Source organism: Rutidosis leptorrhynchoides, chromosome 10, assembly GCF_046630445.1.
Source record: "Rutidosis leptorrhynchoides isolate AG116_Rl617_1_P2 chromosome 10, CSIRO_AGI_Rlap_v1, whole genome shotgun sequence".
Lineage (NCBI taxonomy): Eukaryota > Viridiplantae > Streptophyta > Magnoliopsida > Asterales > Asteraceae > Rutidosis > Rutidosis leptorrhynchoides.
In genome coordinates, this window is record NC_092342.1 from 225863221 (window position 1) to 225935309 (window position 72089).

At 32.1% G+C, this 72089-nt stretch overlaps 3 protein-coding genes and 1 non-coding gene across 4 annotated transcripts in view; 2 read left to right on the plus strand and 2 right to left on the minus strand.

Annotated features, from left to right (window-relative positions):
- The window catches only part of LOC139870838 (uncharacterized), a 2806-nt gene extending 1427 nt beyond the window's left edge, over positions 1 to 1379 (minus strand). The window contains exon 1 of the mRNA XM_071858608.1: positions 904 to 1379. Within this exon, the coding sequence (XP_071714709.1) occupies positions 904 to 1379 (476 nt within the window). The remainder of the gene's footprint in view (positions 1 to 903) is intronic.
- A 27699-nt stretch (positions 1380 to 29078) lies between these two features.
- LOC139870839 (uncharacterized) lies at positions 29079 to 30330 on the minus strand. The gene is made up of 3 exons (XM_071858609.1): positions 29492 to 30330; positions 29292 to 29405; positions 29079 to 29172 (listed from the first exon to the last, which is right to left on the minus strand). The coding sequence occupies exons 1-3, from the start codon at positions 30328 to 30330 to the stop codon at positions 29079 to 29081; spliced, it is 1047 nt and encodes a 348-aa protein (XP_071714710.1).
- Positions 30331 to 47897: 17567 nt separating this feature from the next.
- On the plus strand, positions 47898 to 48004 carry LOC139873890 (small nucleolar RNA R71). The gene has a single exon (XR_011767601.1). It is a non-coding gene; the product is annotated as a small nucleolar RNA R71 (small nucleolar RNA).
- Positions 48005 to 61196: 13192 nt separating this feature from the next.
- LOC139870840 (uncharacterized) lies at positions 61197 to 62069 on the plus strand. The gene has a single exon (XM_071858610.1). It carries the CDS (start codon positions 61197 to 61199, stop codon positions 62067 to 62069), a length of 873 nt encoding a protein of 290 aa, XP_071714711.1.
- Positions 62070 to 72089: the final 10020 nt, after the last annotated feature.

Below are 72089 nucleotides of genomic sequence, written 5' to 3' on the forward strand. Positions count from 1 at the left end.
TTGTATTACAATTTGATATAAATATAATTGTTATAGGTTCGTGAATCATTTCTTGGCCAAGTCTAATTTTTCAACGATTTGAAAATCTTATCAAGTGAGTTATAGTCCCATTTTTGCTATCTAATATTTTTGGGATGAGAAATCCATGCAAAATAGACACAAGTACTTGAAACTACATTCTATGATTGAATTATTATACCGGATATCCCTATTTTTGCTTGGTAACCTAAGAATTAGTGAACTGGCCACTAATTGATGCGAACCCTAAAGATAGATCTATAGGCATTAACACGCTCCAGTCAGATTTAAACTGCTTTAGTACTTCGATTTTTTTTATACAGATGAGTGTTCCTGTATGTTTGGAGATATTCTAGATGTATTTTGTTAATGTTAGTTACCAGGTGTTCATCATATGAATGATTTTTATACAGATGAGTGTTCCTGTATGTTGTTATGAAAATGAAATCTTGTGGTCTATTATTACGATTTATTATATAGGTTAAACCTATGACTCACCAACATTTTTGTTGATGTTTTAAGCATGTTTTATTCTCAGGTGATTATTAAAAGCTTCCGTTGTTGCATGCTATTTAAAGACAAGATTTAGAGTCAGCATGATTGTATTATATTGTTTAAACTGCATTCGGAAACATCTTTTTGTAACATATTGTTAACCATCATGTAATGGTTGTGTGGAAAACTCTGTATGGTTAGATTATCGTTGATTGATAATCTATTTTATGTCAATTAAACATTTATAGATGAAATAAAGGTTATGGTTTCTTTTTAAAACGAATGCATGCTTTGAAAAACGTCTCATATAGAGGTCAAAACCTCGCAATGAAACCAATTAATATGAAACATTTATAATCGATATGAACGGGACATTTCATGGTTGCATGCCAAGTATGAGGTATTCGTTCTCCATTTAATCCTACCAGGATATAGGACCCCATTGCACTTATGCCAATAACTTCATAAGGACCTTCCCAGTTGGGCCCCAACTTTCCAGTATTTTCTGCTCGACTTGCCTCATTGTTATGCCACACATAATCTCCAATTTTGAACGACATAGGATTAGCACGCTTATCGTAGTACTTAGAGATCTTATGTTTGTTAATGGCTTCGTGTATGGCAGCTATTTCTCTGTGCTCCTCCAGCATATCTAGGTTAGCGCACAAGCTTTCATCATTGCTCAACTCATCGAAGCTTCGTATCCGCTTCGTTGGAACCATTAATTCGGCGGGGATTACTGCTTTCATCCAATAAATCAAGCTGAACGGTGTTTCGCCTGTGCTGTTTTTATGTGTGGTAAGATGTGCCCATAAAACACTTGGGAGCTCATCAAACCACTCGTTTCCGTACAAGCCAAGGTGCATTTTTATCCCCTTACGATATCTCGGTTTGTCACTTCACATTGTCCGTTGGCCTGTGGGTGAGCGACCGAAGTAAAAGACTGCTTTATATTCAATTCTTGACACCAGCTCCTAAAAGGCTAGCCTTAAGCTGAGTACCATTATCACTGACAATTTTATTGGGGATACCAAACCTGCACACAATATCTTCCCAAAAGAAGTCACGAATGCGACTGCTAGTAATTGTTGCTAATGCCTTTGCCTCCACCCACTTGGTGAAATAATCAATTGCCACCACCAAGAATTTTATTCCTCCTGAGCAAGCAATGATAATGTGAATACTGTTAAAGCGCGTATATTGCAAAGTATTACATAAGTGTATTGTTTCATGCGTACCTGTGCACGCGGTAATAGGATCGACAATGTCGATGGCCCATTTGCTGAACGGCCATGCTGCCGTTATTGGTATCATAGGATGTCATGGTGCTTGACTTATTAGCGTATGCTATTGACATGATTGGCATGTCCTTACAACCTCCGCCGCATCGCTATGAACGATGGGTCAATAATACCCTATGTGCATCACTTTCGTCGCGATTGTTCTATACCCTGAGTGTAAAGCACAAGAATCCTTGTAAACTTCTCAAAGTACCTCTTTGTCTTGATTAGGTCAAATGCACAATAGGCTTGGCCTTAAATAGGACTTCCTATACAAAACACCTTCAATTAACGCATACATGGGAGCTTTCATGCGAATCTTTCGCGCTTCTTTTTCGTCTGTAGGAATTTTGCCCTCGGTTAAGAATTTCACGAATGGTGTCATCCAATTTGGGCTTTCCTCCTTAACGGGTGCAACGGTTGATTTCTCATTAAAAGATTTTTCGTTAACACTTCAACCCATACATTTTTGCACAGATAATCGAAGGCCTGAGCGGCCGATTTGCTTAGCGCGTCTGCTTTCTTATTTTGCCCCCTCGGTACCTGCGTCAACCTAAAGACATCAAACTCATTTTCCATTTCATGGACCAGCTCCATGTACCGTTGCATAGAGGCTTCATGTGCCCCAAACGATCCATTGACCTGGTTAGCGACCATTAGTTTGTCTACATATGCATCCAAGTGCTTAATTCCAAGTTGCTGTGCTATGCGCATCCTAGACAGCAATGCTTCATATTCAGACTCATTGTTAGTCACAGCAAATGTAAACCGGAGTGCATAAGTATGATCCTCTCCATCGGGACTTGTGAGGACCAATCCAGCACCAATGCCAATGGGTCCACAAGCTCCATCTGTATACAGTTCCTAGATCTGATTCTTGTTACAGCCGATTGTTGTGCTTTCCGCGAGTGCCTCTACTTCTTCTGTTGTTTCAGCCAAATAATTTGCAAGTATCTGGCCTTTTACCATCGTGCGCGGGGAGTAATTAATTTCATGCTCTCTTAATTCAATGGCCCACTTGGCCAATCTACCCGAAACCTCAGGCTTGTACAACTGTCATCACATGTTATCAGCATATCACAATTGATTCAAGCGCGTATTTGGCATCTTATAAGAACGTATTTGGCGTGCCGCGACTTATACTTGTCTTATTGGTTGATCAGTTAACACTACTATTGGGTGTGCCTGAAAGTACCTGCGCAGCCGACGGGCTGTGTGTACTGGCGCATACACGAGTTTTTCAATAGGTGGATAGTTAACTTCGCTACCGTTAAGTGCTTTGCTGACAAAATACACAAGCATTTATACCTGCACCAAAATAGTAGGAAATACTGTTGGGATTTAACAAGTTCAAAACACTTAAACCATTTTAAGAATCATATCAAAGCGGAAGCATGTAATTACCATTTTAGAACATGTTAAACTTTAACCAATTAAAGTTAAATCCCAATTAGGATCAAGTTGTGAAACATACTTACAAACTACAAGCAAGAAAAGAGTTTATACCTACTTCAAGCTTGTTGATTAGTGATGAAGATGATGATGATGATTGGAGCTCCAAAATTATGAAACCTCAAGTTGTTATACCCCAAACTTTGCACCAACACCTTGTACTTTGGTTAGGATTTGATCACACTTGAATATAGCTTGCAAAAAAAATAAAATGAACTCTCCTATGGCCAAGAAAGGCCACGGCCTGCTGCAGTAGGAAGAGAGAGTGCAGAATTTTTTTTCTAACTTGATATGTTTTGAATGCAAGTGTATGTTCCAAAGAGTCTTGACTTGCATGTATATGGAATGGGAATTTTATTTAACCAAGATGGAATCTCTAGCATGCTTACATCCAATTCCAAGGCCACTCCCTCCCTTTTATAAAATAATACTTGACATATTTATAAGCATGCATCTTTTATAAACTTGTTTTGTAAAATTAAATTTTATAAAACAAATTTCATAAACTTGCATTTTATAAATTATGTATGTATTATTTATAAAACCAAATGTATAAAATTCCATATTATTTGTCATGTATACATTACTTTATAAAATCATAATTTATAAAATGCAACATGACTTAATTATTTAGCCTATAAATAATTAAATCCTTATTATATATAAATCATTCCATGATTTATATATATATATATATATATATACATATCAAGTGCAATTATTTTTAGAAACCATTTTCTTAAAATTCAAGTGTTGCGTAATTTAATCAACGATCCAATCGTTAAGATCAAATACGGATAAGGTGTCGGTAAGCTTGTTATTGGGTATGACCCGACTTGGATCATAACACATTAGCCACATTAATTTAATATGTCTCTCGGGCATACGAAATACCTTCAATCTCCCACTTGCACGATTAACATAAGAAATTAATGCAAGTGACGGATACCACCTAACGACCGTCCATCACCCCCAATATGTTATGACTTTGTGCCATTCAATAACATCATCCCTTTCGAGTTCCCATTTCGAATATGATTAGGTGAATCTTTCATTATTTCCTTTCGTCCAAGATGTCATGTTAAATCCAAGAGATACAGAGTGATCACTCTCTTATAGATTTAACTTTATCAGGCCTTAGACATCTGACTCTCAACGAATAAGAGGGACAAATTCCATCTTGACTACATACGTCCAAGATATACACTTTACATTATACCTGAGTTCTCCCTTATGTACTACCATATTTCAGAATAGCAAAGGAAAGAATCAAGGCACAATATTTGGTGAATATCCGAACCCAATATGTATCTCAGGTCAGAGGATACAATGATATTCTCCTTTACTCAAGATTACATGTGATCAACCACAAATGCTCCATTTTAGTAAATCTTGAGGGCGGGTCTTTCAATATTTGTATCCCACAAATATCTATGAACCTTGGTTGCAACCTTGCCCTACATTCATCATGTGAGTGTATACCAATCCAAGTTCATAATAGTCTAAACCTCACACTTGTTCCCACAAATGTGATCGACTACGAAATTTAGAATAATTACTTATTCATGGATAAAATATGCAAAATAGGAACTTGACTCAAAATAAATTAATACCATAATTATATTGATGAGTTTGAAAAATTTCGTTCCGTTACAATACTTAAAACAGATCATGACCAATCACTAGAATATCGAAGCCCTAAAGCACAAACATGTCCTGCATGTTTTGATCCATGTAAGAGCTTCGTGAGTGGATCCGCTATGTTAAGATCTGTGTGAACTTTGCGAATACATATCTTTCCCTTTTCAACTTCATCCCTAATGTAGTTGAATCTCCGCTCAATGTGACGGGTCTTTTGGTGAGCACGAGGTTCTTTGATTTGAGCAATCGCACCCTCGTTATCACAAAAGATCTCAAGAGGGTCCTGAATGGAAGGGACTACTCCTAAGTCGTCGATGAATTTCTTCATCCATGCAGCTTCCTGAGCTGCCAATGAGGCGGCAATGTACTCTAACTCTGTAGTGGATAATGCAACAACATCCTGTTTTGAACTCTTCCAAGAGACCGCACCTCCATTTAATGTGAAGACATAACCGGATTGTGATCGAGAATCATCTCGATCAGTTTGGAAACTCGCATCTACGTAACCCTTTACAGCGAGTTCCTCCTCACCAGACCCATATATCAGAAACATATCCTTAGTCCTCCTAAGGTATTTCAATATACTTTTGACAGCAATCCAATGACTGTTTCCTGGGTTATTCTGGTATCTACTTGTCAGGCTAAGAGCGCATGACACATCCGGTCTAGTGCATATCATTGCATACATGATTGACCCAATAGCAGACGCATATGGGACTTTCTTCATTCTCTCCTGTTCATCTTTCGTGGTGGGGCACTGAGATGAACTGAGAAGTGTTCCCTTTTGAATAGGTACCAAACCTTTCTTAGAGTTCTCCATCTTGAACCTTTTCAAGATCTTTTTAATGTATGCACTTTGATTCAAACCTATCAGCTTCTTGGATCTATCCCTGTAGATCCCAATCCCCAAAACGTATTGTGCTTCTCGAAGATCCTTAATGGAGAAGCATTTACTTAACCAAGTTTTAACTCCTTGCATTGCCGGAACATCATTTCCAAATAGTAATATATCATCCACATATAATACAAGGAACATGATAGTGCTCCCACTAGCTTTCTTGTATACACAAGCTTCATCACCATTTTTAATGAAGCCAAATTTCTTGGCCTCCTCATTAAAACGATGATTCCACATTCTAGATGCTTGTTTCAATCCGTAGATTGACTTCTTTAACTTGCATACCTTCTTAGGATATTTCGGATCAACAAAACCTTCAGGCTGAACCATGTAGACATCTTCCTCAAGATGTCCGTTTAGGAAAGCGGTCTTGACATCCATTTGCCATATTTCATAATCATAATGAGCAGCAATGGCAAGTAATATCCTAATAGACTTTAGCATTGCCACAGGCGAAAAAGTTTCATCATAGTCAACCCCTTGAGTTTGAGTGAAACCTTTTGCTACAAGTCTAGCTTTATATGTATCCAAGTTTCCATGTATGTCGGTTTTCATTTTGAACAGCCATTTACAATCAACTAGCCTAGAGCCAGGAGGTTGCACAACAAGTTCCCAAACTTGGTTGTCATACATGGATTACATCTCAGCATTCATGGCTTCCTGCCATTTATCTTTATCAATCCTTGATAAAGCATCTTGGTAGTTTATTGGTTCATCCAAATCAACCACATAGCAACCATCCATGAGAAACCCATATCTCTCAGGAGGATTACTAATCCTACCAGATCTGCGAACGTCTTGTGTATTTTGATCATCCATTTGATCACTCTCAACATTTCCATGTTGAGTGCTAGTGTCAACCAATTGTGTATCATCTACTTGATCTTGAACCTCTTCAAGATCTATCTTCCTTTCACTATTTCCTTCCATTAGGAACTTAGTTTCAAGGAATTCAGCCTTCCGAGCAACAAATACATTCTGCTCGGAAGGATCATAGAAATAGTATCCCATATCATCCTTGGGATATCCTATGAAGATACACTTCGTGGATCGAGCATTCAACTTATTAGGGACGTAACGCTTAGGGTAAGCTTCACATCCCCATACCTTTAAGTATGATAGAGATGGAGGTTTTCCAAACCACATCTCATGAGGTGTTCGTTCCACTTTCTTGGTTGGGGCCATATTTAAAATACGAGCCGCTGAGCATAGACAATAACCCCAGAATGATAGAGGTAACGAGCTTCTAGCCATCATAGATCGAACCATATCCATTAGGGTTCGGTTCCTCCTTTCGGACACACCATTAAGCTATGGTGTCCCGGGTGGAGTAAGTTGCGAGATAATCCCACAACTTCTAAGATGATCTTGGAAGGCATCGCTTAGGTATTCACCTCCTCTATCGGTTCGAAGTACCTTAATTGTCTTATTGAGTTGATTTTGTACTTCGTTTTGATATTCTTTGAATGCTTCAAACGTTTCGTCCTTGTGTCTTAATAAGTAGACATATCCGAAACGACTAAAGTCATCAATGAAAGTAACGAAGTATCTTTCACCATTCCTAGCTATGGGCTTAAAGGGTCCACATACATCCGAATGTATTAATCCCAATAAGTCCTTAGCCCTTTCATAGGTCCCTTTGAAAGGCGCTTTAGTCATTTTGCCTTGTAAACAAGATTCACACACATCAAACGAGTCCATCTCATTTGATTTCAAGAGTCCATTCTTTTGAAGTGTATGCATTCGGTTCTTGTTTATGTGACCAAGGCGACAATGCCATAAGTAGGAATCACTCAAATCCCTTTTGAGTTTCTTGGTGCTAGTGTGGTATATAGAGCTCGATGATGTGTCATCATGAACCAATTCATAAATTCCATTTGAAGGCGAAGCCTTGAAATAGAATACATTATCTTTAGAAACATGAATATCATCATCAATAAAATTAACAACGTAACCACATTGTTTTAAGCGAGAAATAGAAATAATGTTTCTACACAAATCCGGAGCATACAAAACATTTTCTAAAATAAGTTCCAATCCGCTTGGAAGCTTCAAAATAAAATCTCCTTGAGCTTTAACATGCACCTTTGCACCATTGCCCATATAGAGACTTGATGTTCCCGCCTTATGATCACTTCTTTTGAACCCCTGCAAAGAATTGCAAATATGAGTTCCACATCCCGTGTCTAATACCCATGTATTAGAAGAAGTAATACTAAGCTCTATATATACCATATACATATTACCTGAGGTTTGCCCTGCATCCCTCTTGTCCTTCAACTCCTTAAGATAGACCGGACAGTTTCGTTTCCAATGACCCATCTCACTGCAACCGAAACATGGGTCTTCTTTGGGGTTTGCCTTCTCGGCTACCTTTTGCTTCTTAGCCTTGTTGATGGTTGGGGTAACCATCTTCCCTTTCCCTTTGCCTTGATGGGCGGGTCCTTTTCTCTTGGCCACCTTTGGCTTAGAGGTGTTACTTTTTGACCCACCTTGATCGATTGCTAACACGGGTAAAGCCCTTTTACCCATGCTAGTTTCCGCCGTTCTAAGCATACCGTGAAGCTCACCTATGCTCTTATCCATCCCATTCATATTGTAATTAATTACAAATTGATCAAACCTTTTTGATAGGGAGTTAAGGATAAGATCGGTGGCTAACTCATTTGATATGTTTAGGTTAAGACGGTTAGCACGATCGATAAGGCTTTTCATCTTAAGTACATAAGATGAAACCGATTGGGTATCGTCCATACGACAAGCATGTAGCGCCCGAACGGTCTCGAAACGCTCGACACCTGCTTGTTGAAGGAACATCTCCTTCAATTGCGTTATCATGTCGTATGCACTATGATGCTCGAAATCCTTTTGGAGTTCGGGAATCATAGTCCCAAGCATTAGGCATGAGACTTGAAGGGAGTCGCGGCAATACTTATCGTAAAAGGCCATTGCCTCCTCATCATCCTCATCCGGTTGATCGGGAATGGGGTCCTCAAGTACATACGCTTTATCCTCTTGTTTGAGGACAATCCGAAGATTGTGGAACCAATCCATAAAGTTGGTATGGTTGAGTTTGTCTTTCTCTAACAGAGACCTTAATGATAGGTTGTTTAGGTTAAGTGGTGCGTTTGGTATGTTGTTGTTGTTATTGGCGGCCATCTACAAAATTAACAAAGTTCGTTTAAGTATCGATTTTAATTTAACATTCAATACCCTTTAAATCAAATTGAACTATTAAATTCTAGAATCCAACGGTAAACCAAATTTCGGTTAGGTGACCTTTATCCCGCAATTTGATTTAGCTAGGTAGTCAATAAATGACAATTGCAATCCATTTGCAACTTCTAGAGTATGGGATCATGCAATCCTTTTGCATGGCATATTTATCCCATCAACGCCTATTTGTTCCTCATGCTTCGGTGACCCTAAGTTCATGATTCCCAAATCAAGTCGTCCTACTTGTATAGACTTGTAAATTCAGCATACATGTGGTTAGGTGACCTTTATCCCACAAGCATGCGAAATTTACCTTAATCATATTAGTTTGCTCATAACGGTTAGGTGACCTTTATCCCATTATGAGTTCCCTAGTACTTTTAAGTGTCACACAATAGGATGGCGTTTAACTTGTTTGCCTTGTAATAAGGGATTTTAAGTTTTCATTAATTCTAGTTTGAGAAAACTTTTGCACCATACACCAACATGCATTTAGTGTATGGTTTATTTGAAAATCCATTTTCATGTTATGTAATTAGGCCAATTACTTGATATAAACCATTTTATATGTATGATCCTTATCATATTCTTAATAACCGTTTATTAATGTCCTTTTACCATTTCAATTTAACCATTTAAATTATCGTTTTGCATGTTGTTAATAGCGTCTAATTTAACCAATTAAATTTTAGTTTTGTTTGTTGTTTACATGTGTGATTTAACTTGTAGCATACAAACATACAATCCACAATCATACAATAACAACCAAGCATGCAAAACAATATGTTCACAATCAAGCCAATTTGGTAGACATTTGTTTAGCCAAAAACAAATGCCACCGGTAAGGGTTATAACACAAAATAGGAGGTTTTAACCTCCCACTTAACCTTGCATCCACATGCTTCTCGTGTTCTTCCTCTTGATCTTCTTGCATCTTCATCTTGTTACAAAATATATCCTAATACATTTTGTCTAGAAAATGAAAATGCAACCTAATCTATTTTACATGCCAAATATAAAATAAATTACATAACCAAAAATTATTACAAACCAAATTGCATGAATATTACAACCAAATGAATGAATTAATAATTACATACCAAATGAATAATACAAATCATTCAAACATGCAACCAAACAACCACAAGGTCTAGGCATTGATTGTGAACAACAACATGTGAACAAAATGACCAAAATGGCAAGTTCCAAACCCCTTTTGGAACCTCCAAGAATTCGGCCATCTACTCAAACCCACCCAAATCCAACAATTTTTGCATTCTTATTTCATGCATGTACTTAGAATGCAAAGTTGATGGGTTTTAAAACAACAATACGAAGCATATTTCAACAACTTCGGCTCTAGATACCATTGTTGGGATTTAACAAGTTCAAAACACTTAAACCATTTTAAGAATCATATCAAAGCGGAAGCATGTAATTACCATTTTAGAACATGTTAAACTTTAACCAATTAAAGTTAAATCCCAATTAGGATCAAGTTGTGAAACATACTTACAAACTACAAGCAAGAAAAGAGTTTATACCTACTTCAAGCTTGTTGATTAGTGATGAAGATGATGATGATGATTGGAGCTCCAAAATTATGAAACCTCAAGTTGTTATACCCCAAACTTTGCACCAACACCTTGTACTTTGGTTAGGATTTGATCACACTTGAATATAGCTTGCAAAAAAAATAAAATGAACTCTCCTATGGCCAAGAAAGGCCACGGCCTGCTGCAGTAGGAAGAGAGAGTGCAGAATTTTTTTTCTAACTTGATATGTTTTGAATGCAAGTGTATGTTCCAAAGAGTCTTGACTTGCATGTATATGGAATGGGAATTTTATTTAACCAAGATGGAATCTCTAGCATGCTTACATCCAATTCCAAGGCCACTCCCTCCCTTTTATAAAATAATACTTGACATATTTATAAGCATGCATCTTTTATAAACTTGTTTTGTAAAATTAAATTTTATAAAACAAATTTCATAAACTTGCATTTTATAAATTATGTAAGTATTATTTATAAAACCAAATGTATAAAATTCCATATTATTTGTCATGTATACATTACTTTATAAAATCATAATTTATAAAATGCAACATGACTTAATTATTTAGCCTATAAATAATTAAATCCTTATTATATATAAATCATTCCATGATTTATATATATATATATATATATATATCAAGTGCAATTATTTTTAGAAACCATTTTCTTAAAATTCAAGTGTTGCGTAATTTAATCAACGATCCAATCGTTAAGATCAAATACGGATAAGGTGTCGGTAAGCTTGTTATTGGGTATGACCCGACTTGGATCATAACACATTAGCCACATTAATTTAATATGTCTCTCGGGCATACGAAATACCTTCAAATACATAGTATACATTACACCCAGTACCTATTTCAAGCCTCAATATGAGACATACCTGCCCCCTATCTGCGACAAGAACAGAACTGATGGCTTCCTTTGAAATCGCAAGATACAACATCAATTTTTCTCCCGCTATGGGCGCAGTCAAAGTAGGTAGCTCCTTGAGGAGCGACTTCATCTAGACAAACGCTTTTTCGGCCTCTTCAATCCATTTGAAGTCTGATTTTTTCAATGAATTTTTAAGAGTCTGGAAAAATAGTAGCGACCGCTCCGCGGCTTTTGACAGAAATCTTGTTAGCTGGCCAACTTTTCTGTCAAAATTTGCACTTATTTTCTTGACTTTGGGGAGTTCATTCGTTCTACAGCCTCAATTTTGTGACAACCCGGGAATTTTCAACCAAATTTAAACTTAATCTTTATATGATTTCGACACGATGAGCAAAGTCTGTAAGGTTGAGTCTTATAAATTTTGAACTGTTTCATATATTCAATTGACCTTCGACTATTCCCGACGATTTACGAACAACTATTTGTAAATAGATATATATTTATATATATATATATATATATATATATATATATATATAAATAGTATTTTAATTCATATTATATATATATATATATATATATATATATATATATATATATATATATATATAATATGAATTAAAATACTATTTAAGTGTTAGAAATAAATATGTAAAATAAATATAAAATAAGATACAATAAAGTTGTATGTTAAAATGAATCGATATATATATATATATAAAGTATATTAAAAATAAATATTAAATAATTGTAATACTCATTTGATGTTCCGATTGATATAAGCAAGCTTAAATTCAAACTTATGTAATTTTAAAATAAACGGTGATTCGAAAATGAGTTCTATAAATTTTAGGCTTATTAAAAATGTATTTAGGAACTATTTGTTAAGTTTTAATACTTTTTATATTTTACCCATAAAGGGGAGGGACAGTTGATGTAATTTTTATTTAATAAATTATGATCGAATTTTATACCATAATGACCAAAATAAATAAATATAGTTAATTTAAAAATATTAGATTTTTCTGAAGACTTTTATCCGTCACTGTTTAACAACGGAGTACGAAATACCCTCTGTGAAAACCAATAGTAACCGATGGCTATACTATTTATTGTTTTTCCCACGTTTTCATTACTTTATTATTATTATACAATAACTTATAGATATTTTATTACTATTTTTGGTTTCAACTCATATTCATTTTCTTATATCTATATATACATACGTAGATAAATGCATAAGAGGAATTTAGATATATATGTACTCCTAGATGAACTAACTCCTACATACAAACCTCTATAGATCATTACTTATTGCAACCATAAACCCACCATATTTCTCCTGCTTCTATTATATTCGGTCTCCAACCGCCACCACTTCTTATAACCATCAATCACCTATAATAAACCCTCACAAGATGATACTCGTCTCTTTGGTTGTTTTAGTTTAACAATACCATCGAACCATCACACATCATCAACTAGGTTCTGTGTTCTAAATACATTAAACAATATACACAAACAACCTCCATCAAAATCAAACTTCATCACCACCATCGGCCATCATAACCCTTCGGCCATAACCACCATTCTACATGAAACACCACCATCGGTCACCTTTCACCACCTTCTTCTATCAAACCACCATGTAAACCCGTTTGCTTATAGTTTCTGTTTTATGATTATGATCAACCTCAACGAAAACACTATCAAACGACCGATTCATTCCCCACCATCATCAACGTATATTTTATTTTTATTTGTTTTTTGTTTCTTTTCGACTCACAAAACCACAAACCCTAACCATCATTATCGTCCATCACCTCTCTGCAACTGTCATGAACACCATCGCTAACACCGTAAATCCTCTCCCTTTTCTCTTATTTCTACTACTCGATCGATCACCAAGTCACTACTGTCTGTTTTCTATCCAAACCAAACAAAACCGAACTATCATAAAACCTACAACTTATTTGCTGTTCCTGTTCGCTACTGTTGTTGTTCGTGAACCACCACCCTGGCCTTTCTTGCTGCTACGCTCATTTCCTTCTGTTTTCAACTCGACCAACCACCACAACTGACACCATTGAAAAACCATTTAAAATCGCTATCATCATCATCCTGCTACTGCCTTTTTCGGTTTAATGAAAATAAAGGAATGATGAAGTCATGTTACTTCAGCAAAAATGAGTGAAGAAAAGGATGAAATGAATCCTTTTATATTCAAGTGTCGGCCACTAATATTTTTTATAAGTGCAGTTGTTAAACGAAACCTTTAATTAATTAATGAGTATTGGGCCGAGAGTTCTCTTTAATTGCATATGCTCATATTAGAGATATTACTTGAAGTCATTCATGACATATTTCAAAAGTCGTTGCATTCGAGTCGTTGAGTTCATCAAGATTATTATTAAGTCAATTATAGTTGGATATCTTATGAAATGGTATGCATGCTGTCAATTTTAGATGTAATGAAAGATTGTCTTTTCAAAAACGAATGCAATGTTTGTAAAATGTATCATATAGAGGTCAAGTACTTCGTGATGTAACCAAAAGTAATGTATTCATCCAGATGGATTAGGACGGGGCATTTCAGTTGGTATCAGAGCGGTGGTCTTAGCGAACCAGGTCTTGCATTAGTGTGTCTAACTGATAGTTGTTTAGATGCATTAGTGAGTCTGGACTTCGACCGTGTCTGCATGTCAAAAGTTTTGCTTATCATTTAGTGTCGAAAATTATTTGCTTATCATCATTAAAGTCTAGACACGTCTTACTACCTCTATTGCATAGACTGTATATAGATAAATTCATATCTTAGCGTATATGTTATCGTTACCTTTGCCTGACAGCTTCCGTAGATTTCTCCGTAACTTATGGGATTTTAGTATTATATATGTATATGTAAATTATGTATTGCAGGGTACTAATCTACATCCTATAATCTATTTCTTATCAAAAATTGTTCATTTGATCGTACGAGATGAATCCCTCAATTAGTTTGATTCCTCGAATTCCGATAGCCATTCCGATAGTTATTCCGACAGCCATTCCGACATGGATGTTCACCTAAACTCCGGACACAGCGTCACCGAAAACGAATCAACCAATCAGCCATCATCAATTCTGGATGAATTGGGGCTGAGTTCATAGTCGACTTAACCAATGGAGATGAGAAGAAGGCGATCCTTTCCATCCACCGACTTTCCCTCTTGGCGAAGAACCTGAAGCACTTACCGGCGAACCTATCAGAAACACCATTTTCAACCTCATTTCCAGAGTAGCTCGACACGATTATATACTATCCCAAATTCTGAATCTTATTCATCCGCTCGCTCTTACCGACAATCATCCCAGAATAATGGAAGAAGTCAACGAGCTTCACGCTCGAGTAATCAATTTGGAAAATATAGTGCAAAACTTACCAGCTTCAGCAACATCACCGGCACCAACAGTACCACCAACAACAACATCCGCATTACACGACTCAACATCACAATCTGTACCTCAAGCAACAACGTCGTACGTACCATAGATACCAAGGAGCATTAATAATAATCAACGATGAAGTATTGATTCATAACTTCATTGGAGAACTATTAGACGACGATTATGTAATCTCTAAAGTCTTAGAGATTATTTATTCTAGCTCAAACCGAAAAGCAAATGAGATTAATATCATATTAACTCATTAAATCCATATTACATCTGAAGAAAATATATATGTATATATGTTTTTATAAAGATTGTAATTAAAAATTCTCTTGTACAAACTGTTAATGGTGAAAATATTTTAACGGGTAGGTAATACCCGATGAATATTTAGATTTCACCTTAATAAGTTACACTGTACATTCTTTCAAATCTGATTCAACAGTCATTTACTATCCTACTTACATCCACCGATATACGTATCCGTTCACCGCAGAATAACCATTTTCATTCAATTTTATATTTGGCTTTTGACCTATCAGAATCCGACAAGGGGCATAATGAAGAAAACATTGGACAAATAAAATTTGTTAGAAACAAAAAATTAACTATGAGAAAATTTTTGGTAAGAATCCACGCTAACTGTTCCTAGCTAACTCTTCCTAGCTAACTGATTACATTTTATTTATCGCAATTTTTTTATCGCAGTTTATATTCTCGCAATTTTATTTATCGTCATTTAATTTCTGTTATTTATTTTACACACTTTAAATATCAGGACACGTATACAAGGTTTTGACATATCATATCGACGCATCTATATATATTATTTGGAATAACCATAGACACTCTATATGCAGTAATGCAGGAGTTAGCTATACAGGGTTGAGGTTGATTCTACAATAACATATATACTTTGAGTTGTGATCGAGTCTGAGACATGTACACGGGTCACGATACGTATTAATTAATTCGAATATTATATATTAAACTATATATGAATTATTGGACTGTTAACTGTGGACTATCGACTGTGGACTAATAACATGGGACAATTAAAATGAATTAAAATATTGATTATAACATATGAAACTAAACAATTCTTCAAGTTTACCACTTGATTTCATCTTAAACCTCATTTGTATCTTGCCGATTACAATCTGCATTCAAACCTTTCATGATTCTTGAAAACACCTCAATCGAGAGGATGAACCAACCACACTTCATCTACAGAAGAAAAGATTGATGCATATAGATATGCACCTGAAAAACTCTTGGAACCTGATTAAACATTTAACACGTATCTGTGCTAACTCCTTTAGCGTTGTAATTACCGAAAATAACTTTGCAATTCCTTTCCGAATTAGCCAATTTTGTCACAGCTCCAGCAGGTCAACTTCGACTTTTTATTCGAAACAACCTTATTGTAACCTTGATATATATGTGTGCTCTTTTATTGTTACCGGGGAACTTTTTATATTCCATCATATTACCAGCAGATGTACCAGCAACCTCGTTGCTCCTTGGCTTAAATCTCTTCGACAAAACACTATATTTATCTATTGAAGTCTTATCATGAACTCATTGGCATCTTGTAACAAGAATTGCCATACCAAGTATCGGGAAATCAGCAATCAGTATTTTGAATCTCGCAGTGTTTCTACATCAAAAGTAATATATACATATAACATTTGGTGGAAGTAATATATACATATATCAATGTTTATCGCAACATAAAGACACGGGAGAATTAAAAACACTAACCCCAAGGGCAAAGTGAAAGTAAGCAGACTCCTTTGGTGGAAGTTGGAAAAGGAGAATGATTGTTGCGATAGTCAGGATAAGGACAAGGATCAGAACTGGATTAAGCATTTTCACTATCTTTTTGAATTTGGAAATTGAGTATAGGAGTGGTAAAAGTAAAGGAACGAAAGAAGTTAATTTATAGTGAAATATCAGATGGAGCAATCAACACAGATCATCGCATTTAACCAAAGAAGATCCTAATTTCCTTAATCACCGAAGAATTAAATCTTTTAAAGATTACGAAGATTTCTTTAAATCCCTCAAACTTTGGAAATCATCCATATCTACGTCAAAAGATATGGCGAAACCTTATTTCTCTCATTTCACTCTTTTGTGATAGCTTCACTCGTACGCTTCACATAATCGAATCTTTTTATCTATATCAATCAATAATGATAAAACTCTATTTATCAGCTCGTATGCATCACGAAAACATATTTATTGTTAGCCATGACCATCCCAATCAAATTTCGGGACGAAATTTCTTTAACGGATAGGTACTGTGACAACCCGAAAATTTTCAACCAAATTTAAACTTAATCTTTATATGATTTCGACACGATGAGCAAAGTATGTAAGGTTGAGTCTTATAAATTTTGAACTGTTTCATATATTCAATTGACCTTCGACTATTCCCGACGATTCACGAACAACTATTTGTAAATAGATACATGTATATTTGAATATATATATATATATATATATATATATATATATATATATATATATATATATATATATATATGAATTAAAATACTATTTAGTTGTTAGAAATAAATATGTAAAATAAAAATAAAATAAGATACAGTAAATTTGTATGTTAAAATGAATCGATATATATAAAGTATATTAAAAATAAATATTAAATAATTGTAAAACTTATTTGATGTTCCGATTGATATTAAGCAAGCTTAAATTCAAACTTATGTAATTTTAAAATAAACGGTGATTCAAAAATGAGTTCTATAAATTTTAGGCTTATTAAAAATGTATTTAGGAACTATTTGTTAAGTTTTAACACTTTTTATATTTTACCCATAAAGGGGAGGGACAGTTGATGTAATTTTTATTTAATAAATTATGATCAAATTTTATACCATAATGACCAAAATAAATAAATATAGTTAATTTAAAAATATTAAATTTTTCTGAAGACTTTTATCCGTCACTGTTTAACAACGGAGTACGAAATACCCTCCGTGAAAACCAATAGTAACCGATGGCTATACTATTTATTGTTTTTCCCACGTTTTCATTACTTTATTATTATTATACAATAACTTATAGATATTTTATTACTGTTTTTGATTTCAACTCATATTCATATTCTTATATCTATATATACATACGTAGATAAATGCATAAGAGGAATTTAGATATATATGTACTCCTAGATGAACTAACTCCTACATACAAACCTCTATAGATCATTACTTATTGCAACCATAAACCTACCATATTTCTCCTGCTTCTATTATATTCGATCTCCAACCGCCACCACTTCTTATAACCATCAATCACCTGTAATAAACCCTCATAAGATGATACTCGTCTCTTTGGTTGTTTTAGTTTAACAATACCATCGAACCATCACACATCATCAATTAGGTTCTGTGTTCTAAATACATTAAACAATATACACAAACAACCTCCATCAAAATCAAACTTCAACACCACCATCGGCCATCATAACTCTTCGACCATCACCACCATTCTACATGAAACACCACCATCAGTCACCTTTCACCACCTTCTTCTATCAAACCACCATGTAAACCCGGTTGCTTATAGTTTCTGTTTTATGATCGTGATCAACCTCAATAAAAACACTATCAAATGACCGATTCATTCCCCACCATCATCAATGTATATTTTATTTTTATTTTTATTTTTTTCTGTTTCTTTTCGAATCACAAAACCACAAACCCTAACCATCATTATCGTCCATCACCTCTCTGCAACTGTCATGAACACCATCGCTACCACCTTAAATCCTCTCCCTTTTCTCTTATTTCTACTACTCGATCGATCACCAAGTCACTACTATCTGTTTTCTATCCAAACCAAACAAAATCGAACTATCATAAAACCTGCAACTTATTTTCTGTTCCTGTTCGCTACTGTTGTTGTTCGTGAACCACCACCATGACCTTTCTTGCTGCTACGCTCATTTCCTTCTATTTTCAACTCTAACAACCACCACAACCGACACCATCGAAAAACCATTTAAAATTGCTATCATCATCATCATCCTGCTACTGCCTTTTTCGGTTTAATGAAAATAAAGGAATGATGAAGTCATGTTACTTCAGCAAAAACGAGTGAAGAAAAGGATGAAATGAATCCTTTTATATTCAAGTGTCGGCCACTAATATTTTTTGTAAGTGCAGTTGTTAAACAAAACCTTTAATTAATTGATGAGTATTGGACTGAGAGTTCTCTTTAATTGTTGCGAGCCAAGACTTCATTTCAGATTGGGCCGTGAATAATTCGTGCAGTTGGGCCGATGGTGGACTAGACATAGAATTTGAATTCTCGGTTTAAATGAATTGTGTCTGAGGATTTACCAGATAATATGGGACGGACGATTGGTTTAAGGGTGTGGGTGTTGAGCGAGAGGTCGCGGGTTCGAGCCTTGGCAAGGGCGTTTATTTTTTTTAAAGCCTAGTACACTAAGGTAGTTTTTCTTATTATTATTATTGTCATTATTATTATCATTATTATCATTATTATTATTATTATTATTATTATTATTATTATTATTATTATTATTATTATTATTATTATTATTATTATTATTATTATTATTATTATTGTTATTATTATTATTATTATTATTATTATTATTAAAAAAACTATCAATGTTATTATAATTAGAATTATTATTATTTTTATCATTCTCATTACTATTATTAACATTAGTATTATTATTATTATCATTATTATTACTTTTAAACATTTTTATTATTATCAACATTATTATTATCTTTAATTATTATTATTATTTTTTTATCAAAGCTATTATTAATTTTGTATTATTTTAACAAACAAATGATATCTATATAAAAATATATTACAAGTAAACTAATAATACATAATAATACGTTTTAACATACTAACTAATATATTAGTATTCATATTGATATAACATAAAATATATATATATATATATTATGACAAATTATAAGCAATAATGAAATTAAATATATATAAAGATATAAATCTTAACACATTATAAAATACAAATAAATTTAGTTGATTAAATAGTATACGTGTTAATATATATATATAAATAATATAGGTTCGTGAATCCGAGATCAACCCTACACTTATTCATTGACGTCATACGTATTTTTACTACAAAATACAGTATGGTGAGTTCATTTTCTCCCTTTTACTCTTTACATTTTTGGGACTGAGAATACATGCGCTGTTTTTTACAACTGCTTTATTAAATGCTTTTGAAATACATTTTTTGAACTGCGAATACATGAAATGCTTTTATAAATGTTTGACGAGATAGACACAAGCAAAACATTCCTCGAATGAATTATTATGCAGACAGAAGTTCTGTGGATTATTATTGAATTAGTTAGACATTATAATTGCCACTAATTGTTGTGAATATTTCTCCTGATTATTATTTCTTGGTAACCTAAGAATTAGAATCGGGTATGGCCCTAATTCACGCGAATCCTAAAGGTAGCTACCGGGTTTAACACCCCCACCCAGAATGTTCACTAGACGGAAGGGTTAGTGGGCGTGGTGTTTAGTATTTCAAAGTTTATTATTATTATACAGACGAGATGTTCTGTTTTTGGGGATATTATTTATGTGCATTATATATTAAGGTCGGTTACCAAGCCAAGCAATGAATGAAAAGTGAATGTTATGTATCGAGAGAATGATTTTATACACAGGTTATGTGTATGATATTTTTGTACACGAGATATGTGTACGGTTACTAAGATTTATGAAAATGGTTTCGTACACGAGATAGGTGTACTGTATTTGAATCTTGTGGTCTATCAAAATGATGAATTTTATTGTTTACGATAAACTTATGAACTCACGAACCTTTTGTTTGACACTTGAAAGCATGTTTATTCTCAGGTATGAAAGAAATCTTCCGCTGTGCATATGCTCATATTAGAGATATTACTTGAAGTCATTCATGACATATTTCAAAAGACGTTGCATTCGAGTCGTTGAGTTCATCAAGATTATTATTAAGTCAATTATAGTTGGATATCTTATGAAATGGTATGCATACTATCAATTTTCGATGTAATGAAAGATTGTCTTTTCAAAAACGAATGCAATGTTTGTAAAATGTATCATATAGAGGTCAAGTACCTCGCGATGTAACCAAATGTAATGTATTCGTCCAGGTGGATTAGGAAGGGGCATTTCAGTTAGTATCAGAGCGGTGGTCTTAGCGAACCAGGTCTTGCATTAGTGTGTCTAACTGATACTTGTTTAGATGCATTAGTGAGTCTGGACTTCGACCGTGTCTGCATGTCAAAAGTTTTACTTATCAATTAGTGTCAAAAATTATTTGCTTATCATCATTAAAGTCTAGACACGTCTTACTACCTCTATTGCATAGACTGTGTATAGATAAATTCATATCTTAGCGTATATGTTATCGTTACCTTTGCCTGACAGCTTCCGTAGATTTCTCCGTAACTTATGGGATTTTAGTATTATATATGCATATGTAAATTATGTATTGCAGGGTACTAATCTACATCCTATAATCTATTTCTTATCAAAAATCCTTCATCTGATCGTACAAGATGAATCCCTCAACCAGTTCGATTCCTCAGATTCCGATAGCCATTCCGATAGTTATTCTGAAAGCCTTTCCGACATGGATGTTCACCTAAACTCCGGAAACAGCTTCACCGGAAACGAATCAACCAATCAGCCATCATCAATTCTGGATGAATTGGGACTGAGTTCATAGTCGACTTAACCAATGGAGACGAGAAGAAGGCGATCTTATCCATCCACCGACTTTCCCTCTTGGCGAAGAACCTGAAGCACTTACCAGCGAACCTATCCGAAACACCATTTTCAACCTTATTTCCAGAGTAGCTCGACACGATTATATACCATCCTAAATTATGAATCATATTCATCCGCTCGTTTTTACCGATAATCATCCCAGAATAATGGAAGAAGTCAACGAGATTCACGCTCGAGTAATCAATTTGGAAAATATGGTTAAAAACTTACCAGCTTCAGCAACATCACCGGCACCAACAGTACCACCAACAACAACATCCGCATTACACGCCTCAACATCACAATCTGTACCTCGAGCAATAACATCGTACGTACCATAGATACCAAGGAGCATTAATAATAATCAACGATGAAGTATTGATTCATAACTTCATTGGAGAACTATTATGCGACGATTATGTAATCTCTAAAGTCTTAGAGATTATTTATTCTAGCTCAAACCAAAAAGCAAATGAGATTAATATCATATTAACTCATTAAATCCATATTACATCTGAAGAAAATATATATGTATATATGTTTTCATAAAGATTGTAATTAAAAATTCTTTTGTACAAACTGTTAATGGTGAAAATATTTTAACGGGTAGGTAATACCCGAGGAATATTTAGATTTCACCTTAATAAGTTACACTGTACATTCTTTCAAATCTGATTTAACAGTCATTTACTATCCTACCTACATCCACCGATATACGTATCCGTTCACCGCAGAATAACCATTTTCATTCAATTTCATATTTGGATTTTGACCTATCAGAATCCGACAAGGGGCATAATGAAGAAAACATTGGACAAATAAAATTTGTTAGAAACAAATAAATTAACTATGAGAAAAATTTTGTTAAGAATCCACGCTAACTGTTCCTAGCTAACTGTTCCTAGCTAACTGATTACATTTTATTTATCACAATTTACTTATCGCAGTTTATATTCTCGCAATTTTATTTATCGTCATTTAATTTCTGTTATTTATTTTACGCACTTTAAATATCGGGACACATATACAAGGTTTTAACATATCATATCGATGCATCTATATATATTATTTGGAATAACCATAGATACTCTATATGCAGTAATGCTGGAGTTAGCTATACAGAGTTGAGGTTGATTCTACAATAATATATATACTTTGAGTTGTGATCGAGTCTGAGACATGTACATGGGTCACGATACGTATTAATTAATTCGAATATTATATATTAAACTATATATGAATTATTGGACTGTTAACTGTGGACTATCGACTGTGGACTAATAACATTGGACAATTAAAATGAATTAAAATATTGATTATAACATATGAAACAAAACAATTCTTCAAGTTTGCCACTTGATTTCATCTTAAACCTCATTTATATCTTGACGATTACAATCTGCATTCAAACCTTTCATAATTCTTGAAAACACCTCAATCGAGAGGATGAACCAACCACACTTCATCTACGGAAGAAAAGATTGATGTATATAGTTATGCACCTGAAAAAATCTTGGAACCTGAGTAAACGTTTAACACGTATCTATGCTAACTCCTTTAGCGTTGTTATTACCGAAAATAACTTTGCAATTCCTTTCTGAATTAGCCAATTTTGTCACAGCTCCAGCAAGTCATCTTCGACTTTTTGTTCGAAACAACCTTATTGTAACCTTGATATATATGCGTGCTCTTTATTGTTACTGGGGAACTTTTTATATTCCATCATATTACCAGCAGACGTACCAGCAACCTCGTTGCTCCTTGGCTTAAATCTCTTCGACAAAACACTATATTTATCTATTGAAGTCTTATCATGAACTCATCGGCATCTTATAACAAGAATTGCCATACCAAGTATCGGGAAATCAGCAATCAGTATTTTGAATCTCGCATCGTTTCTACATCAAAAGTTATATATACATATAACATTTATCTCTTAGAATTATGATCTCTCATTCTGAAACTCTGAACAAATCATAAGGACTAAACTTGTATATAAAGAATCCTAAAGATTCTATTTCTGATGAAATCTTTAGCGAATACCTTGCTCCTTAATCACTCTATATCATCGTGAATAAATTTCTTCATCACAATTTGATTCTAAAATTCTAAGATATTATCGTATCTTTCAAGATTAATATCCTCAATATTTCTGAAGATATCTTCATAAATATTCTTATCCGAAATCATCTATTTTCTCGCGTTATCAGTATTACATCATAAAGGAAACTTGATAGTTTCTATATTCTATAAACCTTCGAGTTTAAATTATGAATGTTTTTGAAGAAGTGTTGGGAACTGAAGCATGAGTTAGTATAATATAATGACACTTGATCAACGTGATTATATTACAGTAATTCATGCTGAGTTTCTAAATGGACTGTGATGATTCACAGATCATAACGTCATCATGTGCTATGTTACACAAATCTTACATTCTATCTAATCTATAACCATATCAAGAACATATTTTCTTGATAGTTCTATCTTTTCCGTGATGTCTGGTAATTTGACAAATCAAGATCGTGCCGTTACAATTTCATTCTTAGAACATTAACTATGTTCATTTCAAATTTCATATCTACAAATTCTGGACCTTTAACTTGTTGTATTTAGAGTCAAAAAGAGAATAAAAAGGTAAAGAGTTCCGAAATATAATCGAGAATATAAAGCCCGATAGCAACAATAAATTACAAACCGTGTATATCGATGTTTATCGCAACATAAAGACACGTGAGAATTAAAAACACTAACCCCAAGGGCAAAGTGAAAGTAAGCAGACTCCTTCGATGGAAGTTGGAAAAGGAGAATGATTGTTGCGATAGTCAGGATAAGGACAAGGATCAGAACTGGATTAATCATTTTCACTATCTTTTGAATTTGGGAATTGAGTATAGGAGTGGTAAAAGTAAAGGAACGAAAGAAGTTAATTTATAGTGAAATATTAGACGGAGCAATCAAGACAGATCATCGCATTTAACCAAAGAAGATACTATTTATTGTTAGGCATGACCATCCTAATCAAATTTCAGGACGAAATTTCTTTAACGGGTAGGTACTGTGACAACCCGGAAATTTTCAACCAAATTTAAACTTAATCTTTATATGATTTCGACACGATGAGCAAAGTCTGTAAGGTTGAGTCTTATAAATTTTGAACTGTTTCATATATTCAATTGACCTTCGACTATTCCCGACGATTCACGAACAACTATTTGTAAATAGATACATGTATATTTGAATGTGTGTGTGTATATATGTATATATATGTATATATATGTATATATATATATATATATATATATATATATATATATATATATATATATATATATATATAATATGAATTAAAATACTATTTAAGTGTTAGAAATAAATATGTAAAATAAAAATAAAATAAGATACAATAAAGTTGTATGTTAAAATGAATCGATAAATAACGTATATTAAAAATAAATATTAAATAATTGTAATACTCATTTGATGTTCCGATTGATATTAAGCAAGCTTAAATTCAAACTTATGTAATTTTAAAATAAACGGTGATTCGAAAATGAGTTCTATAAATTTTAGGCTTATTAAAAATGTATTTAGGATCTATTTGTTAAGTTTTAACACTTTTTATATTTACCTATAAAGGGGAGGGACAGTTGATGTAATTTTTATTTAATAAATTATTATCGAATTTTATACCATAATGACCAAAATAAATAAATATAGTTAATTTAAAAATATTAGATTTTTTTGAAGACTTTTATCCGTCACTGTTTAACAACGGAGTACAAAATACCCTTCGTGAAAACAAATAGTAACCGATGGCTATACTATTTATTGTTTTTCCCACGTTTTCATTACTTTATTATTATTATACAGTAACTTATAGATATTTTATTACTGTTTTTGGTTTCAACTCATATTCATATTCTTATATCTATATATACATACGTAGATAAATGCATAAGAGGAATTTAGATATATATGTACTCCTAGATGAACTAACTCCTACATACAAACCTCTATAGATCATTACTTATTGCAACCATAAACCTACCATATTTCTCCTGCTTCTAATATATTCGGTCTCCAACCGCCACCACTTCTTATAACCATCAATCACCTATAATAAACCCTCACAAGATGATACTCGTCTCTTTGGTTGTTTTAGTTTAACAATACCATCGAACCATCACACATCATCAACTAGGTTCTGTGTTCTAAATACATTAAACAATTTACACAAACAACCTCCATCAAAATCAAACTTCATCACCACCATCGGACATCATAACCCTTCGGCCATCACCACCATTCTAAAAGAAACACCACCATCGGTCACCTTTCACCACCTTCTTCTATCAAACCACCATGTAAACCCGTTTGCTTATAGTTTTTGTTTTATGATCGTGATCAACCTAAAAAAAAAACACTATCAAACGACCGATTTATTCCGCACCATCATCAACGTATATTTTATTTTTATTTTTTTTCTGTTTCTTTTCGAATCACAAAACCACAAACCCTAACCATCATTATCGTCCATCACCCCTTTGCAACCGTCATGAACACCATCGCTACCACCGTAAATCCTCTCCCTTTTCTCTTATTTCTACTACTCGATCGATCACCAAGTCACTACTATCTGTTTTCTATCCAAACAAAACAAAACCGAACTATCATAAAACCTGCAACTTATTAACTGTTCCTGTTCGCTACTGTTGTTGTTCGTGAACCACCACCATGGCCTTTTTTGCTGCTATGATCATTTCCTTCTGTTTTCAACTCGAACAACCACCTCAACCGACACCATTGAAAAACCATTTAAAATTGCTAGCATCATCATCCTGCTACTACCTTTTTCGGTTTAATGAAAATAAAGGAATGATGAAGTCATGTTACTTCAGTAAAAACGAGTGAAGAAAAGGATGAAATGAATCCTTTTATATTCAAGTGTCGGCCACTAATATTTTTTCTAAGTGCAGTTGTTAAACGAAACCTTTAATTAATTGATGAGTATTGGGCTGAGAGTTATCTTTAATTGTTGTGGGCCGAGACTTCATTTCAGATTGGGCCGTGAATAATTCATGCAGTTAGGCCGACGGTGGACTAGACATAGAATTCTAATTCTCAATTTAAATGAATTGTGTCTGAGGATTTACCAGATAATATGGGACGGACGATTGGTTAAAGGGTGTGGGTGTTGAGCGAGAGGTCGCGGGTTCGAGCCTTGGCAAGGGCGTTTATTTTTTTTAAAGCCTAGTACACTAAGGTAGTTTTTCTTATTATTATTATTATTATTATTATTATTATTATTATTATTATTATTATTATTATTATTATTATTATTATTATTATTATTATTATTATTATTATTATTATTATTATCATCATCATTATCATTATTATTATTATTATTATTATTATTATTATTATTATTATTATTATTATTATTATTATTATTATTATTATTATTATTATTATTATTATTATTATTAAAAAAAACTATCATTGTTATTATTATTAGAATTATTATTATTTTTATCATTATCATTACTATTATTAACATTAGTATTATTATTATTATTATTATCATTATTATTACTTTTAAACATTTTTATTATTATTATTATTAACATTATTATTATCTTTAATTTTTATTATTATTTTTATCAAAGCTATTATTAATTTGGTATTATTTTAACAAACAAATGATATCTATTTCAAAATATATTACAAGTAAACTAATAATACATAATAATATGTTTTAACATACTAACTAATATATTAGTATCCATATTGATATAACATAATATATATATATATATATATATATATATATATATATATATATATATATATATATATATATATATATATTATGACAAATTATAAGCAATAATGAAATTAAATATATATAAAGATATAAATCTTAACACATTATTAAATATAAATAAATTTAGTTGATTAAATAGTATACGTGTTAATATATATATATATATATATATATATATATATATATATATATATATATATATATATATATATATATATATATATATATATATATATATATATATATATATATATATATATATATATATAAATGATATAGGTTCGTGAATCCGAGATCAACCCTACACTTGTTCATTGACATCATATGTATTTTTACTACAAAATACAGTATTGTGAGTTCATTTGCTCCCCTTTACTCTTTACATTTTTGGGACTGAGAATACATGCGCTGTTTTTTACAACTACTTTATTAAATGCTTTTGAAATACATTTTTTGAACTGCGAATACATGAAATGCTTTTATAAATGTTTGACGAGATAAACACAAGCAAAACATTCCTCGAATGAATTATTATGCAGACAGAAGTTCTGTGGATTATTATTGAATTAGTTGGACGTTATAATTGCCACTAATTGTTATGAATATTTCCCCTGATTATTATTGCTTGGTAACCTAAGAATTAGAATCGGGTATGGCCGTAATTTACGCGAATCCTAAAGGTAGCTACTAGGTTTAACACCCCCACCCAGAATGTTCACTAGACGGAAGGGCTAGTGGGCGTGGTGTTTAGTACTTCGAAGTTTATTATTATTATACAGACGAGATGTTCTGTTTTTGGGGATATTATTTATGCGCATTATATATTAAGGTCGGTTACCAAGCCAAGCAATGAATGAAAAGTGAATGTTATGTATCGAGAGAATGATTTTATACACAGGTTATGTGTATGATATTTTTGTACACGAGATATGTGTACGGTTACTAAGATTTATGAAAATGGTTTCGTACACGAGATAGGTTTACTGTATTTGAATCTTGTGGTCTATCAAAATGATGAATTTTATTGTTTACAATAAACTTATGAACTCACCAACCTTTTGGTTGACACTTGAAAGCATGTTTATTCTTAGGTATGAAAGAAATCTTCTGCTGTACATATGCTCATATTAGAGATATTACTTGAAGTCATTCATGACATATTTCAAAAGACGTTGCATTCGAGTTGTTGAGTTCATCAAGATTATTATTAAGTCAATTATAGTTGGATATCTTATGAAATGGTATGCATGCTGTAAATTTTCGATGTAATGAAAGATTGTCTTTTCAAAAATGAATGCAATGTTTATAAAATGTATCATATAGAGGTCAAGTACCTCGCGATGTAACCAAATGTAATGTATTCGTCCAGGTGGATTAGGACGGGGCATTTCAAATTTTCTTGGGATTATCCATGATTCCTTTTGGCGTAACTATATGCCCCAAGAATTTGCCCTCTTCTTCCTCAAAACTGCACTTCGTAGGATTAAGCTTCATATTGACTTTCCGTAGTGAGTTGAACGTCTCCAGGATATCGGCCAATAGTTGCACCTCTGTATTGCTCTCGATGACTCAATCATCTACGTAAGCCTCAAGATTTCTACCGATTTGATCCTTGAATGCCAAATCTACTACCCTTTGGTATGTTGCTCCCGTATTCTTCAATCTGAAGGGCATTTTCGTGTAAAAATAAATACCCTGATCCGTGTGGAATGCGGTTTTGTCCCCGCCTCTGCCATCTGAATCTAGTGATATCCCTTATATGCATTCAAAAAGCATTTGAACCTGAAACCAGAAAGAGATTCAAATTTCCAGTCGATTTCAGGTAAAGGATAATTGTCCTTAGGGCACGCCTTATTAATATCCTTAAAATCGACACAAATGCACCATGAGCCATATCTTTTTTTTATAACCAAAACAGGATTCGCGACCCAGGTTTGATACCGCACCTCTCTAAGAATGTTTGCATGAACCAGCTTATCTACCTCCAACCTAACCATTCACTTCTTTCTGGCGCCATCAGGCGCTTCTTTTGTCGTACTGGAGTTAGGTTTGGACTTGCATTCAACTTTTTCTCAGCGATATTTCGTGGAACCCCAGTCATATCGTCCTCACACCATGCAAAGATATCCATATTAGCTACCAGTATATCGCGTAATTGAACCTTGATTTCGTCTAAAAAGTTGTCCCCAACCTGAATTCGCTTGTCATGGTATTTTTGATTGACAAGGATAGAGCTGCTTCGAATCTGTTCTTTAATTGTAGGCAAGGGTTTAGGCGGCGTTACCGAAGCGCATAGCGCTCTTCCAAACTCCGTCCGAATTGTGGCAATACCCTGCCTAGTAGGAAACTTGATCATGCCGTGAACAGTGGAGGGCACTGCGCCAAACTTCTGCAAAGTCACTAGCCCTAGGAGTGCGTTGTAACACAAATAAGAGTGTACCACACAAAATTCAACAGGGACAGCTCGTGTGCGGGTTGATTCATCATCGTCGACCAACTCTAGCTCAAGCTCAATGCACCCCAAAGGCCATGCTGATTCACCAGAAAACCCTGACAAAATAGTGGTGGGTACCCATATCTTAGACTTGATTGTTGCCGGAAGTTGCCTAAAATAGTAATCATACATTACATTGAAATTACTAAATGTGTCGACGTTTAACCGTTTCACATTGTATCCACAATCAGTGATGCGACCTTTAATGATTATAGGAGCATGCGAAGGTTCAATTGTTTGAGTCAAACGGAAAATAATAGCTTCCGCTTCCCACTCTTCCAATTGCTCGGCTTTGCATCTCTGACCAGAGTGCCAGGCATGCACCATATTTATCATTTGTCAGAGTTCTTGTCACTGCCTTTCTTTTGGTTCGGCGCAGTTCTCTCTGGTTAATTTCTCTGTGGTGCAGCTCCTTGATTTTTCATCGGTTTCAGGTGGTTAAGCTCACCCTTCCTTAGGCACTCGATCACCTTTTCAATAAAAGATTTGCAACGATCGATTTCGTGCCCATAATCGTCGTGAAATTCACAAAATTTTGACTTGTCTCTCCTAGTGTATTCTGACATTTTGGCAGGGGCCGCGAATGTCAAACAAATTGGTTCAGTAGCAAGGATCTCCTTTGGTGTCTTGGTGTATTTTGATGACCCAGAACCGTGGCTGTAACTGTCACCATTGCGCTTTGATCCCCCTGTTTATCCGCGATGGGAATCATCATCTTTATTACCCCTGTTATCGGAATTTTTACCGCTATTCCGAGTGGTATCTTCCCTCACACGCATATGCTCATGCACTTCTTTAATGGCTTCCGCTAAGGTATCAGGGACCTTCATGCGCAAACGTTGCCATAGGGCAAGATGTCGCTCTTTACACCACCCATGTATGAAACCGGATACCTTTTCACTTTCAGGGAGCCCCACCATCTTCGCGACCTCCTTGGTATATCGATCTATGAACTGCCCGAGGGATTCTCTTGCCCCCTATCTGATGTCAAGACACTCAACATGCATCCTCTTACGGGCGCACATGTTGTGAAAGTTTAACAGAAAGCATGCTCAAAGATCATTATAGGAAGTAACAAATGGTAGTGGTAAATTACTAAAGCACTCCCTTGCGACCCCTTGCAGCAAAGTTTGAAACTCAAGGTACTTGGTTTCGTCATTCCAAGCTTGAGCGCACTATTCCTTCATATCTTTGTAAGAATTTGTCCAGATCTGTCGTGCCATCATACCATCCCATAGACAGAGGAATGATAGGAGGAAATTCTGGCACGTAGTTAGCAATATGGGGCACAAACTTTTCATTAGCTGGAGCAACCTCCATGAAGGGTTTTACCTTTCGCCCCATTATTCCTGTATAGAAGTTATCTAACACTTTTTCACCTTTATCTAGCACCGTGAATGCTTGTGCATATTTATCTGGCACAGCTTGTGCCAGTATGGCAAGTAAATCTTCTTGACACTTCTTCTTGCTTTCCCCCGCAGAATCAGTAGTGCGCCCCGAGGGCGTACCTAGTGAAAGCAAAGATGACATGGGGATAGGTGAAGGCATGCGCTTTCTCCGTATATTGTCCAAGGGGGTGCGATCGTTAGTTGGACATCCAACATCGATGTTTTGTCTCGCTAAATACTCGCACGTGCTCGCAGGTGTCATTGTCCGCCTGGTATGAACCATTGCATTTGGCGTAGAGAATATGGGAAAGGACCCCACTATAGTGATATGGGTTTCTTTCTCATAATCATCATCATCATCTTCGTCGCTTGGTACCCAATATTCATCAGTTTTTTGCCACATCAATGGTTGTGATACCTGGGGAACAACAGCTGACGATGTTTTTGATTTTCTGGGAGCTTTACTACTCCCGAGCTTGGAGTTTTATTTATGACAGGAGTCTTGTCTTGGTTTGCTTGTTTCGACCCCGTAACATCAGGACCCTGAGAACGAGACGATTGATTCCTACCATACTTTCCCATTGAAATCTGTTACACAAGAACAACCACAAAAAGATTAGCAGTTTTATAGTTAATCGTTCGTAACATATAAAACTTTTTACTCAATTCTAGTTATGGTCCCACAGATGGCGCCATTTGATCGAACATAAATCTGCTCAAATAGCAAAGTTAATGTTGAGTTCATGATGGAGTGTTTTAGAACATTTATAGCTTTGATCTCCGGTCCGGTTAACCATGAATAACCCTTATAGAGATGATGTTCTACAAAAGGGTGATCAAAGCTACGTCCACCATTGATGGCAACTACCGCAACAATGGCAACTAAGGGTGGTTGCATAGGCTTTATGTTCAAAGAACATACCTGTTACCGTAAGAATGTTTTCTAGATGCAATCGTATGTTCGAGTAATACAGAAAACATTGTATCGAGTGAAGGAGGTTAGGGTTTGTATTTATAATGAAACCCTATCCCTAGATTACCTCTTAATTCTCTTATAGATCCTTCCGAATGTCTAACATAAATTAGGGGTTTATAGTTGGAAAAGGATCACGTTTAATTATGGATAAGATTAAATCTGATTGCTTTTGTGCGCTAATTAATATTCGTACGCGCGCCTCCTAATCAGATTTCTTTGGCAATGTTTATGACATGCGTGCTGCACGTGATACGCATGAGCGCCATGCGCGTGGGTACGTGTATCATTAGATTCATTTAACAATTTATGACCACCCATGCTCATAATAATCTTATTAAAATATTTTTCTGATCCTTTCATACCGTAAGCAAGTGCTTACCCAAACTTGATGTAGCGATCCAATGATCCCAAGACAGATCCATTTTTTTTTTGTTTTAGAGAACCGCGAGTAATTACAAGCCTTAAAGCGACTAGAAATTTCTTTATCCAACGAAGGGTGTTTAGGAGAGGAAAACTGAATAACATTAAATCCCGAGGGTTTAGTAAACGAAGAAGAGGAATTTTGAGAGTTCATCTTAACTTGATTAGCAAGTAATTATAGGTCTTCAGTTGACGGTTTATAAGATCACTATGTATGCATCCACAAAACTCTTCTACATGTAGTCCACCTCAAGTTTTCTTCTGATTATGCACTGAAGTATGCATTCTCTTCTGCAAGCCCCTTTTATCAAGGTACTAGAACACCTGTTATCGTGTGATTCAGTCTTTCTATCCTCGTAGCTCCCATATAGAATTTCCTTCTCCCGTCTCTTAACAGACTTAAACTGAAGTTGAAACGAGTCATGTCAAGTGCTATGTACTGGTTCTTCACGTTGAAGTATACTATGCAGATTCCCATCCTTTTCTCATATTTGAATTTCTTATATAATTCTCTTACACGTTCTAGGTAGTCACAATATCCGTGGATTATCAAGGTTTCCATTTCTACATTCTTGGACTTTCTCAAAATCGATGAGTTTCATTTGTTTGTCTCTTTGAGACTGATGTGTGCAGCGGTGTATACGAAATACTACTATTTTTAATATGAAATACGGCGAAATATGATACAAGTTTTATTTATTTATATAGATGGGATATACCTAAACTTTGCTACAACACTTATAGGCAGTGTACCTAATCGTAGAGTAGTGTAGTTTTTAGTAAGTTCGGTTCGTTCCACAGGGAGACGGCTTATTGCGTACACTATATTTTTAAACAATTATATTTGTATAAATATATATAATAGTAATATAATAGTATTATTATTATTATAAAAGGGGGGTTTTACCGTTTAATGACCGGTTTGTCGATTTTAAATAAAGCGTAAAGATAAATGACGATAATATAAATGACAGAATTTAAATTGCGATAAAGTAAATTGTAGTAATTAAAATGGCAGTAAATAAAGGTACGATGAATTATGAAATAAAAGTATTATGCTTATTTAAACTTCTGTAATCATGATGTTTGACGTTTTGATTTTAATTTATTACCCTAGGTTAATTGTCCTTTGTCCTGGTTTATTTGATACCTATCTGGTTTTTGTCCATAATAGTCCATCGGTCATAATTATAAAATGCTCGTCAAATTAACCTTATTCTCGAAGTCAAATATTCTAACTAATTAGAGATTCGAACTGTAACAAGGTTTTAATACTTTGTTAATAATTACACCAGGTTATCGACTGCGTGTAATCCAAGGTTTTAATACTTTGTTAACAATTACACCAATTATCCTTGTATGTAATCCACCCCTATTTTAATTAGTCCATGATACATTAATTTATTCACTTTGGCCATAATGAATAATTAATTACCCAATCCAATTGATTAATTAAATGATTGTAAACGATGTCGTATAAATGTAACTAAATAGGACATTCGTAATCATTTTAATAATTAGTAGATTAACTAATTTGAAGATAGGTTCGACAGGTTCCAATGAATTGTCATTCAATTAGACAATACCCCCCACCTATTAATAGTCAATAGTCCAATGTTCACAAGTGTCGGTCTTTTGTCCAAACTCTAATTATGGTACAAAATCCAATAAGCACGTCTTAATATTTTAGCCCAACATCACGATTACTTCGGTTCAAATAAGCATAATAATAACTTAGTTACGAGACATTAATTTAAAAAGGAAGAACATAGCTTACAGTGGTATTTAATCGCATAGCGTTACACGGACAGAGTTCCGACTTACAAAATCTTAAAACATTCTTACAATAACCTTATTATTATTAACTTAAAATTAAAATTAAAATTATAAAATATAAATATAAATATAAATTGAGAGAGATAGATAGAAAATGGGTTATGGATTTGGCAGAAGCTTGTGCCTTTTATAGGCAGATTTTGAATTTGGCTGCTCCGCGAGTGCGGAGCTTCGGATTCCAGCTCACCAATTTTTGGCCATTTGCTTGTCGACATAATTAATAAATATATATAATATATATAATTTATATAATTATATATATATTATATTATATTCTTGTGCATAGTTGACTTGTAATTTTAGCTCCGTTGACTCGCGCGTTGATGCTCGGTTCATGTCTCGGTTCCGGATTTTCGAACGTCCTTTCGTACATTTAGATATCTTGTACTTTACATTTCGTGGCTTGTACTCTTGTCATTTTTAGACGTTTCTCATCAATAAATGGAACCACTTGAATTATATCTTGTTCATTTGAGATTTTTGGTCATTTACGTCTTCAAATCGTCGTTTTCTTCTTTTGTCTTCGCACTTATTTATTTAAACGAATATTACATAAAAATAGAACAATTGCAACTAAAAGCTTTACATATTGGAAGTATATTGCGCCTAAATATATGTTCATTTGGAGCACTATCAAATATCCCCACACTTGAACATTGCATGTCCTCAAGCAATATAGAACTTGAAATTAAATCACACTTCACTCGAATCACTTTTTTTATTCTCATACTTTATACATCAGTGATTTTGATACGACGGTATAAACAATGATAGTAACGATGTGGTTCACAGTCCCACATGACTATTAAAAATTTAGATCCTTTAAGGAAATTGAATCTTTATGAAAACATTTGATTTTTTGAAAATTCATTCTAGCTTTTACCCTAGATAAGTTTTCCGGAATATCCATTCACCGGTGTTTGAAAAATATTTTTGTGGGTTTCATATTTTCAAATTTTAGCTCAAAACTTATGGTTTTGTGTCACCCACTTGCTAATCCTTGTATTAGGAAAGCACACGTCCAGTATACTTACTCCATATATTACCTTTCAGTAAACTACCATCCGGTTATAAAGGAAACCGTTGAACAAGCAACTGTTAAGGCAATGTCTAATGACATGCAGATGTTCATGGTCCATAACGTGTCGGATGCAATTACTATCCTTTGTAGGAGCAATAGTAAAGATCACCCTATAATTTTTCGGTCTGGCACAAGGTCCTGTCTGAAATGACCCGTCCTAATCCATCCGGACGAAGTCCAGATCGATTATAAACAATTCACAACAGTTGATTTCATCGCGAGGTACTTGACCTCTATATGATACATTTTACAAACGTTGCATTCGTTTTTGAAAAGACAATCTTTCATTACATCGAAAGTTGACAACATGCATACCATTTCGTAATATATCTTACTATAATTGACTTAATAATAATCTTGATGAACTCAACGACTTGAATGCAACGTCTTTTGAAATATGTCATGAATGACTCCAAATAATATCTCTAAGATGAGGAAATGCACAGCGGAAGATTTCTTTCGTACCTGAGAATAAGCATGCTTTAAAGTGTCAACTAAAAGGTTGGTGAGTTCATTAGTTTAACATAAATAATCATTTCATAATTTTAATAGACCACAAGATTTCATATTTCCATTTCTCATAAACAAACGTCTCATACATAAAGGCAAAAATATCATTCATATGGATTGAACACCTGGTAACTGACATTCACAATATGCATATAAGAATATCCCCATCATTCCGGGATCCTCCTTCAGACATGATATAAATTTCGAAGTACGAAAGCATCTGGTACTTTGGATGGGGCTTGTTGAGCCCGATAGATCTATCTTTAGAGTTCGCGTCAATTAGGGTGTCTGTTCCCTAATTCTTAGATTACCATACTTAATAAAAAGGGGCATATTCGATTTCGATAATTCAACCATATAATGTAGTTTCAATTACTTGTGTCCATTTCGTAAAACAGTTATAAAAGTTGCGCATGTATTCTCAGCCCAAAAATATAAAGGGTAAAAAGGCAAATGAAACTCACGCACATAAATATTGTAAAACAGTTAATAAAGAATTTGCATGTATTCTCAGCCCAAAAACGTAAAGAGTAAAAAGGGCAAATGAAACTCACGCATATAAATATTGTAAAACAGTTAATAAAGCATTTGCATGTATTCTCAGCCCAAAAACGTAAAGAGTAAAAAGGGTAAATGAAACTCACCATACTGTATTTTGTAGTAAAAATACATATAATGACATTGAACAATTAAACAATACAAGGTTGGCCTCAAATTCACGAACCTATATCATTTGAATATTCATTAACATATATAATAGTAATTGAATAAATATCTTTATTATATTTTAATTTATATATTATGTATAGCTTATTTGTGTATATATTCAAATTAAATTAATATTTGTATAGTTATATTAATATATCTATATTTATATTCATAATTGTTTAGTACTACATTTAAAATCGATAGTTTGTTATTTGTAAGTATTTATATAAATAATCTTAATAAATTGGATATATTGAATTACACGAAATTTTATTATAATTATAGTACATGTAATAAGTATATTTATGTATGAAATATCTATCTATTGGAAAAGATAGTTTTTGACGATAATAATGATTTACTAATAATAATAATAATAACTTTAATAATAATAATAATAATAATATTGTTAATACTGATAATTATAATAATAATAGAAATTTTTATTGGTAATAACAATATTTTATTTCATAACACTCTTCCTAATATTCAAATATCTTCAAATAAAAATCATACAATAAGGTTTAGTGTTATTACTAATCTTAATAATAATAATGATAATAACTGTAGTTTCTAAATGAAACGAAAAGTTTGATGATAATAATAACAATAATCTTTTTATTATTAATGTTAATATTTATAATAATAGTTAAGTGATAATCTTAACAATAATAAATACAATAATGATACTTATAAGATTAATAATAATAATGGTTACACTACTTAGAATAATAATAATAATAATAATAATAATAATAATAATAATAATGATAATAATAATAATAATAATAATAATAATAATAATAATAATAATAATAATAATAATTATAATTATAATAATTAATAATAATAATAATAAGAGAAATGAGGGCTACCTTTAAAGGAAGTAAAAAAAATAAATGTCCCAGCCAAGAATCGAACCCGAGACCTCTCGGTTACCCAAACACTCCCTAGACCACTCTTCTGTCATCTGTTTTTCTGATTAACTCTATACCCAATTTTAGTTAACCCGTGTCCCATAATCATCATCTTCTTCCTTGAACTTTAATTCGATCAGACCCATATTAACCATAACCGTGAATCAACTGTTGAGTTTAGATGTGTTAATAGAATACATACGACTTAATTGGATGGTTTTTGGATTAACAGAAAGCAAAGAAAAAAAAATAAATAAAAAATAAAAACAGAAATATAAAAGGCCTGCTACGTCGCTGCAATAAATAAATAAAAAAATTTTTGTTTTTGATCTAGAGGTTGTTTTAGATAAAACTTATAACATGAATTAGATAGTTCTTCATTCCTAGAAACTCTATGAACCCTCAATTGTTTCTGAAACATCAAATTAAATTCAAAATTTGCTATGAACACAATCTTTGACTTTTTGAAAAAAAATTGACTCAACAATTCGTACTCGATATTAGGAATTGAGATTTGAAACTTTGCAGATAGTTTGAGTATGAGATTCCTAATAACACTACATTATTACTTTTTGCTATTGAATTCGAATTCTAGTTTTTGAATTTTGAACCAAGAACACTTAAAACTCAAACCTTGATTATGAATTTTAGATAGTTTTAGAATATAATTACAACATGAAACATGTTGTAAATGATTCCTGGAAACTTTTTAAATCATCAATTAAACTGAAAACATTAAAACCAATTCGAATTTGTTGATGAACAAATTGTTTGACTTTTGGATTTTAAGACTTTGACTTACAAATTCATATTCATTTTGAGAAATTGGAAAGTGAAAATTTACAGAAAGCTTACATGGACGATTCCTAACAAGACTGCAATCTTAGTTTTTGAAATTGAATTGAATTCGAGTTATTGTTTACCACAGCTCACGAACAGGGAATGGGTTTTATTTCTTTAAGTTTTCTATGTTTATTTTCTTTTTCCTAATTGCAGCATAGATAATAAAGAGTGCAATTGCTTGATTGCAGCTATATTAAAAATTGATGGATTTGTATTGTTGTGATGATATGGTCAACAGAATATAACAAGTAGGGAGAAAAAAATATATCTGATAGATATATGTAACAACTCGCATAATTAACTACATTTATATTTTATATTTAGTTAATATATTTATAATTAATAATTATATTATTAATAATAATACTATTAATAATAAAAATATTTAAAATGATAATACACTTAATAATAGTAAAAATTTATAATAATATAGTAATTATGATAATATTATTATTAATGAATATGACAATAAGAACTATAAAAATTATAACAATCATATTATTAATAATAATAATACTAGTTATAATAATACTAATATCATTAATGATAATAATAATATTAGTAATAATACTACCATAATTCATATATATCAACTTTGTATCTGTAGATTATACCTATGTGTTAATATCATTAGTATAGATATTAACTGTGAAAGTATTGACAATATTTTTATAACAATTATATCCAAACTTGAAATTATATTTAATATATTAATATTACAATTTATTAATTATGTAATTTTTAACATATCTTTTATATTTAATGTATATACATTTTATATATTACAGTATTCGTATAATATTATTTGTATATATATATATATATATATATATATATATATATATATATATATATAGATTCATTTTAATTATTTTATATCTTATTTTACATATTTAACTTTAATGTTAAAATTATATTTTTTTTTATTTTCCATTTATTATTATATGTATACTTTCATTTATATTTACTTATTTAATTACACACAATTGTTCGTGAATCATCAGGAATAGTCAGAGGTCAAATGATCTCATTAAATAGTTCAAGAATTTCAAGACTCAACATTATAGACTTTGCTTATCGTATCGTAATTATGATAAGATTAAGTTTAAATTCGGTCGGAAATTGCCGGGTCGTCACAGTACCTACCCGTTAAAGAAATTTTGTCCCGAAATTTGAGTGAGGTGGTCATGGCTAACAATAAAAATGTTTTCATGATAATATGAGTTGATAACTAGAGTTTTATCATCATTGAGTAATATGGATAAAACACTTCGATTATTCGAAGAGTACGAATGAAGCTATCACAAAAAAGTGAAATGAATAAATGATGTTTCATTTTATTTTATGACGTTGCCTTGGTTGAATTCCGGAATTCAAGGGATATAAAGAAAATCTTCGAAATCTAAAAGATTTGATTCTTCGGCGAATAAAGAAATTAAGATCTCTATAATTAAATATGGTGATCTTCCTCGATTCTCTGTCTGATATTCCCATTATAAATTAAACTCTTCCGTTCTATTATTTCCCACCGCTCCCATTTTCTATACTTTAATTATCATTCCCAAACCATCAGTCAATATGCTTCATCCAGTTTTAATTCTGGATATAATCCTGACTTTCATATCAGTCATTCTCCTTTTTCATCTACCACCGGAGGAATCTATTCACTTCTACTATTACCTTGGGGTTATAGTATTTTTTTCATTCTCCCGTGTCTTTATATTGCTATGCGCATTGATATACACGGTCTGTAATTTCTTGTGTTATTGTTGGACTTTATATTCTTTTTTTCCTTATATTTAGAAGTTCCATGCTTTTGTTTTCTCTTCCCGACTTCAAGTTAAGCGGATAATGGTCCAGAATTGGTAGGTATGAGATTTCGAATGAACATGACTAATGTTCTAATAGAGAAATTGTAATAGCATGATATTGATTGGTTAAATTACCAGAATTCAAGGGAAAAGATAGAAATATCAGGAATATATGTTCTTGATATGGATAGGGCTTGTTGAGCCCGATAGATCTATCTTTAGAGTTCGCGTCAATTAGGGTGTCTGTTCCCTAATTCTTAGATTACCAGACTTAATGAAAAGGGGCATATTCGATTTCGATAATTCAACCATATAATGTAGTTTCAATTACTTGTATCCATTTCGTAAAACAGTTATAAAAGTTGCGCATGTATTCTCAGCCCAAAAATATAAAGGGTAAAAAGGCAAATGAAACTCACGCATATAAATATTGTAAAATAGTTAATAAAGCATTTGCATGTATTCTCAGCCCAAAAACGTAAAGAGTAAAAAGGGCAAATGAAACTCACGCATATAAATATTTTAAAACAGTTAATAAAGCATTTGCATGTATTCTCAGCCCAAAAACGTAAAGAGTAAAAAGGGCAAATGAAACTCACCATACTGTATTTTGTAGTAAAAATACATATAACGACATTGAACAATTAAACAATGCAAGGTTGGCCTCGGATTCACGAACCTATATCATTTGAATATTCATTAACATATATAATAGTAATTGAATAAATATCTTTATTATATTTTAATTTATATATTATGTATAGCTGATTTGTGTATATATTCAAATTAAATTAATATTTGTATAGTTATATTAATATGTCCATATTTATATTCATAATTGTTTAGTATTACATTTAAAATCGATAGTTTGTTATTTGTAAGTATTTATATAAATAATCTTAATAAATTGGATATATTGAATTACACGAAATTTTATTATAATTATAGTACATGTAATAAGTATATTTATGTATGAAATATCTATCTATTTGAAAAGATAGTTTTTGACGATAATAATGATTTACTAATAATAATAATAATAACTTTAATAATAATAATAATAATAATATTGTTAATACTGATAATTATAATAATAATAGAAATTTTTATTGGTAATAACAATATTTTATTTCATAACACTCTTCCTAATATTCAAATATCTTCAAATAAAAATCATACAATAAGGTTTAGTGTTATTACTAATCTTAATGATAATAACTGTAGTTTCTAAATGAAACGAAAAGTTTGATCATAATAATAACAATAAACTTTTTATTATTAATGTTAATATTTATAATAATACTTAAGTGATAATCTTAACAATAATAAATACAATAATGATACTTATAAGATTAATAATAATAATGGTTACACTACTTAGAATTATGATAACAATAATAATAATAATAATAATAATAATAATAATAATAATAATAATAATAATAATAATAATAATAATAATAATAATAATAATAATAATAATAATAATAATAATAATAATAATAATTATAATAATTAATAATAATAATAATAAGAGAAATGAGGGCTACCTTTAAAGGAAGTAAAAAAAAAAATGTCCCAGCCAAGAATCGAACCCGAGACCTCTCGGTTACCCAAACACTCCCTAGACCACTCTTCTGTCATCTGTTTTTCTGATTAACTCTATACCCAATTTTAGTTAACCCGTGTCCCATAATCATCTTCTTCTTCCTTGAAGTTTAATTTGATCAGACCCATATTAACCATAACCGTGAATCAACTGTTGAGTTTAGATGTGTTAATAGAATAGATACGACTTGATTGGATGGTTTTTAGATTAACAGAAAGCAAAGAAAAAAAAATAAAAAATAAAAACAGAAATATAAAAGGCCTGCTACGTCGCTGCAATAAATAAAAAAAATGTTGGTTTTTGATCTAGAGGTTGTTTTAGATAAAACGTATAACATGAATTAGATAGTTCTTCATTCCTAGAAACTCTATGAACCCTTAATTGTTTCTGAAACATCAAATTAAATTTAAATTTTGCTATGAACACAATCTTTGACTTTTTGAAAAAAAAAATTGACTCAACAATTTGTACTCGATAGTAGGAATTGAGATTTGAAACTTTGCAGATAGTTTGAGTATGAGATTCCTAGCAACACTACATTATTACTTTTTGCTATTGAATTCGAATTCTAGTTTTTGAATTTTGAACCAAGAACACTTAAAACTCAAACCTTGATTATGAATTTTAGATAGTTTTAGAATATAATTACAACATGAAACATGTTGTAAATGATTCCTGGAAACTTTTTAAATCATCACTTAAACTGAAAACATTAAAAACTAATTCGAATTTGTTGATGAACAAATTGTTTGACTTTTGGATTTTAAGACTTTGACTTACAAATTCATATTCATTTTGAGAAATTGGAAAGTGAAAATTTACAGAAAGCTTACATGGACGATTCCTAACAAGACTGCAATCTTAGTTTTTGAAATTGAATTGAATTCGAGTTATTGTTTACCACGGCTCACGAACAGGGAATGGGTTTTATTTCTTTAAGTTTTCTGTGTTTATTTTCTTTTTCCCAATTGCAGCATAGATAATAAAGAGTGCAATTGCTTGATTGCAGCTGTATTAAAAATTGATGGATGTATTGTTGTGATGCTATGGTCAACAGAATATAACAAGTAGGGAGAAAAAAAATATATATGATAGATATATGTAACAACTCATATAATTATCTACATTTATATTTTATATTTAGTTAATATATTTATAATTAATAATTATATTATTAATAATAATACTATTAATAATAATAATATTTAAAATGATAATACACTTAATAATAGTAAAAATTTATAATAATATAGTAATTATGATAATATTATTATTAATGAATATGACAATAAGAACTATAAAAATTATAACAATCATATTATTAATAATAATAATAATACGAGTTATAATAATACTAATATCATTAATGATAATAATAATATTAGTAATAATACTACCATAATTCATATATATCAACTTTGTATCTGTAGATTATACCTATGTGTTAATATCATTAGTATAGATATTAACTGTGAAAGTATTGACAATATTTTTATAACAATTATATCCAAACTTGAAATTATATTTAATATATTAATATTACAATTTATTAATTATGTAATTTTTAACATATCTTTTATATTTAATGTATATACATTTTATATATTATAGTATTCGTATAATATTATTTGTATATAGGAGTCATTTATATATATATATATATATATATATATATATATATATATATATATATATATATATATATATATATAGATTCATTTTAATTATTTTATATCTTATTTTACATATTTAACTTTAATGTTAAAGTTATATTTTTTTTATTTTCCATTTATTATTATATGTATACTTTCATTTATATTTACTTATTTAATTACACACAATTGTTCGTGAATCATCAGGAATAGTCGGAGGTCAAATGATCTCATTAAATAGTTCAAGAATTTCAAGACTCAACATTATAGACCTTGCTTATCGTGTCGTAATTATGATAAGATTAAGTTTAAATTCGGTTGAAAATTGTCGGGTCGTCACACTGTCTTCGACCATGCTATGCAACCACCGTTCTTACAGTTGACACCGGATTTGGTTCAGATGACCTAATAAATTCCGATGAAATCTTAGGATTTTACGTTCAATGGTAATGAACGCAATGAAAATAGGTTTTCAGAAAACAAATCGGTTTTAATTTTGATCAAAATATTTTCTCGTTCAAGCACGAGTTTAGATATCATTGAATTCCATGAGTTCGTAATTCTCAATCTTTAAGGTCAATCTCAAGGATTGATTATTATCAAACTTAAATGCTAATTTTTAATCTTTAAGGAGATTATCCTTTTCTGGGGGACTGATTCATTAGTCTTATCGAGCTAATTTGCACGGCGCCCTCCCCATTTTACGAGACAGATCCTCTCATGGATAGGATAAGTCTGACCACATGGCGATCCTGTTTGATGCTGAGGTCCGTGGATTTTCTGCTGATTTTAGAGATGACTTTTCTAGATTTTTCGTCAACCTACAGCTAGTCTGGACGACAACTTCCAGACCTAAATGAAGAAGCGCGTGTCTTTTTCGAAAGACTTTACTTCCTTTTAATGATGGAATTGATTCATCATGTAGATCCATCTTTCTTTCAAATATATTACAGTAATTCGGGTAAAACTGATTAGTTTAGTCCAAAGCAAAAGTACCTGCAATAATCTTGTATAAAATATGTGATATATGTTTTAAAGAACTTGGTAAATTCTTCCCACACTTAGCTTTTATTTATTCTTTTCTTTGCCTTTTTATTGTCTTCTATTCCATTTTAAATGAATTCAAGCGTTTTGGGTTGTTTCTCCATTTATGTTCTCTCCGAGGTAACAATAATTTCAGCATTAACATCTAGTTTTATCATTCATAAATATGTATAAACATGATTTTGAATTCATTTAGTTGAAAATTTTTCAAATTTTCACAAAATTTGACAATTAAACTAAGTGTAAACCCGTGAGAATTTATAACCCTTCCCCACACTTGAGACCATGCAGTGCCCTCATTTGCATGAAATCAGACTATAATTATAAATTCATGTAGGTGATTAGTGTAGAAAATTGATTAAAAATAACAAGTTTGCAAACATATTATTTTATATCACATTTGATATTTTGCGTCTTGTCGTCAAAATTAGTAGCTTTTGCTGAACTTAATGTCAGTCTTTGAAAGTATGCTGTTTTACCCTGTTTTACATAAGATAAACTACAAACATACACACACACACACACACACACACACAGATATATATATATATATATATATATATATATATATATATATATATATATATATATATATATATATATATATATATATATATATATAAAACCTTTAACAATTTAATGAATAATTTTTTTAAAATTTTGTTTCCTTTTACTTTAGGTAGTTTCGGTATGTTTACCTAGTCCGTCCCTCGACAAAATTTAAAATTTGTCGTTAAAGCGATTGTTTTAAAAGCAAAGATTTTTGGGTTTCTTAATTTTTTTGGTATACTTTAGATCAATAAAATTAAAAATAATGATAACAAAATTTTTCGTCCCGCCCTCGGGTAAAGCAATTTCGATTCTATGATCTAGTCTTTAACTTACGATGAATTTTAGAAATCGTTTTTTTAAACTTAATGAAATAAAGTAAATTTTGTTTTTAAATTAACACAAAATTTAAAAAGCGTATTAATTTTATGCAAAACCTACAAAACAAAAAAAGTTCAGAATGGGGGGAGAAAACTAGTTCTTTAGTGTCTGCTAGTGGAAAAGACTAATCGAATTCCATTCTCGGAACTACATGAGAACAGAACAACTAACTCTCGACAGCATTTTCTGTTTAGAACATTTGAATCTCCCCACACTTAGGTAGCCGTGGTGTCGAAATTGTGATTAACTTCATCGTCAATTTCTCTTGGACCATAATCAACTTGCATATCTGTGACTTTTGCTTTAAGCCATTGGTCGGATTCCTGTGTAATATCCACAAATTCAACTAGTTTCGCCTTTTCTTTAGGCGAAAGATTGGATACTAACCGGTTACATAACGTAAAGTTCCCCTTTGTTCTAGCATCGCGAATCCGTTTAATAAGTTTCTTCATTGAACTGTTAATAACGGGGTCATTTAATTTCGTGTCAACAACGGAGTTCTTTGTTATCAGGTCATCATTAGGTGTTACTTCATTTTCCCCACACTTAGGCATTTTATTATTGTTAAGCACTACCGTTGGAGTTGGTAAAACAATATGGTTCTTATTGATCATTTTTATTGGTTCAACGGTTTTCGTTGGTGGAGATTTAGACTTTCGAATCACAAAGGTGATTGATTTGTCACCATCACTAATTGTCATTCTACCCTTTCTTACATTAATGAACGTCTCGGTGGACGCTAAGAATGGTTGACCTATAATTAGAGGAATGTTTGAGTCCTATTCTATGTCAATGACAATAAATTCGACTAGAAAGGTTAAATTACCTACTTGAACGGGTAGGTTGTCAGCAATTCCAACTGGGTGCTTAATTGTTTTATCAAGGAGTCGAACACTCATTTCCGTTGGACTTAACTCACCTACTCCTAATCTCTTATATAATGAAAGAGGCATAACACTCACACTCGCACCTAAATCTGCTAGTACATCATACATGACGCAATCACTAAGTAGACAAGTAACAATAAATTCACCTGGATCACCCAACCTTGGTGGAAGTTTTGGTGGAACTGTCTTCACCGGGTTTACTTCTACTGTTTTTGTTTCTTGCACTTTCTTCTTCTTCTTCTTCTTCTTCTTCTTCTTCTTCTTTCCAAAAGTATCACAAGTTTTATTACCTATCACTTGCTCATACTCAACTCCTTTTCTTGGAAACGGGATGGGTGGTCTGTATGGTGCCACCACTGACTTTACATACTTGGGTGGTGGTGGTGTTGTAACTTATTCATTGCTACTCACATCTAATACCTTCCCATCTTCTGGAGCTAGTTTTTCAGAATTCGTTGACACCATATTAACATTCTCATTCCGAGAATTTACTTCAGTATTACTTGGTAGCTTTCCTTGTTCCCTCTCACTCATCATGCTAGCAAGAGTACCTATGTGTTTTTCTAGATTCAAAATGAAAGCTTGTTGAGTTCTTAATGACTGATCAAACCTCTCATTTGTTTGGGTTTGAGATGTAATAAATTGTGTTTGAGATTCCATTAGCTTTGCCATCATTTCTTCAAGATTTGGCTTTTTCTCTTCGGTTTGTTGTGGTGGTTTATACAAGTTAGGTCTTTATTGATTGAAATTATTGTTTTGAGTTGGTTGGTTATTCGGACCTTGTTGGTTATACGAATTATTGTTGGGTCCAATTGGATTGTAAAGAATGTTTTGATTTCGATTGAAGTTTGGCCTTGGCGGTTGATAATTATTTTGATAATTATTTCCTGGCCTTTGGTTCATGTAGGAAACATTCTCACGTTGTTCCATCGTTTGCTCGATGTGACAATCTTTCGTTAAGTGTGGTCCACCGCATTGCTCACAACTGATTCGTATTGCGTGAATATCTTTATTCATCTTTTCCATTCGTCTCTCGAAAGCATCTATTTTTGCGGAATCGGAATCAAAGTCATGGCTAGAATCGGCTCTAGCCGCTTTAGATGAACGAAAGATATCTTTTTCCTGGTGCCACTCATGTGAGTGGGATGCTTTGTTATCAATGATTTTGTGAGCTTCGGTTGCGGTTTTCTTCATAATGGAACCACCAGCTGCTGTGTCGATGTCTTTTCGTGTAGCGACGTTGACACCTTGGTAGAATATTTGTACTATTTGATAAGTGTCTAAACCTTGTTGAGGACATCCTCTCAACAACTTTTCGAATCTTGTCCACGCCTCATATAATGTTTCATTTGGCTTTTGCGTGAACGTAACAATTTCTCCTTGAAGTCTCACGGCTTTAGATGCCGGAAAGAATCTTTTAAGAAATTTCTCAACTAAAACATCCAATGTATCAATCGCCCCTTCGGGTAACGATTCTAACCAATCTTTGGCTTCTCCCTTTAAAGTCCAGGGAAACAACATGAGATAGATCTGTTCATCCTCAACTTCTCTGATTTTGAATAGAGTACAAATCCTATTAAAGGTTCGAAGATGTTCGTTTGGATCTTCTTTTGGCGTACCACTATATTGGCATTGATTAGTTACCATGTGTAGGATTTGTCCTTTGATTTCATAATCTGGCGCATTAACATTTGGCTTAATAATGGCGTGACCTTGGCCCGTGCATGTGGCTCTCATCCAGTCTTCTATACTTAGAGGTTCCGTTACTTCCATAATTGAATTTGTTGAATACGAATCACTAGAGAATTCTGATTTAACGGTTTGTGGTTCAGGAGGAATAATTAGTGGTTCAGGATCTTGGAATTGTCCTTGAATATCCTCAGGGTTCTCAATTGTGAAATCAGGTTCAAAAGATGGATTATCGAAAATTCGAATTGGAGTACTTGTTCGACTAGATGACGAATCTAAAGAAAAATCAACGGCGACAATACGGGCTAGATGTCTTGATCGAGTTACAGGTGGTGAACGTATGAAAGGTATTGAACGTTTTGCTCGGTGCATTCACTGAATATCCTATTAGTTATAAAGATAAAAATTATATAAGTTACCAAATTAATAGACTTTTCTGCTTTTGCCCACGTTTTGAATAGCCAAAAGATGCAGCAGGGAGCCAGGATCCTTTAAGTCGGAAAATCCACAACTCAGCCACTAACAAATCCAACTATTACTACGAAGCAGAAAATTTTGGATGTCTATCAATTTAACCGCTTAAAATAATTTTTCCGACGAAGTTTAAAGAAAATAAAGAAAATTCTATGTCCTAAAAACTAGAGCGTAGAAATGAGAAAGAAAAAAAAAGCGTCGAAAAATAAGAATCGAAAAACAAACGTCGAAAAATAAAAATTCAAAAAACAATAATAAGAAAGTAGAGCGTCGAAACTTAAAAGTCTAAAAACTAAAAATTAAAAATTGCGTCTAAAGGTATTAAAGCTTAAAAGGAATTCTATATCCAAAATGGCAATAACTTAAAAAGGTACTAAAATTTATTAAATACTAAAGCGATAAGCTACGTCGTAAAGTTCTAAAGCTCCTATATCCTAATCTAAAAGAAAAAGCACTTAAGGGATTTTACGGCAAAGCTTAAAAATCTAGAAATATAAAAATTCTATGGCAAAAACTAAGTTTAAAACTAATTACGAACGATAAATATACAATTGACGACTTAAACGATTAAAGTATACAATTTATAAAAAGATATAAAAAATGATAAAATTACTTATTTTTATAAAAATATTATTTTTATATTATTATTTTATAAAAGTATTAATTTATAAAACTAAATAAAACTAAAAATAACAAATTATAATTAAACTAAACTAAATATATTAAATTAAAACCCTAAGTAGATTTAATAATAATAATTTAATTAATTAAAACCTTAAATTCGTAATTAATACAGGCTGAGGTTTGACATGTCAGAGAGGCTCCGCGAGTGCAGTTTGATGATGCCAGAGGTGCTCCGCAAGTGCGGAGTTACACAGATTCAGAATTCGAGCAGGCCAAAATTGCAGGTCCAGCGTAATTTTTTTTATGTTTTTATATATTTTTTAAAACTTATATATATAGCTTAAAAACTTTTTTTTTATAGCGTTTCGTTTTCGGCTCCCCGACAGCGGCGCCAAAAACTTGATGTGTGCAGCGGTGTATACGAAATACTACTATTTTTAATATGAAATACGGCGAAATATGATACAAGTTTTATTTATTTATATAGATGGGATATACCAAAACTTTGCTACAACACTTATTGGCAGTGTACCTAATCGTAGAGTAGTGTAGTTTTTAGTAAGTTCGGTTCGTTTCACAGGGAGACGGCTTATTGCGTACACTATATTTTTAAACAATTATATTTGTATATATATATATATATATATATATATATATATATATATATATATTAGTAATATAATAGTATTATTATTGTTATAAAAGGGAGGTTTTACCGTTTAATGACCAGTTTGTCGATTTTAAATAAAGCGTAAAGATAAATGACGATAATATAAATGACAGAATTTAAATTGTGATAAAGTAAATTGCAGTAATTAAAATGACAGTAAATAAAGGTACGATGAAATATGAAATAAAAGTATTATGCTTATTTAAACTTCCGTAATCATGATGTTTGACGTTTTGATTTTAATTTATTACCCTAGGTTAATTGTCCTTTGTCCTGGTTTATTTGATACCTATCTAGTTTTTGTCCATAATAGTCCATCGGTCATAATTATAAAATACTCGTCAAATTAACCTTATTCCTGAAGTTAAATATTCCAACTAATTAGGGATTCGAACTGTAACAAGGTTTTAATACTTTGTTAATAATTACACCAGGTTATCGACTGCGTGTAATCCAAGGTTTTAATACTTTATTAACAATTATACCAATTATCCTTGTATGTAATCCACCCCTGTTTAAATTAGTCCATGATACATTAATTTATTCACTTTGGCCATAATGAATAATCAATTACCCAATCCAATTGATTAATTAAATGATTGTAAATGATGTCGTATAAATGTCACTAAATAGGACATTCGTAATCATTTTAATAATTATTAGATTAAATAATTTGAAGATAGGTTCGGCAGGTTCCAATGAATTGTCATTCAATTAGACAATACCCCCCACCTATTAATAGTCAATAGTCCAATGTTCACAAGTGTCGGTCTTTTGTCCAAACCCTAATTACGGTACAAAATCCAAAAACCCCGTCTTAATATTTTAGCCCAACATCACGATTACTTCGGCTCAAATAAGCATAATAATAACTTAGTTACGAGACATTAATTTAAAAAGGAAGAACATAGCTTACAGTGGTATTTAATCGCGTAGCGTTACACGGACAGAGTTCCGACTTACAAAACCTTAAAACATTCTTACAATAACCTTATTATTATTAACTTAAAATTAAAATTAAAATTATAAAATATAAATATAAATATAAATTGAGAGAGATAGATAGAAAATGGGTTATGAATTTGGCAGAAGCTTGTGCCTTTTATAGGCAGATTTTGAATTTGGCTGCTCCGCGAGTGCGGAGGTTTTATGCCTCACAGCTCCGCGAGTGCGGAGCTTCGAATTCCAGCTCACCAATTTTTGGCCATTTGCTTGTCGACATAATTAATAAATATATATAATATATATATATATAATTTATATAATTATATATATTATATTATATTCTTGTGCATAGTTGACTTGTAATTTTAGCTCCGTTGACTCGCGCGTTGATGCTCGGTTCATGTCTCGGTTCTGGATTTTCGAACGTCCTTTCGTACGTTTAGATATCTTGTACTTTGCATTTCGCGGCTTGTACTCTTGTCATTTTTAGACGTTTCTCATCACTAAATGGAACCACTTGAATTATATCTTGTTCATTTGAGCTTTTTGGTCATTTGCGTCTTCAAATCGTCGTTTTCTTCTTTTGTCTTCGCACTTATTTATTTAAACAAATATTACATAAAAATAGAACAATTGAAACTAAAATCTTTACATATTGGAAGGATATTGCGCCTAAATATATGTTCATTTGAAGCACTATCAGAGACAACACCTTTCTGTAATATATCTCTCTATGATCCAATTAGATTTTGTTTATGTGTGGGTGTGTTTTACTACATGTTGATTGTTTACTGGGTTTTTGCTTGCCTTTGGGCCGATTATAAGATTTTCAAGAATGTCGTTGCATATGTATTAATAGGCACTAGGGAGTTTACTTGGGATTCGGGAGGTTTACTTCTTTTATGCATTAACTGATCGATGTATTCAATTGCAACATATCAAAAGGCATTTCGTAATGATTCGCGAAAGAAACTAAGTCATCCTGTTCCTTTAAATTTAGATAAAAAAGGGAAATATGTCTTTTCATGAATGAGTACAAAAATAATTAGAAAAAACCTTTTCTTACACTTGTCCTAGCTACTTTAGTAGATTTGTCAAACTTCATTTTTTAGTAGCCGATATTTCCCGCTTGTGTTCTTCACGCATTTCCACCTTTGATTGTTGTTTCTTATTTGTTACCCTGATTCATGTCAGCCCATGTTCCTCCAAACGGTTCGGCCTTGTGGGTAACCTAGCCGGTCGCCTTTTGCTTGCTATTGTTGGTTCCGCTTCTCTCTCCCCATCCTGCACCTTCTTCCCTGACCATTTTGTGCAAATTATGCATGTAGGCAATGACTTGTAGGACATTTCGAGACATGTGAAAAGCTACTGGATGAGCGAAATATATGCAATATGCTTTCAGCCTTTCAGGTTTTAGCTTGTTAAATCACTCCCTGACTACCCCCCTATAGGATGTTTAGGAACATGTGGTAAGCTACTTGATCTTCTAATGCTCGTAACTTATAGCCCCTTCAAACCTTTGCAAGAAGCCTTTAGGGTCTGACTTTCCCTTATAATAGACGAGGGTAGGAGGAAGGGAAGTTTTGGCTAGAAGCGAATAGTTCACGATGATCTCTACAAATTATTGTCTAGTAGAAGATAACTCAAAAGATTGCTTCTCCTGTTTACCAGTCATCATTAAAAACATATTCCTAAATAGTTCTTGTGCCGCTTCATGTTGAGTGAAAGTTGGCGCTGCGTACGATGCTGCCATGGGTTTTAGTAAAGTCGCCCACACCGCTTGCACTTGTTCCAGGGTAAGGTGCGAAGCATTGTTTGATGGCGCACATGTTTCCAGAATTGGTAGCGATGTTGTTGATGTTAGCTGTGGCATAGGTAGTTTGGTCGCACTTTGTAATGTTACTAGTTCTAAGGCCACATTTGGTTGGTTTGTTGCATTGATCATATCATTTTCTAGGAATACCACATACCGAAACTTTCCATGAATGGATGTACTGCATAAGGTGTGAGGTAATGTGACACCGCTTTTTTTAAGCATTTCGGAAACCTTATATTAATTAAACCATTTTTTACAAGAAACTAGATATTTACAAGCCCAATATAACTTGCAACTAATGTTAAATCATTACAACCGGTGCCATGTGACATTACAACAAAATACAATTTTAACCTGAAAAGACACATGCATATTAACATTTACAAAATGACACAGTTCAAAGGTTATATGTCATCCAAAGCTAACTCTGGTCACAACCAGTTTTAAAACTAAGTAAGAAGATATCAGAGTTAAGTCTTGTCAAACATAACATCTTCACGCCCATCTTCTCCCAAAAGCAGCATCTACAAAAGCTAACAACCTGCAGGGAGGAAATGGAAGGGAATTAGCATGAAGCTAAGTGAGTGCAACTAACTCTAGGCAATAGCATATCACAACAGTTACACTATTCATGTCATCTAACAGTTAAATCACCCAAGTGCAGTCTACAGAGACATCAGCGGTCCAGCCGAACACTTAACCACCAGTTGATTAGACTGGGGGCTTACCGAAAGTTCCTCGCACATCTATGAATGCATAAATAATCCACATACGACGAACACATCATTCAAACATATACGAACATGGATGATGGCCACCTCATGAGGAACTCAACTCGCAGGTTGATCTCTCCCATCTAAACCACACAATAGGGACGTACCGGTCTCTAACACACATGGCATCACATAACAATAAGTTATCACATAGCCATAATTAACCAACATTAAATAATAGCATGTTAATATATACAACATAGGAAATCATAGAATAACATGCTATTCAATACTATCAGTCTCCAGATAGTCTCACTCACTAATTACCAGCAACAGAAGAATTTCGAAGGTATAATCTTTCTGAGCCTTCTCTTTCTCTTTATAACCTGAGTAAAGATAACACAAGTAAGTAACTTTATTCTGATAATAGTGATAATATAAGTGAATAATTAATAAAAACGTCTACATCTAATAACCCCTTACAAAGCCACATTTTCATTCAACGGAATGGTTTTACATGCCCACAAGTATGAAATACAAATTACAAAATCATACTAAAATCACAGTCCTATCAGTTAAGATGTTCACAATACACGGGCAGCATAACGGCTAGGCGTTAACACTTAGTAAAATTTCAACTGCCAAAGATCACAGTCCCATCGATTGACTGTCAGAGATAGTTGGCCGACTGTCAAGACACACTCGATCGAGTGTCTAGTCACTCGGTCGATGGTCACTTGCAGACACACTCAGTTGATGTTCTAAACACTCGGTCGATGGTCGAGACTATCGGTCGAGTGTCAAGAGACACTCGGTCAACTGTGTTTATCTGCAGATGAAGATGAACACATCTACCGGTTTCACACTAAATTCAAGAATTCATGCTCTAGAGATCGTTTTTAACCCCAAAATTGACCAAATCTAGTACACTAAACATTTAGAAACATAAATCCACAAGATTTTGACACAAACAACACCAAATCAAACCATTTTTTTTTTACCCAAATTACACTTTTAACAAACCTAACACAAAGTTTTCATTTTCTCAAAGATTAAAGCGTGAAACACTATGATTCTTACCTTGAAAGACTCTGTAAATCACAAGGAATAAGATGATATAAACGATTTGAGCTCAAGAACAAGAATCAAGAAGCTAGGGTTTGGTAGTTGGTGAGAGTAAAGAATGAGAGTATTTAGAGCGAGAAGAGAAAGATCCAGAAAATGAAAAGGGAAGGCAGTAGTTTAGTGTAACACCCGTCAAAATCCTTTAACGGTGACGTTAACTCTGGTCCTAGTGCATGGCTTGACTTCTACGTAAGAGCAAAATTATACAGCAGAAACAATTAATACCTGAGATAAAACATGCAAAACGGGTCAACATAAAGTTGAGTGAATCAATAGGTTTAAGTAAGTAGTTTATTGTATGTTTCAGAAAACGGTTTCCAGAAATCGTTTATCAAAAATTAGTTATCAGAATCGTTTAACTATAATCAGTATTCGAAAATCAGTATTCAGAAATCAGTAAACATTTATCAAAAAATATTTCGTATCAAAAGTTTGAGACACACCGTGTCTTGTTTCAAATGTTTGTAGACAATGCCATGTCTAGTTTCAAATGTTTGTAGACAATACCATGTCTAGTTTCAAATGTTTGTTAGACCATGAGATTTCGTTCAAAGCAGTAAAATTATACACTTGTTATGAGTACTTGAATATAAAGCTTTAACCCGCGGATAGATTTTTTCCTACAAGACTTCCTTTACCCTATAAGTATACACTGATCAAGCGTATATGTAATGAAGTAATAAGCACTCGTTCGTTGAGTGAGGTTTGTCAGACCTAACGTATCTGTCCCTATGATTCGAGCTTACAAACATAATTAAGATATTCAAGCTAAGGGATTTTTGATCGAACTCATATGTATATTCAATTTAGTACTCGTGTCTAATTCGTAAAATGGTTTAAAATAGTTTAAGAAGCAGTTCGAAAGCAACATGTATCTCATCCCAAAAGTGTAAATAAAAATGGGACTATAGACACACCTTGAGAGCACTTGAGGTTTCGCATAAGTCTATTTCAAAATAGAAGTTGATCCACATTATAGTTATCCTATTGCTCAAACCGACACACTTGTAAAGTAAAGTCAACAAAAGTCAAATACTTCATGCAAGTCAACGAAAGTCAAACTTAGTCAAGTTGGTCAACCTACGTCAATTACATCAGTAGGTCAACTCATAAGTTTCAGACATTCGTTCATCAATTTCACATTTTCTAGTTCGGTTACCGTAAGTGTTCACAAAAGTCATGCAAACGATCTAGCATTATTGACAAATGACATGTGAAGAAAATATGAAAAACTCCAGATCACAAGTACATGTCCTTAGCTTTCCAAAAATTCCAATTACACTATTATACGTGTAACGACCCGGATTTTTCCGATCATTTTATACTTATGAGATTAATATTTACATAAAATAAACCTTACCAATATGATAAGCAATCCAAACTGTTGAGACTTATGTTTTTGAAAAGAGTTTCACACAACGTTTGACCGTCCAATTTGACCGATGATATCACGAACTATATAACACACGATAATTATACGATTATGTATATGTACATATCTATACATATTTAACATGATTTAAGGATGGTTTAACATTTCATTGTGAACTAACAACAATGAGTTATAAGTATACTTTGAGACCACTAACTTAAGTTTTCAAAACGATAACTATATGTAACGTTCTTTGACATATATACTTACAATCTATAATGTGTTGGTGATCTATGTCACCAATATGATTTAAGTGTAATGGGATTAATTTGTAATCAAAATAATCTTGATAAATATCGAAAAAGTTTGGGGAAGTGTGGAGTGCACACTTGTTTGAACTTATCTTGATTATGACGGGGGTTCGGGGGCAGCGCCCCCGATAAGCGGGGTCCAAGGGATTGCTTTATTAAAAATGTCTTAAAATTTTATTTTGGCCCGGTTTGACCCAAAAATAAAAGCCCAGTTTTGAGCCTCTTTTACAGTTATAAACCCGTCCATATTTGAATTCTCGTTCCGATTCCTCAAAATTTCTACAAGTATATCTAGGGTATATGTAACCGTATCATACCCAGCTTCTATACGTATTTACTATTGGTATATACCAACAATAAACTTCAATGATCAGCCACTAGACATGATGTTACATGTGGGAACCAGTCATTTAACCTCATGTGTGACTTTTGTGCAAGAAAACAAACTAAATCTCCTATATATCCATCCCATAATCATGCTATTTTGCACACACACACATACAATTTCATTTCTAATTTTCTTTCAAGTTAATTCACTCCCTAATCTCTCTTCATTTACCTACTCAAGAACGTATCAATATAGTCATCCGATTTCAAGGAGATTACTTCCAATCTTTCAATCTCACTCCACCACTCTTTTGATTCCAAAATTTTTCTTACCTTTTCCAGTAGCTTTTTCCAAGCAACTTGAGGTAGTAACCTTATTCATAACCTTATTCGATTCATATTTATATAGCTATCTTATTTTGTGTTGTAAAATTTTAACAACAAGAACATAGTTTGAGTGATTTCAAACTTGTTCACAAACTAAATAGATCCTTCTAATTTGATTTTTAAAAACACTTCAAGACCTGTAATATATCATATTATGACAAAATCGGATTAATCATATCTTGGCTAATTAACATAATATTTAATATATATTTACTTATGATTTGATTTTATATATTTCAGGACCACCCGTAAACAACACGAGAAGATTAATCATAAGACCTCATGATTGTACGCAACACGTCATTTGACAACACGGTACTTTATGTACGCAACACGTCACTTGACAACATGGTACCATGGGTCGAGATTAATTCTGATCAATACGAATACGATGGGGTCTTTATTTATTTTATTTAAGCAACTAATTGTGGACCACTAACATCGGACTGCTAACTACAGACTAAGAAAATATTAAAAGTATTAAGAGTATATATATATATATATGTGTGTGTGTGTGTGTGTGTGTGTAACGATTACTTAAAAAGAAAATATGTTGATATATTATATATATGGTTAGGTTCGTGATATCTATCGGAGACCAAGTCGAGTTAAATACCTTCAAGACAAAAGTGAGTATATAGTCCCACTTTTAAACTCTAAATATTTCGGGATGAGAATACATGCATTTTATGATTTACGTTATGGACACAAGTGATTAAAAATATATATTCTACGTTGAGTTGTACCACTGGCATACTTCCCTGTAACTTGGTAACTACTATTTGCATGATGTATTGTAAACACGAATCCTGTTGATAGATCTATCGGGCCTGACAACCCTCACCGGACTGGACGACCAGTATTCAACGGTTGTACAGTACTTCGTTTCGGTGACTACACTTGGTATGGTGTAGTAAGATTTCATAATAAAGGGAATATGCGACGTTGATTAAATGTTAAGTATGGTTATCAAGTGCTCAACAACTTAGAATATTTTTATTAGAACGTTTATATATGAAATTTTGTGGTCTATATTTATAACGCTGCCGGCATTAAACCTATATCTCACCAACTTTATGTTGACGTTTTAAGCATGTTTATTCTCAGGTGATAACTAAAAGCTTCCGCTGCAACATGTTGAATTTAAGCAAGATCTTGAGTATGCATATTTGTGTCAAAAATAAAACTGCATATCGGAGGATTTGTAATGTAAAATATGTTGGAAGTCGTATTGTTATTATCATATGTAAAGTTTGTAAGTCTAAGATTATCGCTAAACGATAATCATTATTAAGTTGTTTAAACCTTGCATTTGTAATAAAAGCTATGGTTTGTATTGTAAAAACGAATGCAGTTTTTGAAAAATGTCGCATATAGAGGTCAATACCTCACGATGAAATCATATGTTATTGTATTCGTCCTTATGGTTAAGGTCGGGTTATGACAATACGATTCCTAAAACTCACATAGCATGTAAATATTTCTAGTTTAGTTTATGTTTGCGCATCAGTTTTTAAAAAAATTCTCATTTAATCTAGAAACATGAAAATCATACTAGACCAGTGGGAAAATTTCACAAACATACCATAGTCTAATATATTAAAAGATCTAATCATTTTATGTAGCCAATTTGTACAGTTTTTCCAAACAAGTCGGACTTTCTGATTTAGACAGAATTCATACCTATGGTTTTAGCATGCATAAGCACATAGCAAATAGAGTTTTCACAGATTAACATACAAACTACATATGCTTTTTAATACTCAAATCACAACATATCAGAAGCTCAAGTTCGAAAACAATTTCTACTTCATGCTAGACCATTATATGTACAAACGAGACAGATTCGACTCGATTTAAGTAGCCATTTTAGGGTGCGATTATCCGGACATCTAGAGACAATCATCACACAAGGTCTACACTAAATATAAATTAATCATCATGAACTTTGCAAAATACAAAGGATTATTTTCCAGAAATCATGTTAAGTTGTCGTTTTTCTCAAAATAAAAACGTTGTTTAGCAATTTTTATCGTAAACGGTTAAGTAAGCATAAAATGAGTTTTACAAATCCAAACGACATGATATCCTAGTCCATTTTGAGTGTTTTTTAATTATCTATCCAATAAATATTAGCTCATGAATCAATTCAAAATACACAAATCGCAGTTTTTCAAATTAAGGCACAATAACACGTCGAAAATTCAAACAAGCATAACTAGAGCTATACATAACGAAATCACGCGATTCTTGCGATCAGAGTTATTAATTTTTCGATAGATTTTCATCTAGACACTTTTTATTTGTAGAAAACTTAGTCACCATATCAGTAGCATATCAATTGAATTCGTGATTTAACCCTAACATGCAAACCGAGCATTATAACTACTAGTAACGCATACAATCACAATCAATTAAGCAATAAGACATATAGAACTATGTAATCATAAAAAATCAGTTTTATAAAACTAGGGTTATCAAATTATACCTCTAAAACACAATTAATTTGTACTAGCGCGTAGAGGACGATCAAAGGAAGCACTTTCGTGTTGAAAGTTCAAGCAAACGGGCAATTTTTGATGGTGATATGATGGATGATGAAGATTACAACTTGGATGGGGAGGAAAGGAGTTTCACGACTGTGTTTTTAGGTTAGAGATATATTTGATGTGTCTAATTAATTTAAGGAGAGGTTTAGGGCCTTAATAAAGCTAAATGGACACTAGTAACCAAGTAATGGCCCAAAATTTAATCAAAGGAGGTTCCCCCCTTGTGGATTCCAACCAAGGGCTGGAAAAGGCTCATTCAACGTACAAAAGTTGCTAGCAAAATTTCCTAAGTGTACCCATTAATTGTCGTTAGCCGAAAACGCGCCGAATCGCTAAACGTTAATTTCTCGCGTTTTTAATCAATAAAAATTTTAATAAATTGAAAGTGTCTTAAGAACATAATAATTATATAATATAATTATTAAAAGTGAATTACGTTACGTTTTGGCTTGCTTGTTCACTAAGTATGGTTCGTTTCTAGTTGTCGTTAACCGAAATTGAATTTCCGGAACATTAAGCAATCGTTAAAACGCATCTCACCAAGTTTAATTAATTAAATAAATAATACATTAGATATGTTTTTCTTAAAGTTAATAATTATTAAAAATAATTATTTAATTAAAAATTGAATGTTTCGTAGTCCCGAAGGACATCTGTTGCAATTCTTAAAATCGTTCATTTGTATTTCAAAGCATGAAATAAGTTTTAATGATTAATATATTCCCATATTAATTATAATAGTCCACAAAGAACTAAGTATGCATTTAATTACATTAAATACACTAATAGTGTATCCTAAGGGATACACGCATAAAAACATCCTTCTTGTACAAAAGAACATAAAAGATAGCAATATTTGGCAGTTTTTAACATTGTTCATCTAGCGTTCAGTAGGCCGCCTATCGTCATGCATAAGCCCTGTATGCAGCTTCTATGCTTAAGCCCTTGAGTAAGTGCATGAGCGACACACATCCACATCAGCACACGCCAAAGGCGGTTCCGGATATTTTGCATAACTGAATTAATCAGCGTTTGACACGTGTTTCCCGAGAATTTCGGACATTCTATGCCTATAAATAGACCCCTTGGGTCACCACATTTCACATCTGAACTTCAGTCAGAGAGAAGTACACTTTCTCTCTCACACAGTACTTTCTCACTCTAAAATATTAACCGCTTAGCAACAGAATGCTACACGGACCAAATATAGATTGATCCAAAGACTGATTGAGGCCATCCCACGGATTTTTCATCTATGTTCCGGGTCTGCACGGATTATTTTCTGAGGGCAAACATCAGTCGACAACATATCGCTCAAAGCTAGGCTGTTATTCTACTGTACTGGTATCTTTCATCCTCAATATGGAAAATAGTACCAACATATGGCGCCATATGTTTCAAGGAATCACTCAATTTGAAAGAGCAGAAAAGATAGTAATCATAGAATAATACCTGTTGAAGCAAATATGATACATAAGTGGCAAACCAGACAACGGAGAAAAGGAGAAACTTTAGAAGATTGGAAGCAAGAGTTAATTGCTTTCCCGTCTATGTTTAATATAATCTGTCTGATGATCTTATGGTGATTAAAGCTCATATAGAAAATTGTATTGCTGGAAGAATATATACTGATACTGGAGCAGGAGCAGATATCATGTATGAACCCTGTTTCGTACAATTACCAGAAAGAGTAAAAGAGACGATGAAAGACACGCTTGTTCCTTTAGCAAGTTTTGCTAATGATCTGTCATGGTCCAAAGGAAGTATACTTTTAGAAGTAGTGTTGGGGAAATCACCATTCAAAAGAACAACTCATATCGAGTTTCTTATAGTAAAAGCGAATTCACAATATAATGTCATTTTACGACGTTCAGCTATGATGACTTTTGGAGCTATAACATCAACAGTACATGGAATGATGAAGTATCCCACATCGACTAGGATAGCAACACTGTACGCTGAACAAAAAACAATTGAATGTGTACAGATAAATCGTACAACTGTTAAACCAATTATTCTTGATGATGGATCAGTTTCACCAAATCCAGCATTCCCAGATCAAAAAATTATCATTGGAAACACATTAACAAACCAAACAAAAGAAAAGCTTTACAATATCTTAGCTGCCAATATATATGTATTCGCATGGCAAGTTTCTGATATGACTGGAGTACCACGGCACATTGCTGAGCATAAGCTTAATGTGACTCCTAATATTCCACCAGTTTTTCAAAAGAAAAGAGGTATGGCTCCTGAACGGAAAAATATTCTGAGAGAAGAAGTTAGAAATTTGGTGGATGTCGGAATATTAAAAGAAGTCAAGTATCAAACCTGGGTGGCAAATCCAATAATGGTGAAAAAACCAGATAACACATGGAGGATATGTGTGGATTTTACAGGCATAAATGAAGCTTGCCCGAAAGATAATTACCCTTTACCAGAAATAGACTAGAAGTTGGAATCTTTAAGTGGATATCAGTTTAAGGCTTTTTTGAATGCCTACAAGGGGTACCATCAGATTCCCATAGCAGTATGGGATCAGGATAAAATAGCTTTTCACACGGCGGATTGAATTTTTTGTTATGTGAAAATGTCTTTTGGATTAAAGAATGTAGGAGCAACTTACCAGCGTGTCATTGATATGGCATTTAGAGTTCAAATAAGCAGAAATGCGGAGGCCTATGTTGATGATATCATTATTAAAAGACATACGGAGGAAAGCATTCTTAGGGATATTCTTGAGACTTTTGAGTCATTATGCAAGATTAATATGAAGTTAAATCTCAAAAAGTGTACTTTTGGTGTAAAAGAGGGTAAAGTTTTGGGTCATATTGTTACGGAGAGAGGAATTAAGGCAAATTCAAAGAAAATTCAAGCGATTGAAGATATGGCTTCTACAAAAACAAAGAAAGAAGTGCAAAGTTTGAATGGAAGGTTGACAACATTAACAAGGTTTTTATCCAGAGCAGCACAACGTTCATTGCCATTCATGAAGGTTTTAAACAGTTGTTTGAACAAGAAGGATTTTGCATGGACGGCGAAAGTTGAAGCAGCTTTTCAAGATGTTAAACAACTTTTAAAGGAGTTACCAACATTAACTACACCAATAGCAGGAGAAATGTTAATCCTATATATGGTAGTATCAGCAGAAGCCATTAGTTCAGTTTTAATCGCAGAGCGAAATGGGGTGCAAATGCCAATATATTTCGCCCGTAAGTTGTTACAACAAAGTGAAATCAATTATCCACCGATCGAAAAATTGGTATATGCTCTATGGCACGCAGCTAGACGGCTGAGACAATATTTTCAAGGGCATCCAATTCTTGTCTTAACAGACCAACCAATTAAACAAACTTTGAAACACCCATAGTCATCTGGGCGTTTAGAAAAATGGGCAGTTGAGTTAGGTGAGTATGAAATAGATTTTTCTCCAAGGCATGCAGTTAAGGGACAAATTTTGGCAGATTTCATTTTAAAAACAACTGAAAAAGTAGAATATTCACATAAGGCAAAGAACAATAATTGCATGTGGGAGTTACATACTGATGGAGCATCAAGTGAGGAGGGAGTAGGTGCAGGATTGGTGCTTACAAATCTGGAAGGGGAATAACATACATATGCACTTAAGTTTTGTTTTTATGCATATAACAATAAAGCAGAGTATGAAGTGTTGCTCTCTGGCCTCCGCATAGTGCTTGAGATGGGGATAAAGTATTTACGTGAATATGTGGACTCTCAGATTGTTGCACAACAAGTTAATGGGGCCTTTAAAGCAAAAGATACATCAATGAAGCGATATTTACAAATGGTTGAAAAGATTTCAAAGAATTTCGAAACTCTGGTGGTTGTGCAAATATCAAGAAATAAGAACAAAAAAGATGATGTATTGAGAAAATTAGCAATATTAACATTTGATCATTTACATAAGAAAGTTTTGGTGAAAGTTTTGAAGGATAAGTCAATTAATGAAAAGGTGGTAATAGCAACAGTTAAAGATGGGAGATCATGCTGGATGACTCCTTATGTTAAATATTTAGAGGACGGAACACTGCCAGATGACTTCACGAAAGCAAGATGGATAAAGGTAAGTGCTCCACTCTACGTATTAGAGAACGGCGTGCTCTACAGAAAATCTTTCAATGGTCCAAATTTGAGGTGTTTAGCACCACGACAAGCTGTAGATGTGGTTGAAGAGATGCATGAAGGTTTGTGTGCACATCATTCTGGTTATAAAAACCATTGTAGCATGGATCATGAGGCAAGGATATTATTGGTAAACAATTTATCGAGATATGGCAGAGACAATCAAAGGATATGATGCATGTCAACGGCATGTGACCGTCCAACGTTTGCCAAAATATGATTTAATATCAGTTTCATCTGCATCGCCATTTTGTAAATGGGTAATTGATATAGTGGGACCATTCCCAAGGAGTGTTGGCAATGCAAAATTTTTGGTGGTTGCAATTAATTTTTTCACTAAGTGGGTAGAGGCAAAGATGTTGGCATGGATAACGGGTGAAACCATCAAAAAGTTTGTATGGAATGATATTGTATGCAGGTATGGGTTGCCAAATGAAATTGTAAGCGATAATGGTAAACAGTAGAATCCATTTAAAAGTTGGTGTGAAGATTTAAGCATTAAACAAACATTCACCTCTGTTGTTCACCACAAGCAAACAACCAAGTTGAAGTGACAAATAAGGAAATTGTAGCCAGCATAAAGGCTAGACTGGGTTTGAGTCAGACTAAATGGGTGGATGAAGTACCATATGTTTTGTGGGCTCACTGTACAACGCCAAAATGGAGCACAGCCAAGGATTTTTTATCATATGTCACAAAGCTGTGTGTCATCCCTGCCCACAGAAGAGAAATGTGTTCTCGGTGGCAGAAGTTCAATCATACTCAAAAGGTTGAAATGGCAGCGGATGTCGTAGAACTACGCTGAGCATCCAATCAATAGATTGTATCTACGACCGTCATGACGTAAAAAACAAAAAATAATACATGGCTAGCCACCATATTTGATTCTAATAATCAAACATATAAAGCTTTGCACAATTACTACAAAGTACTAAAATATATATCTATTAAGCATTCATATTCAAAACAAAATGCAACGTTACATATCACAGCTTCAAATTCAAAATGTCGTCTACCGATGCAGAAGGGTTATTACATACATTTTCTAATTCAGGGAATGATAAGTGTTCTATTTGTTCCCCTACTATTCTAAGCCTATCAATGGCATCTGGCTTCAATTGTGATGTAATAGCATCCGGCAGTGAGCAAAGTAATTGCTGGAATAGAAATATTTCACAATTATTGAGCAGTAAATATAATGCACGAGCAAACAACAAGTATCATCCCATTTAGCGTTAATTGTACATAAAGCAAGAATGTGTTATGGATAACGCCGGTTAGGAATTCTTTCCTTGATCATTGTATTCAGTAATTTTCGTTCATCTGTAGATAGTCTAGGATAGGTAATCTTGAGAGGCTCGAATGAGGTACGCCAATAACAAGCTTTTAATGAGCTGCCGGGTATGACCTCACTATTGATAAAGAAAAATGTATTTTTCCAATCTTTCGAAACGTCGCTGGAGGTAAGAAGGAATCCGTTCATGTTTGAGATATAGAACCATCCTTTATCGTAAGATTTAACAGTAGTGAGGTGGCAAAAATGGCGAATAGAAGGCATAATACTGCGAGCGTAACAATACATCTTAAAAAGCATGATTTTTCGAATCCGCATAAGTTCAAATTAGCCAGCGCTTACACCGTAAAAGCCGCAAACATTTAAATAGAATGTCGTAAAAGGAATACGAAGAAACGAAAAGAATAGTGGATGACCATAAATGGCAACTTTGCCAGCAGGGGGATGAGATGTACGCTCATAGGGAAGTGGTATTATGGCGTCGGCCCTAAAGAATTTGGGAAATAGAACTCTGAAACGATCTAAGTAGGTCGAAGTAATTCCACTACGAATGTTTTCTACATTTAAGGGGGCCATTGATTTGATAATAATGATGAAGAATTTTAACAGAGTTTTAAGATAGATGGGGATGTATTTAAGATCGGAGTAAAAATGGAACAGTAACTCTGGGCTTTAAATAGAGGAGCGAAGATAAACAGTTGATGTTAATCGAATGGACAATATGTTACCACTTGTTAAGCATAATAATATGCAGGAAACACAAAGTTAAAGAAAAATAAAATTCAAAATTGAAAAGTTACTTTTTGCATACAATGATAAAAAAGAAACTGCTGCTGCAGAGACACAGAACGCCTGTAGCAGGTTTATGTTCCCTAAGAAAAAGGCATTCTTTAATTTTTAGTTTAATGACTTTATTTTTAGCAAAGATAAAGAAATTAAACTGGGGGACCTAATGGTGTATCCTAAGGGATAAACGTATAAAAACATCGTTCTTGTACAAAAGAATGGATCAAAAAGCATAAAAGATAGCAATATTTGGCAGTTTTTAATATTGTCCGTCCAACGTTCAGCAGGTCGCTCAACGTCATGCATAAGTGTCACACCTCCAAATAGGGCCTGGGGTATTTGTGACTAATTATACCAAATCACTTAATTGATATGTAATGAAGACGTTTTATTGAGTTTTGCAGCGGAAGATAAATAGATTACATTGTATTTAGAGCATTAAATCTTCTTAATTGATATGATATGTAATGAAGACTCCAAGCATAGCAAGCAATCATCATCAAAGCAGCAGATATACAGCGGAAGCAATATTTAAGTACCTGAGAATAAACATGCTTTAAAAAGTCAACACGAGGTTGAGTGAGTTCATAGATTTGTCATAAATAATGATTTCAGTAATAGATCATAAGATTTAATAAAAGACGATATATCATGTATATCAAAAGTATGCCATGAGGGTATAATATCAAAACTAAATGATTTTACCCCGTAACAATACATATGTAATTGTCGAGATCATTATTATACCACCATTTGACCTGAGGTCAACAGTGCGGGACGTTACTCCCAATAGCGCTATTTATAATAATTCCGTTTGCCTCTTTATTTCATCTAGAAATTAATGATATTACAAAGTACGGATTTGCATGTTTCAAATGAGCACAATAAAAATACTCATGTTGGTCGCATAATAGTTTGTACTTGTGTCTATCATTTATAAAAATAGTACATGTATTCTCAGCCCAAAAATATAGATAAAAAGGGAGTAATGAAACTCACGATACGATAGTTTATAGTAAATATGCATATGATGGTACTGAACAAGTGCAGAGTTGTCCTCGGATTCACAAACCTATATCAAGTATATATATTAACACATATACTCGTAATCGAATAAGTTTATATATATATATATATATATATATATATATATATATATATATATATATATATATATATATATATATATATATATATAGGTATTTATTTGATTAAATAATATTAATAATGATAATGAATAAAGAGTTGTATTATTTTGTAATAATAATAATAATACTAGTAGTAAAAATGATAATAATCATAATAAGGTTTTAAAATAATAATAATAATAATAATAATAATAATAATAATAATAATAATAATAATAATAATAATAATAATAATAATAATAAGAATAATAATAATAATAATAATAATATAGTTTTGATGATAGCAAAAATGTTAATTTTTGTAAAAATGATAATATCGATAATAATTTTAATAATAATTATACTTATGTTAAAAATGATGATATTAATAATAATAATGATATTGTTAATAATGATACTTTTGTTTAATAATAATAATAATACTAATAGTTACAAAAGTGATACTAATACTAATATTAATGAGAATAATGATAACTTGTATTATTTTTATAATAATAATAATAATAATAATAATAATAATAATAATAACAATAATAATCATAATAATAATAATAATAATAATAATAATAATAATAATAATAATAATAATAATAATAATAATAATAATAATATAACTATTAGTGATAATAATAATAATATTCATACTTGGATAATAAATGAAAGTTTCATCATAATACTTAATAAATATAATACTTACTTATAATCATAACAATGATAATAATATTTAAAATGATAATAATAATGATAGTTTTAATAATAATACTAATAATCTTAATGATGCTAATAATAATACTTATATTGATGTTAGTAGTAATAATAATAATAATTATAATAATAATAACAATAATAATAATAATAATAATAATAATAATAATAATAATAATAATAATAATAATAATAATAATAATAATAATAATAATAGTAATAATAATAATAATAATAATAATAATAATAATAATAATAATAATAATAATAATGATGATGATGATGATGATAGTAATAATAATAATAATAATAATAATAATAATAATAATAATAATAATAATAATAATAATAATAATAATAATAATAATAATAATAATAATAAAAATAAAAGGCTACATTCCAAGCTTTTTCAAAAAAAATTGCCCAAGACGGGACTCAAACCCGTGACCTCTCGCTCACCCGCTACCACCCTTAACCAACACGCTGTATCTGTTTTTCTGATTAATATCCTAACTTAAATATATTTAAGTCGTATCTTTCTGTTCTCATTTTCTTTTTCTCCTTCTCAAAATATAAATCGACCGGAGTAAATCAAAACCATAATAGCTAGATTATTTGTTTGATGTAATACACGTATTTGAAACATAAACAATTAATTTTGGGTGTTTGAAGTATTATAACAGAAAAAAATAAAAATAAAAAAAGCTGCTCGCTGTTGTCGAGTAAAAAGAAAAAAAATTATTGATTTTGATTTTTAAGATCGTTTTAGGCTAAGATCATAACACAAAATACTTTGTAATTCACTCATAGAATCTATCTCAAACATCAATTGAACCAAAAACTGCAACACGATTTCGAATTTCGTGATGAACACAAAATTTGACTTTTTGTAAAATATCTTTGACTCGAAAATTAAATCTTGATATAATGAATTGGAAGCTAAGATTTTGCAGAAAGATCGTTTAGAGGATTCCTAACAACACTGCATTTTTTTATTTTGAAAAGGGTTTCGAATTCGAGTTTTTGGAAATATGATCAAGAACAGAGGTTATCGACTAGTTTTTCTTGAATTTCAATTTTAATTCTCGGTTAAATGAAGCTGTTTATATAAACATTATAGTCTACTGTGATGTGCTACTGAATTAGTTATTTAAACAAGATTAGAGACACATAAAAATTCACAACCAGTAGCAGAAATAAAATAATTAATCACGATCATATAAAAATAATCACAATTATGTATATAAATAAAAAAAGCAGATAAAAATATAAAGAATAAAAAACAAAAGCTCACGATTAATAAAAAATCAAACAAAATAAGCAGATCACGAATATATATATATATATATATATATATATATATATATATATATATATATATATAATTTAAAAGCTATTTACCTAATTTAGGTATATGTCTTTTTCTTTTTATTTTTAATTATTACTATTAAACAAATACACTAATAACTATAATAATCAATAATAATAATTTTAATAATAATTATAATTATAATAATAATAATAATAATGATAATAGATAAAGATAAGAATAATATGATATTACTAATACTAATAATTCTTAAATAACAATACTAAACATAATGATAATAATATAAATTATGTTAATGATAATAATAATAATAATAATATTAATATTAATATAACAATTATATGTTAACTTGTAATTTAATTTCATATGTTAATATTACATATTATTAATTAGATAATATTTATATATTATATAATAACATATATTGGGTATTTAATATTTTTACCTTTTATATATGTATTTTACAATATACAAATAATTTGTATAATAATAATAATGTATAGAATATATATATATATATATATATATATATATATATATATATATATATATATATATATATATATATATATATATATATATATATATATATATATATATATATATATATATATATATATATAGTTATTTTTAATTATCAAGTTTTGTTACATAGATAAATATAATAATTACAAATTTTGAGTATAACATTTAACATTTTATTAATGTTTTGCTAGTTATTATATATGTACACACACATATAATCATATTTTGCTGTTCGTGAATCGTCAGGAACAGAAGTTTAGTTTAAATTTAATCGGAAATTTTCTGGGTTATCACAGTACCTATCCGTTAAAAGAAATTTCGTCCCGAAATTTAGTTGTTGCCATCAGTCGACGTTATTTGTAAACAGGTGAGGATATTTTTGTTTTATTTGGACTTCACGTTCCCAGGTATACTCGGGGCCTTGCATGAATTCCAACGAATACAGTATTGTTTTGTTTCGAGCGTTTTAAATCTTACGATCCATAAATTCTACAAGTTCTTCTACGAAGTGCATTTTATTATTAATGCGGAGGTCATTCAAAGGAATAACACGGGTGTCATTGATTAGGTTTTCCCAGAAAGAGATGATGACGCTATACAAGCATTTCAATACACATGAAATGTGTTATGAATAATAGTGAGCTTATAAAAACCTTGAACGTTTATACCACAATATTAGGGTATACAAAATATAGAGGAGTTCGTGAAAATCACGGTCATGAAATTTGATAGAGATCCTTATTATTTACAACAAGAATGATGAATATGAGTTGAAAAATAGAGTGTTATCAACATTGGGTAATATGGATGAAACGATTCGATTACAGGAAGAGTATAAACGAAACTGTCGTAAAAGATTGAAATGAGGAAATTAAATGTTCGCCTTAACTTTTGACGTAGTCACGATTGATTTTCAAAATTCAAGGAATTAAAGAAAATCTTTATAATCTTTATAAGATTTTATTCTCCGATAATTAAGGAATTTTGGGATTTTCTTTGATTAAGTGGGGTAAATTGCCTCGATTGATGTGTCTGGAATTTTTGCTATAAATTAGTTTCTTCCGTTTCATTATCTTCACCACTTCTATACTTTCTTTCTCAATTCATACTTCCAAAAGATTGTGAAAATGCTCAATCCAGTTCTTGTTCTTGATCTTATATTGGTTATCGCCACAATCATCTTTCTTTTACAACTCCCACCAGATGAGTCTGTTTACTTCTACTATGCTCTAGGGATTATAGTGTTTATTATTCTCCCGTGTCTTTATATTGCTATACGCATTGATATACACGGTTTGTAATTTATGTGTTGTTGTTGAGCTTTATATTTTCCCTTGTATGTTGGAGCTTCATGCTTTTGTTAAGCAAGTAATGGTCCATAATTCGTAAGTATGAAGTTTCGAATGAACATAATGTTCTAAGTAGAAAGGAACATAATATCATGATTTGATTAGTTAAATTACCAGAATTACTGAGGATAGAACTATCAAGAATACATGTTCTTGATATGTTCAGAGGTTAAGTAGAATGTAAGAGTCGTGTAACATGGCAAATGATGATTATAAAGTCTATGAATCATCATCTTCCATTAAAAATTTAGCATGACTTACTGTAATATTGTGACGACCCGAAAATTTCCGACTAAATTTAAACTTAATCTTTATATGATTTCGACACGTTAAGCAAAGTCTGTAATATTGAGTCTCGAAAAAGTTTGAACTGTTTCATATATTCAATTACCCTTTGACCGTGCCCGACGATTCACGAACACTTGTTTGTAAATAATACGTATATATATATATATATATGATATTTTTAATTAATAAAATATACTTTAATTGAAATTTAAAATATAAAACAATATTGAGTATAATTAAGTTACTATATATATATATATATATATATATATATATATATATATATATATATATATATATATATATATATATATATATATATATATATATATATATATATATATATGAAAGGACCCGTTCATATACATTATAAATGATTCACAATAATTGATTACATCGCGAGGTATTTGACCTCTATATGATACATTTTACCAGCATTGCATTCGTTTTTAAAAGACAAACTTTCTTTACATCGAAAATTGACAGGCATGCATACCATTTCGTAATATCCACTATCCAACTATAAATTGACTTAATAATAATCTTTGATGAATCAATGACTCGAATGCAACGTTCTTCGAAATATGCCATGAAAGACTTCAAGTAATATCTTTAAAATGAGCAAATGAACAGCGGAAGATTTCTTTAATACCTGAGAATAAACATGCTTTAAAGTGTCAACCAAAAGGTTGGTGAGTTCATTAGTTTATCATAATCATTCATTTTCATCATTTTAATAGACCACACAAATTTCATTTTCAGTTCTCATAAATATACGTCCAATACATAGAGACAAAAATCATTCATATGGTGAACACCCGGTAACCAACATTAACAAGATGCATATAAGAATATCCCCTATCATTCCGGGAAATCCTTCGGACATGATAAAACAACATCGAAG

Bases quoted from the DNA above. Each gene is read 5' to 3' on its own strand.
- LOC139870839 (XM_071858609.1), bottom strand. From the start codon at position 30,330: ATGGTGCATGCCTGGCACTCTGGTCAGAGATGCAAAGCCGAGCAATTG. The intron at 29,406-29,491 runs GTAGATAAGCTG...TATAAAAAAAAG, and splicing joins AGTGAATGGTTAGGTTGGAG to ATATGGCTCATGGTGCATTT. The intron at 29,173-29,291 runs GTTCAAATGCTT...AATGCCCTTCAG, and splicing joins GAATCTCTTTCTGGTTTCAG to ATTGAAGAATACGGGAGCAA.
- LOC139870840 (XM_071858610.1), top strand. From the start codon at position 61,197: ATGGTGATTAAAGCTCATATAGAAAATTGTATTGCTGGAAGAATATAT.